At 40.1% G+C, this 72,089-nt stretch overlaps 1 protein-coding gene across 1 annotated transcript; it reads left to right on the top strand.

Moving 5' to 3' along the window:
• Positions 1-34,377: 34,377 nt before the first annotated feature.
• On the top strand, positions 34,378-65,172 carry EEF1E1 (eukaryotic translation elongation factor 1 epsilon 1). The gene is made up of 4 exons (XM_034762288.1): positions 34,378-34,534; positions 40,352-40,552; positions 54,275-54,370; positions 64,482-65,172. The coding sequence occupies exons 1-4, from the start codon at positions 34,433-34,435 to the stop codon at positions 64,620-64,622; spliced, it is 540 nt and encodes a 179-aa protein (XP_034618179.1). The 5' UTR covers positions 34,378-34,432; the 3' UTR covers positions 64,623-65,172.
• Positions 65,173-72,089: the final 6,917 nt, after the last annotated feature.

Below are 72,089 nucleotides of genomic sequence, written 5' to 3'. Positions count from 1 at the left end.
GGGGTTTACTGTAGAGCCCCAGGGAACTGAAAGCATCTTAGAAAAGGTCTGTGGATTGAGTATCTGTTGGGACACCCAGGCACAAGTACTGTTCTTTAGTAAATATTGCAATATTGCAGAGAGTTCTTGGTAATTAATTAGCTAACATTAGGTTTGGTTTAGATTTGGTTTATCCCATATCACTTCCTATTTCTTTTATAGATATTTTCTGTGCCTTTATTACTTTATTTAAATATTTATATATTATAGGCAACTCAGTTGCCCTGTCACTTGTCATCAAAGGTAAGCCCTTGAAACTCACTACACTCAAAACAGAGATGCAGGAAGAGTATCAGGAAATTTCAGTCTGTCCTGATAAATTGTTGGGAAAAAATCCCTGAGTGGTTGGCATATAACAAAAATAATTCCAAACTCTACTTATTAGCCGCCCTCAGAATATGACTTGCCACTTCAAAATAATGTCTGAATGTAATAAATTTTGTGCTAATGAAATGTTTAATGTTGACTAAGAAGGTACTATGTTTACATAGCCATTTTTCTAACTATAACTCTTTAATAAAGAGCCTACCACATAAGGGTGGTTAATCTTTTTGTACATTTCTAGAAGAAAAGCAGACCCAGTTCTCAATCACACCAAATACTAATGTGAAATGCCAAAGTCTGGGGTCTATCCAAACTGAATTTAGGCCCCAGTTCAACAAAGCACTTAAGCTTATACTTAAAGCACACATATAGTCCCATTGACTTCATGGGACCGCTAACATGCCTGAAGTCAAACGTGCTGAAGTACCTTGCTGAATCAGGGCTTTAGCACAGTTTAGGAGGGTGAACTCTCCTGCACTCACTTTTGCATTCATCCGATCCCACAGCCACAATGTGTAGGGCTAGTTCCCCTGCATTAAATTAAAGCAGCAGGCTCTGAATTCAATATTTTTCTGACTACTCTATCTTGGATCTTATGCTTTGACCATCACTGTGATATCTCAGTACCTATGGAAAATAAAGCCAGCTACTTTATCCACTATATTAAAATTTTTATGAACACCCCTGGGAATTCACATGTATGTTTTGGTCACTGGTGGAAGTCTATATTGTTTTATGAATGGAACAGAAACTTATTGAGAATTAAGGTAATTTAATACAAATAAAATTGAATATAAAGCTATAAATCACAAACAAAATGGTTTTTCTAGTTCATACTTAGAATTATATGCAGGAAAACTGTCATGCAAATCAGAGTTAATTTATAATGCATTTGGAGTCTTCTACCAAAAAAAAAATGACAAAATGAAGACAACGAATGTTACCCTTCGACTACCAAAGAATGAAAGAAATTAAAGATAGAAAAGTTCCATTTAGTCATCTAGTCTAATATCCTCTGATTATTCCTCTCTTTACATTATATTTTCTAGTGCTTTGTTCATTCTAGGTTTAAATATCTCCAAGGCTAGACTCTTGGTACTACACTGATTATTGTTCTCTCAGGGCCAAATCTTTAAAGGTATTTAGGTGCCTAATTATGTCAATGGGCATCTAGTGAGATTTTAAAAAGTGAGTGGGAACCTAACTCCCATTGATTTTTCTTTTGTAAATTCCACAAGGTCTTATCTGCATCTTTAGGCATCTAAATACCTTTAAAAATCTGTCCCTTGGTGCCTAGATACTCTAGTGATTGGTACTATATAAAATCCTAAAATAATTAAGGAAAGAACGATAAGGACTTTCACCATTTCTGATCAGAGACTAGGAAACAATATATACATTTCTCTAGATTTGAGGTACCACTTCAAATTGTAAATTTCAGTGAAAACAATAAAGTGGAAGCCCAAACTGATTATCAGTTATGCTAGCAAAACACCCCATTCCCTATTGTGTATTATATTTAGAGTAAATGGTTTCCAGCCAATAAATTCTGACCCAATGATATGCCAATGCTTCTTTTGAGAAAAATAGTTAAAGTTGACCTGCAAAGAAAAATAAGCAAATTCCAAAAGTGTTCTTTTTTATTTCTTTATTATGATTCATTGCTTTAATTTTGTTTTTATTTTATTTTAGTTTTCTATTCTTGATGGGTGGGGTTTTTTCTCTTAGAAACAATGGGTAAAATCCTGCCCCATTGAAGTCATTGGGAGTTTTGCCAAAATTTCACCTATCAAGAATAGTATAATAGGAGATGTGGGAATTTTGACCCAAATGTTATTTACTTAGTGAAGTTAAATAAGCATTATTTAATAGAGTTTTAAAAGTCAGACAAAAATTCCTTTCCCTCCCAAATAGCATGACATTCATGCTCTTTACTCTTTTGAAGTTACTATTTCATTAGTTATCATAGATTCCTCTTCACATATTCTTCTAGGCTACACAGGACCTGAATTTATAAGTTAAAAACAATGCCTCCTTCCCCTCCTCTTATCTCTCAGCCATTATACACCATAAAGAAGTAATAAAACCAAAAAGCACACAATCCTAATTGTTTTTTCTTTACAGGTCACATTTAAGACTTTTCAGTTAGTTGGATTGTCCAGTTCGCTGAATGTTTATTCTAACACTTCATTTTAGAGCTACAGACATTGACACGTAGTGGACTTTCTAACAGACAAGCCATTCCATTGTCACTTTTTGGAATAAAGTGATATTTACAATTTTTAAAACTTTTGTATTTTTATTTTCACATTTTTAAAATACTCTTTATGTGTAAATACATTGCAGAAGCTGAAGGAGATTCAAATAATATCTACATAACAGCCCAGATGATATCTCCTTTGCAATCAAATCACTGGAGATTTCAAGGTCCTTGGAGCATGACAGATTTCAGTTGGGACAACACAAAATGGGAGTTGCTATGAAGCGACAGAGAACTCAATAAGTGACAGAGGCATCCCTGCAGGAGCAGCTGAAAGTCATTGCTACTGAAGGATTTCTGCAGTATAAAAAAGAAAAACAAGACAAATTTATTGCTGATATTTTTATTGATTAAACTTCAGGTTACATCTGAAGTAAGTGTATCCAATGGCAATATATTCTCCAAAATCACATGTCCAATCCAACTAATCTGATGATAAACACATAGTTGTGCAGACAGTATGTATTAGTCAGTTCTTTGCTATGACATAGGATATAAAAAAATTTGAGAGAGGGAAGGAAAGCCTTGATATTAGAAACATGCTTGTAATATTGCATTGCAACCACAATGCTCTCCTGATAAATAAAAGGAATTATATGTTAGTAAGAGTAAGGTAAGGCGGAGTTGAAATATGAGAAAATGGGATATAAATCTGTCCTCACATCTAATGTGCCTAAGCTTTAAAAATGCAACTTCATGTCCTAACTCACACAGATATCAGTTTATCATCATGTGCATGTTAAAAAGGGGAGTGTGTAGGACAGCAGGAGGGAAAATATAGCCGCAAGCAGAGTACAGCATGTAGTCAACTGGATATCAGCAGATTTAAGGACTTCAACAACTGGGAGATTTTGTAAGAGAAGAGGTTTATGTTCCCTCTGTAAACATATCTATAGTCACACTGACACTAGATCAAAACATTAGGCAAAATATATCCCTAGTGTAAATCCACTGAAAGTATATAAATGCTTCTTTCTGCACGATGCTAATCCCAGTGAGATTACACCTCAGCCCAGTATTTTCTACTAAAATTCTACTACATACCCTCCACAACACTTGCCATTGTCCTGGAACATTTTCTCTTCCTTCTAACTGTTGGAACTCAGTATTAATGCCTTGGGATCCTCACTAACTGATGGTCAAAATATAGTGAAGGTGAATCCATTCCCATCAGGACTTGCTATGACTACGTGATTCTACTTGACCTTTCCCTTGAAATATGCATTTGGAAATCTGTTTGAACAGAAACATAAGAACCCATCTCCATGCAGTGCAATCCCTAACCTAGTTTACATCAAATCTTATCCAATATAGGGGGAAAGTCCCCCAATAATGTAGAATGGCCCAGTCATCTCCTTATACTTCCATGGGCCCTTTGAGTCTCACTTACTCTTTTGACCCCCAGGTTTCAGACTTGGGTGATGAGGCGAATAATGGTGTCTGTTGTACAGGAGCTCAATGCTATTCAGTGGAATTCACACTGCAAGGCAGGAAATCTACTGCAAAACAGACTGGAGCTGTCCAGCACTAGTGTAGTCATCAAGTGGGCATCCCAAAGCTTTCACCCATCTCTTCATTTCAGACAGCTTTTTCACAATCTTATACTCCGCCCCAGCCCCCACCATCCACAGGAGTGATTGTTATTTTACTGCAGCAATCCCAGATTAGCCACATGTGAAGTTAGCTGCACCCACAGCCCATCTCACCCACCAAACTGAAAGCCTATGAAGTCACTGGTCTGATACTTCCAGATGTTTCTAAGACCTGAAGAAGAGCTCTGTGAAACCTCGAAAGTTTGTCTCCCCCAACAGAAGTTGGTCCAATAAAAGATATTACCTCACCCACCTTGTCTCTCTAATATTCTGGGACTGACACAGTTAAAAAAACACTGCATGCTTCCACACCAAGGGAGTCCAGGGAGTAAGAGATCCAAGGTTGCTCCAGAACACATGTACACCTTAGGTCAGAGTGTAGTGCCACCCACTAAATCATCAGTACACTTTTATAGCCCATTTTCACCATTCATTCTTGAACAGTGATGAATTTCATTCCACTGGATAGCAGATGTATCCTTATTTTCCAGTCATCCATCTCTGTCTTCTTCTACAAATTCTATATTTATAGAGATTTTTATCTGTTCACCTACAGTCCATACGTAGCAAAATATATATGGGGAAAAATTGCAATATGAAATACAAACTGATGGATTATGAGTCAGATTGAATCAGTTTGTAGATTTGAACAATTATATTCATTAATTCAATCAGCTTTCTGTTAACAGTATGGGTCTGATTGCCATCTTGCCTACAGGTAAAACTCCATCAAAATTACAACTATCAATTAGTCCCCATTTTTATAAACTATGTGTGGGAAAAAATATGTTGTCATGCCCGTTCTTCCAGCAGCAACAGTGCTGCTTTTCTAAAACACCCAAAAGAGCTGTCTGGGACATAGTACCACAGTGACCTCAGCTGGCTACTTGAGAGACAGCAACAAAGAAGGGGAAAAGAACACAACCTTCACAGAGTGTTGAGAACAAGTTCTAAATCAAAGTTTGCATTGCTCTGAATTTTAGATATGTGCAAATGGTAAGAGTACTTGTTCTTATTTTAAATGCACCAGTGTCCAGTGGTTTACCACTACTGGTAAATTAGACTGTTGTGATAGTATTTTAGGCTCTTTCCCTATTAAAGGGCTTGATGCTGTGACAAACTGAACCCTTCCTAACAAATACTGAGCATTCTCAACTCTTAGCTTGAAGGCAGTCAGTGCTTTTCAATCCTATGACCCTCAATGATGAGCCACTGCACTGGATCCCAGTCTGCTGTCACTACTCATCACAGATTCAGAAGTGAATACTCTAACCCATAATGGAATTTGAGCTGCTTCAACCCCAATATCACATTCAGACTGGGTGTGCAACAGTCTCAGATCCTTTACATTAATTAGATGGGTACTGGATGATACAGCTGAGGTCTTATTCTGGATTGGCATTCGTTAGCTATTGATTTTACATATACAAACAAGCACATGTGCACAAATAAGATGCCCTTTCAAAATGTGGCCCCCAATACCTATAATTACCTATAAGCAATGTAAATCTTACACAGGCATGTACAAAAACACAGCTTAAATGGTTTTCATGGCATTTATTGGAATGGATTGTGATCTACATATCAATAGCATGTTGTTCAAATGCTTAAATTGTGGATTCATTGGTTAAAGTGAGGCATTAAATATAATCTCATGAGAGATCAATATTTTTATGAGCATTTGAACATTTGCTCCAATGTGAAATTTTACCATTTCTTCCCATTAGCACAGTTTTGTATAGGTGGCAAAATATAATGAAATTCCACCTACCTTTTGTCTTATCCCCTCACTTTAAACCAAATTGTCCCCTGGGACAGAAGATCACCATAGTCAGGGGCGCTGGAACAATTTGTATAGTGGGGGTGCTGAGAGCCAATGAACCAAACTGTAAACCCTGGATATAATGGAAACCACTCAAGCCAAGGGGGGTGCAACAGTGCCCCCAGCACCCCTAGTTCTAGCACCTATGACCATAGTCACAGACAAATGTCATTTCCACAAACAAAAAAACAACATTCCATAGTGAAATCACAGTTTTCCTGCCATGCATTTTATTTTCTCACAAAAAAGTTAGAGGTAAAAAAAAAATGACTTTATCTGTAAGTGTATCCATGAAAACCTGATTTATCTATTTATTTATTTATTGTCATTTTCACAACTGGTAGGGACTTTTCTTTATTTATTTTTGGCAGTAGTTCAGATCATGTGTGATGAAGACAAGAGTAAATATTTAAGATATTATCTCCCCATCAAGGTGAATAAATTCTATATATGCCAAAAAAAATCTATGGGCCAGGTCCCTAGCTAGTGGAAATCCATGTCAGTGAAGTCAGTGAAGCTATATTGATTTACACTAACGGAGAATACGGCCTTTTATTTATCTATTCACTGTGAATAAATTCAATGGGCCACAGCGCCTCCCTGGATCTATGCCACTTTCTGCTAGGATAGCATTTGTCCAGAGACAATGAAAGAGAAAATCTGTTGGTGGGAGGAAGCTGTTGCAGTGTTGGGGAGCAGAGCAGGGGCTAGAGAGCAAGGTAGGCCAAAAAAGTGGGCCGTACTGGCAAGGAATGGGACACAGCAAGAGTGTTCAGTGAATGCTTCGATTCAGTGCATCACCTCAGCTCCTTTGTCAGTGAGATTTCTAAGGAGTCCTAGCTTCAACCTAAAGCTGCTCCTCACAGTCCTGAGGATGAGCAATGGACATATTATCTATTCTCTTTCAGGGGATTTCCCCTTTGGGATTGAGGAGACCAGGCCGGCCATATGTATCTATACATCAATTGTCAGCTGTATTTTATTTTACAGTATTACAAACAAGTCATGTGCGTGCATTGGTTTTCTTAAAATTTAGTTTACAGACTGCTTTTCTGCTCACATCATCTGGTGAACTGGAGAAGATCCAGAGGTTGTTCATGTGTCAGAAAATGTCGTTTTTAGGCAAATTCCACCCACTGCTATCAGCAGAATAGACATTTTTATTCTAATTGCAGCCTGGAGTCAGTTTTGTTGTGTGTGTTCTAATGTGTTTCAGACTGGCCAAGTTTTTTCATGGGGGTGGATGTTGGGTTATTGGTTATGGAAGCCTGTGTGGTCATCCTACCAGAAATAAAAAGTCCTGACATTAGAGCAGTAAAAATAATAATGTTGGTTTCTTCCCACTAAGTAGAAATAACATGCTTTGTTCCACCAATTTGAAATACAGAGTACCTGACACTAAGTGGTATATAACGTTTCATTTTCATGGGAAATTTCTAAGCATCACTACACACTGCCAGAGCACAGCACAGCCACAAGGGGTCAGGTGCCTAGGTCACCACCAATAGGCCAATCGTTAGCTCCAAGCTATATTGATTTATAGCAGCCGAGGATCTGGCCCAGAAAGTTTATTAAACTGTCTACCTGAAAGAAGTGATTTTTCAGCTTTGGGTATTGTACCGTGAGATCCATTAAGGATGTATGTGAGCCTCTTCCAATCAAAGACTCTAAGCCCCAAGAACTTTGTCATACCAAAGTGTCTGGCAAGCAAGAAACAGTGACCCTGGGTTAACCAAATAAACAGCTTATGAAATAGGATAGCATTGCATACACCTGATTCTGGATGTCTATATAGTCACCTAGCTAACCCCTCATGAATTCTGGAAGAAAGAATTTTTTTTAGAAGAAGGGCAAAAGCTTACATTTTTATTCCACTAAATTAAAGGAAACAATAAACAATAAGGGTCAGATTCTCTGATCCTCTCTAGCCTCTTGGCAATGCTCTGGTGGCACAAAGGAACTGGGATCTAGCAAGAACTTGCCAGGATTGTTGCATTGTTGGTATATTAATCATTTTTAAATATAGCTAAGTATTGTTTGTAATTCAAAATGTAATCAGAATTTTTGAAAGAGTCTAAGTGTATATTTATATAATAATCAGCATTTTAAAATCTCCAGGCCACACTCAACCTTGGTGCATGCACGTACAACTGTTTACTTCAGCCCTGTTTCAGCTCCACTCATCTTGTCCAAGAGAAATTGATCAATGCGATGCATTTTTAAGGTGTGTGAATTCTGATACCCTTTCATGAGAAAAAAATTGAAATAATAAGTAAAAGCAAACTTGCATGCAATTCTTGTGGAAAGAATAATTTCCTTCTATTCAGATGCATATATAATTCAAGGTGTTTTTTTTATAGTCTCCTGTGGGGAATTTCTGTAGTCTCAGCTCATAGTGTTTTATGCTAGACTTAAGAATGAACTTGTTTTGAAATGGTCTCCCACCTTTTGAAAATGGGGGTAATTAACGGTCTGATTCTACTGTATGTCCATTGAGGTTATCAGGAACAATAACTTTCATTCAGCTCATGACAACTGAGAAAAAGTTACAAAAGCAACAAATAATATTTAAAAATCTATAACCTTTGCACGTGTATAGAGCGTTTCATTCAACAACCCATGAGGTAGACATGGATTATTTTACCCATTTTATATTGGGTAAACTGGGGGATAAATAACTGGGTTCAGTTCCTTGTTCTGCCACAGACTTCCTATGTGACCTTGAGTAAGTCACTTAGGCTCTCTATGCCTCCATTCTCCATCGGTTAAAAATGCGGATAACAGCACTTCCCTACCTCACAGCAGTGTTGTGAGGATAAATACATTAAAGATTGTGAGGTGCTCAGATACTACAATAACAGGAGCCACATAAGTGCCTTATCTCTACATAGAACCAAGAGTCCTAATTCCCAGACTCATGCTCTGACCTCTTCACACACTTCCTTAAAATAAATTATTATTTGATTAACAAGCCACATTATTATTTGATTGTTCAGAATAGAAAAACACTAGAAGAAAAAGATACTCAAAGAAAAGAAAAGGAGAAAGAACCACACATACATTCTCATGCAAATATTTTAAACTAATTATTGCAGTTCATGGACCAGGTTCTCAGCTGACATAAATCGGTGTAGCTATACTGCAGTAAGTAGTGCTGCACTGATTTACACCAGCTGAGACTCTAGTCCAATATTGTAAGATCAGCCACTGTTCTTAGAGGCCACTTAAAGGGCCCTATCAATTACAATAGTCTGCCTCGGCATAGCAGAGCTTTAACTCTGAACTTCCTAGCTTTGATGAATTTAAGTTTACAATTATTTTAATATCATTTTTATGTCACAACCAGACTGCTGATCCAAAAGCTGACTGTGTCAACGGAATTTGGTGTTTTACATTTAGAAGGAACATTTAATGAATGATGCTGCCCCCCAATAACCCCTATTTCATTTGTAGATAGTGCTCAGGGCTAAGGATTGTCTTCCTGATCCTTCCCTGATATGATTGCAGCATGTTTCTAGAGTGGTTATATTAGACTGCTTCCATCCTTTGGGCCTAGTCTGGCAAGGTACTGAGCACCCTCTACTGAGGCATTAAAACAATAGTAAATGTAAGCTTACAAAATCCAGAAAATTCAGAGTCAAATCTGAGACTATCTCCTTACTTCACATGGGTGATGAGTGAAAGGCATTATGTAAACACCACTTCTTATTGATTGCTTAATATTATTTACTGCTTTTTATATCTCTTACTAGTCATGTTTTTAATGAAAATGTGGATACCCTATAATATCCTATCCCCTTAGTCCCTGGAGGCATTAATGATTCAGCATTTGCCTTTCAAGTTTCTACTAACTGAACCTGTCAGCTTGCAGTTTTGCATTATCAGGAGATATGGATCAGAGTTTAAGTTGATGTCAGACTTGCCTAAGAAGAATTATATCCGGTACTATATTGATAAATTATTATTATTATTGCTATTTATTATTTCACAGCTATTCAAGCTAAAACAGTTATAGGGATAATCAGACCTCGAGCTTCAGGGTGTAAATTGGTTGAAAGTAAGAGTTAGCAATAAGATTTCCCACCACTGCCACCACCATCTCGCCCCGCATCAAAGCAGTGGTATATTTGGCTTGATGCATTATGAATTGTTTCACTTCTCTCTGAGGCATCAGACAATTGTCATTATGTTTGGGATAATAAATTTTACCTATATCCCTATTTCACTTTTGCATTTGTTTTGAATTTTTTTAAATATGTAATTATTCTGAATCCATATGTGGTATATATGTAATATATATAACTAAACGTTAAAGCTTTGCAGACAGCAATGAGGTTTATGAGGAAGATGAAGGAGCAACTGCCAGTCTGCCTCAGGTCCAGCATCTGAGTTCTATTCTTTCATAGACGTGTTCAGGCTGTCTATCCAGGGAAAATAGATCCTACATTCCATTCTCTTCAGTGAGCTCACACAAGAAGATCATGCTATGTGGGAAGTCTGTACCAAAATGGATATAAGAAGAGGGGATATATTGCAAAATAAAAAGGAAAAACAGAAACCTATGGCAAATTTTTCAAAGAGTAACAAATATGTAATATTATTTTTTCTGATTCTGACATTGGAGACTATATCCTTTGCCACATTCTAAACCCTAGTCAAGTGGGATGTTACTTCCTTCTATAATAGTAGCACTTAAGGATTATTTCTGGTCTCAGCCAGCATTCTGGGCCTCTGTTTCTCCAGCAGGTCCTTTCCTTTTTCCCACTACATATTACATAACTGCATCATGACACCTAGTGTCACAGGTGAGAGGGCCAATTATGGTGTTGGAGCTGGAATTCAGGAAACATAGCAGAGCCTGGAACTGAACCTATGTTTCCTGTGTGACTTTGGGCAAAGCATTTAGGACCAGATTTTTAAAAATATTTAGGCACTGGAAGATGCAGATTGATACCTAACGGGATTTTCAAAAGCACCTAATTCCCATTAATTTCAAAGGTAGTTAGGTGCCTAAGCACTTTTCTGCCTCATTAGGTGCCTAAATCTTTAAAAACCTGTCCCATAGTCTCTCTGTGATTCAATTCCTATCTGTAAAATGGAATGCTAATACTCCGCCTCTTTCATCTGTTTAATTTGTAAACTCTTTGGGGCAGGCACCGTGTCTCACTATAGGCTTGTCTACATGGTGCAGCAATGAGCACCAGAGGGTTGTAATTTGTAGAGCACTCTAAAATGTACTCTGCTGCCCCATGTAGACCCTGCTGATGTGCTCTAAAAGGTACCCAGTGCGTACTGATGTAGCCCCATTTGAAACAGTACTACGGTACTAAGTAACAAATAATAGGAACCTTTTTGAATGCATCAGCAGGTCTATACAGGGTACTTAGAGAGCAGCATTTTAGAGTGCTCTACAATTTACCCACCTTTGGTATACACTGCCACACCATGTAGACAAGCCCTGTTTGGATCACGTCTAGCACAACGGGGCCCCAGTCTTGGACTGTGGGTGCTCTGGTAATACAAATAATAATGCTTTCCACTGATTTCATTGGCTAGAGTTCACTGATATTTTCCCTTTCTCCTTACATATCTTTGCGAAAATAACTGATGGAAATGAATTAAATTCACTCTGAAACTTGATGAGACAAATTCTTCCCTAACACTTCTAAAGTGAACGAATTTACTGCAGGGATGCATTTGCCCCATAATTCATATGTCAACCAACACAGACATAGGGTGTTGAGATAAGACTCTGACAACCAGAACATCATCTGATGTAAATTGACACGAGTCCATTGCAATCATCTGCTTGAGAATCTGACCGGTGTTTCATCAAACAGCTTAAAAGTTCTCACACTATTCTGTTTTAGTATTGTATAATTATTTTTAAGTAGAAAAAAACATCATTGATTTCAGTAGGCTTTCCTCCTTCCATTGACTAGAATGGAAGCAGAATTGGTCCCTTAATGATTCATTTTCTTAAGCTATCTGGTTCTCAGTGATTTTGCAGATTCATTTAATATCTCAGTTACTACAGTAACTTTGATAGGAAAATTCCTAACCCACATATTAAAATAGGAAAAGAACGATTACTTACCTTATAGTAAATGTGGTTCTTTGAGATGTATTTTTCATGTATATGCCATTCTAGGTGGACCCCATGAGCTCTAGAGATCAGAATATTTTGGTCATCAGTGTTTGTTGGGGCCAGACCTGCACCTTGAATGTCTTCATTCCCCAACAAGCTGAGGGCATAAAAAGCAGAACGTGGCCAACCAACCCTCAGTTCCTTTACCAGTACAGAATCCAGGTGTTAAAAGACTCCATAGTGGCATGGAATGTGGGTTATAAAATATATATGGACCAAACATCTTTCACTATTCTTTCTTCTTCTAATGCTTTTCCATACAAATTCCACTCTTGGTGTCATTCAAGCAGGGACCAAATGGCTAATGAAATTCAGTGCTGAGAAATGCAAAATAATTGGAAAACATAATCCCAACTATACATACAAAATGATGGGGTCTAAATTAGCTGTTACCACTCAAGAAAGAGATTTTGCAGTCAATGTGGATAGTCCTCTGAAAACATCCACTCAGTGTGCAGTGGCAGTCAAAAAAGCTAACAGAAGATTAGGACCCATTAGGAAAGGGATAGATAAGACAATAAATATCATCATGCCACTATATAAATGATATGCCCACACCTTGAACACTGTATGCAGTCTGGTCGCCCCATCTCAAAAAAGATATATTAGACATGGAAAAGGTACAGAGAAGAGCAACAGAAATTAAGGGTATTCCATATGAAGACAGATTAAAAAGACTGGGACTGTTCACCTTGGAAAAGAGAGAACTAAAGGGGGATATGAATGGTGTGGAGAAAGTGAATAAGGAAATGTCATTTACCCCTTCACATAAAACAAGAACCAGCGGTCACCCAATGAACTTAATAGGCAGCAGGTTTAAAACAAACAAAAAGAAGTACTTTTTCACCCAATGCACAGTAAACCTGTGGAACTCGTGGACAGGGAATATTGTGAAGGCCAAAATTAGAACAGGGTTCAAAAAAGAACTAAGTAAGTTCATGGATGTTAGATCCATCAATGGCTATAAGCCAAGATGGTCAAGGATCCAACCCCTGCTCTGCATGTCCCTAAGCCTCTGACTGCCAGATGCTGGGACTGGATGATAGAATCACTTGATGATTGCCCTGTTCCGTTCATTTCCTTTGAAGCATCTGGTATTGGCCACTGTCAGAAGACAGGATACTGGGCTAGATGGACCATTGGTTTGACACAGTATGGCTGTTCTTATGCTCTCATATACTGGAGGTAGCGCTGGTTGGGAATTTTTTGATTAAATGATATTTCATTGGAAAATGCTGATCCACCAAACCAGGAACTTTTTGTGGAAATGTATCCATTTTGAATAAAACTTTGTCAGGAAGGTTTTTCAAGTCCAGGATGGAATTTCTAGTCAGAGAGACCTCTCGCAAACTAGCCAATAGCCTAGTGGTTAGGGCATTCAGCCCTGAAGTGTGGGACAGCCAGGTTCAAGTCCCTACTCTCTTGGATTCAAATAGAGAATTGAACCTAGCTCTTCCATGACAGGTGAGTTCCCTGGTTATTCTGGGGTTAGTCTCTGTCACTCTCTCCTGTTGAAGCTGTTCCACCTAGTATACATAATTAAATATTTATTGGGCCAGAGAGTGACTCTAAATCCCAGCAGTGATGGCATTCACATGGGCTGTGGGAGCCACACGCTGATTCAAGCCAGTACTGTATGCAGCAATTTTGAGGCTTTCAGTAGTGGAATAGACTCTGCCGACAATGTTGGTACCAAGGTTGTCAGTACCAGAGCAAGAGCTGTCAACACTGGTACCAAGTGCCCACAGGCAGGGCCACAGTAGTACAGACCACCTGAGGGTGCTCCTTAGCCAGTATCGGTGTACTGAGACCAGAATTGAGGGTAAGGGCCCAGGTAGGGATTTGTGCATCCTGAAGTTGAATGCATGCCAGCGTAGATGGTGTTGAGAGAAGGACTTCAACTTGCTTGACCATGGGATGCTGTTCTGGGAAGAAGGACTGCTGGGAAAGTAAGGGATCCATGTGACCCAGAATGGGAAGTATATCTTCGCATAGTGAGTTGCCAACCTAATGAGGAGGACTTTAAACTAGGTTCAAAGCAGACAGATGACAAAAGCCCATAAGGTACACACAAAAAGGCACCTTAACAGAGGCTAGATGTTAGAATTACAATATGGTCATGGGAGCAACAAGAGGGAAATAAATGGGGGAATCTGCTCAACATTTTAGATGTCTGTACACAAATGCAAGGAGTATGGGGAATAAACTGGAAGAACTGGAAGTATTAGTCCATAAAATAAATTATTACTTAATTGGTATCAAAGAGGCTTAGTTGGAAAAATCTCTTGACTGGAATCTTGGTATAGAGGTGTATAACTTGTTCAGGAAGGACAGGCAGGATAAAGAGGGAGGAAGTGCTGCATTATACATCAAGAATTCACTTATTCTGAGGTCCAGAAGGAGGTGAGTGGCAGACCAGTTGAAAATCGCTGAGTAAAGATAAAAGGGGTAAAAAAATAGGAGTGAAGCTGTGGTAGCAGTCTACTATAGGCCAAATCAGGATGAGGAGGTGCATGAGTAATTTGTAGAACAAATAACAAAAGTATCCAAAACATACGACCTGGTAGTAATGAGGGATTTTAACTATCCAGACATCTGTTGGAAAAGTAATAAGACAAAATACAAAACTTCCATTAAGTTCTTGTAATGTATCAGAGACAACTTTTTGTTTCAGAAAATTGAGAAAGTAACCGGGGGACTGCCATTTTAGACTTGAGTCTGACCAATTGAGAGAAATTGGAGGTGAATCAGAAGGTGGAACGCATTTTGAGTAAAAGTGATCATGAAATGATTGATTTTATTATTCTAAGGAGAGGAAGGAGTAAGAGCAGCAGAATAAGGACAATGGATTTTTAAAAAAGCAAATTTTAAACAAACTCAGGGAACTGATAGGTAAGGTCCTATGGGAAGAAAATCTAAGGGAAAAAGGAGTTCACAGAACCTGGTAGTTTCTCGAGGAGACAATAGTAAAGGCACAACTGCAAACTATCCTGATGTGAAGAAAACTTGTGATGAATATTAAGAGGCCAAGTATGCTTCTAAAAATTGCAGATGACACCAAGGAAGGAGGGGTTGCCAGCACTTCGGAGGACAGGATTAAATTCAAAACAACCTTGACAAATTAGAGAACTGCTATGAATACAATAAGATGAAATTCAATAAAAATAAGTGCAAAGTATGTCATATAGAAGGAAAAATCAAATGTACAACTACTAAATGGAGAATAACTAACTAGGCAATAGGACTGCTGAAAAGTTATAAAAGATCTGGAAGTTATAGTGGATCACAAATTGAATATAAGTCAACAATGTAATACAGTTGCAAAAGAGGCTAATATCATTCTGGGGTGTATTGTATGTACAGGAGTATTGTATGTAAGACACAGAAGGTAACTGTCCCATTCTACTTGGCTCTGCTAAGGCCTCAACTGGAGTACTGTGTCCAATTACAGGTGCCACATTTTAGGAAAGATGTGGACAAATTGAAGAGAATTCAGAGGAGACCAACAAACATGATAAAAGGTTTAGAAAACCTGATGCATGATAAAGGTTAAAAAAAATGGGCATGGGTCATCTTGAGAAAAGACGACTGAGGAGGAACCTGAAAATGGTTTTCAGGTATGTTAAGGACTATTATAAAAAAGCATGGTGATCAATTGTTCTCCATGTCTACTGATGGTATGACAAGAAGCACTGGGCTTAATCTGCAACAAGGGAGATTTAGGTTAGATATTAAGAAAAAGCCTTCTAACTAGAAGAGTATTTAAGCTCTAGGAGACTAGAGGAGCTCGGGTTGTTTAGTCTGACAAAACGAAGGCTGAGGGGGGATATGATTGCTATCTTTAAATATATCAGAGGGATAAATACAAGGGAGGGAGAGGAGTTATTCCAGCTTAGTACTAATGTGGACACGAGAACGAATGGATATAAACTGGCCGTGGGGAAGTTCAGGCTTGAAATTAGACGAAGGTTTCTGACCGTCAGAGGGGTGAAATATTGGAACGGCCTTCCGAGGGAAACGGTGGGGGCGACGGACCTGTCTGGTTTTAAGATTAAGTTAGATAAGTTTATGGAGGGAATGGTTTAATTGTAAAACATATTAGCCAAGGAATACCAAGCAATGGTAGGTAAATAGTATAATGGCTAACAGGGGTCAGGCTGGAGACTCTTGCCTACATGCTCGGGGTCTTACTGATCGCCATATTTGGGGTCGGGAAGGAATTTTCCTCCAGGGTAGATTGGCTGAGCCTCTGGAGGTTTTTCGCCTTCCTCCGCAGCATGGGGCAGGGATCACTAGCAGGAGGGTCTCTGCCAATTGAAGTCACTAAAACACAGGATTGGGGACTTCAACAGCAGAGTCAAGGGAAGGGGTAGGGACAGTTTTGTGGCCTGCAGCATGCAGGGGGTCAGACCAGATGATCATAATGGTCCCTTCTGACCTTAAAGTCTATGAGTCTATGAGTCTATGAGTCTCTGGAGTAGGCTTCCATGGGAGATTCCCATCATTGGAGATTTTTAAGAAAAAGGTTGGACAAACACCTGTCAGGAATGGTCTAGGTTTACTTGGTTCTGCCTTAGCACAGGGGGCTGGTCTTGATGACTTCTCAAGGTCTCTTCCAGCCCCACATTTCTGTGATTCTATGGATATTTTCACGTGCCACAGGGACCTAGGTCAGGCCTTGTGCTACCCTAGTGAGAAGAGACATGTGGCAATCTATGTCTCTTTTTCTTAACAGGTTTCTTAGATGGAGACCTGTCCTTCTGTTTTTTAGAAGAGCTGTGTTGTGTTCAACCCTATTTTGCTGATGAAGAGGCTTTAGAAATGGACGCAGCAGAGGAAAATTTCTGAGGTGCTGGGGCTCCAGAGGCAGTTATAGCACTCACATGACCAGAAAACTTCTGGTGAAAGACTGTTCAAATCTGAGTGGATCTGGTTTACCCAGATCCAAGGCTGGCCTCATCAACTTGTCCAGCAATAAAAGCTTTAAGATACCTAGATTCCAAGACCAGAAGGAACAATTGTGATCATCCAGTCTGATCTCCTATGTAACATAGGCTGTAGAACTTCCCCAAAGTAATTCTTAGATCAGGTCTTTTAGAAAAAACATCCAATCTTCATTTAAAAATTGTCAGTGATGGAGCATTCACCATGACCCTTGGTAAATTGTTCTAGTCGTTAATTATTCTCACTGTTAAAAACTTGCATCTTATTTCCAGCCTCATTCTTTTAGAAAAGAACAAGTAGAGCGTTCTCAGTGAAACAAACCAGACATCTAGTATACTTAGCATTAAGGGGTATAGCTGCCTTGCTTGAGAGGCAGTATTTGAACCCATGTGATTTTTGTTCAGCCATTAGTGCTGAAGCCCAGTACCTGGTAACTAAAAGATAGTGAAAAAACTACCTGGAACGGAAACCTAATAAAAAACTGTCCTAAGCTAACCAGATAACTACTAATCTTCAAAAATTTCAGTTGTAATAATAAGTGCAAAAATCAGGGACACTGTTTCCTCAGTTCTGACTTGCCACCACAGGTGGTAAGGGTCAGTTGGCCCCACTTTGTGCCCTCGAAGGGTGGGGGCACCTGAGGGCACTCATAGCATAAGCATAGCCCCAATGGACACTACTGGCAAAAAGAATCCTGTCTTGAGTGCATTCGCACATAGAGTGGAATATATCGATGAACAAGCACTTGAAGAAGAATCTGAAATTTATTCCACTTTCCCCAAACTGAAATGAGGATAAGTTGTCTTTATGGTATATCCAGAAAATACATGTTATTTGATTTCACCCTGTAAATGTACAGTTGACATTTTTACTCACTATTCTTCTATATAAAAAGATCTCCAAGAAAAAACTTGCATTATAAATAGTATAGTAATACTGTATGATGATTGCAACATTGTCTATGGTTCTCAAATTATGATAAGCAAGGGAGATGCATAACTTCTTCTGAAGCATTCATTTTTCAAAATGAAGGAAACCAACTGCATAAGGGAAAGGGACATAGATCCTGACAAATCTCTAGGCACTAGCAAACATAAACAAAAAGTTGCAGTGACTGATGTATTAACGTAATGCTGCCACTGTACTATATTCAGAAATTTACAACTGTTGATGCTTTTGTGTCCAGTCAAAAGAGCAGGTATCATGATTTCTGCTATGTTTGACATTCTCTATATTTTCTACTTAATGTTAATCTCTGTATAGTACTCAATACTTGCTTTCTATGAGAGAGACAGAATAAGTAGGACTCCCACAAATGGGATAATACATTTGAAGACAGCTGACCAAATAAAAGAGATAGCTGAGATGAAAATTTCTTGACATTTTTATGAACTCATCATTTTTGCCATTTAATGTATAAAAAGAAAAACCTATTTCTACTGATTGATTACTTTAATGAATAAATGTACTTGGTGGTTTGAGTGGATTAAATTTCCCTTGCTGGCAGGAACTGGCCTTAAATGAAAGTGTTTTGAAGGTCTGTTCATTTCTCCCCCACCCTAAAAAAAGATAGAAAATCAGTCTGAATTTCAAACCACTTTGATCTCTGTGTATATTTTATAAACTATTACCTGGTCCCCTGTGAGCCCCTGTGGAGTAAAAACCAATTACAGTGCCTCAGATTGTGTGCTCAAGTAATTTTAAAAGCAAATTTTTCAAAATGTCACTGATATGTTGAACAACACACTGTTCCTTATAACTATAACCTCCTTCTTATGCATAATACTTTCTTCCTTTACTCAACACAAACACCCTCCATCATCTTACCCCATCCATGCACAGAAAATAAAGAGCTGGTAATGATAGCATCATGGACTGTCTGGAGACAATGAAATCATTCAAAAGAGTTAGTGATCAAAAACAAAGCAAAACAAAACAAAACAAAAAACCCAGAGAAGCTACATGTTTTGGAAGATGAGCTGCAGGAAAGGATAATTTCCTGTTTGTGGCTCTGTTTTGATACTACTAAACCAGTGCCCAAAAGTCTGAAGCTTTTGTGCAATGTTGCTCAACCTGAGGTTCTCAAGTTCGTGGCTCCCCTTAGATTTGAAAGTGGTTCTCTTTCAGTTCTGAGTAATGTATCATGTGATGTCCTGTAACATGCATCATGTGATATGCTGATGTCAGTACAGCCATTTTCTTGTGTGGAGGGACTGGCAATTTCAAACACACAGACTTGTGCTCACATATACATATTCTCACAGAGACAGACACACAAGCAGATGAGTGAATGTGTATTTACATAGGAAGCTAACTAAAGTACATGATAATGCCCATTGTGATCATATTTTAGCTTTAAGAAGTTGCTCTAATGGGAAAATATGTAATCATTACCACGTCATCCAAATCTTTATTGATAGTTTTGTATTCTAAATATGTTTGATTACTTTGTGACTTAATGATCGAGTGCTTCTTTTGCTCGAGTGCTTTTTAAAGGTAGAATGCTACTGCTCTAGTGACTAAATTAAAATATAAAGAGCAAAATGCAGGGACATTACACTTTTATTTTTCCTATAAGCATTTGTTTCAAGGGGCTTCACTATGGATTAACCTTGTAAAATTACCATATACATAAATGCAGATTGTATTTTTTTTCCTTTAGTCATATGTGCCATGTTTCATTCAGCCTTGTTATGCTTCCTGCTATCCGCTGCAATTATCCTTATGCAACACATGAAACATCTCAAAACAGCAGAAGTTTTGAAATCTATCATATAAGGATGGTAGCTCGATAGAGAGGAGGCATCCTGAATTTCTCTCTTTATATATATATTTTTATATACACACACACATACACACATTTAGTTATAGTGCCATAGCTTTATTGATTATTTTTCTCTTCACTTTCCTATTTTTGGGGGGTAGGGTAAAGGATGCCTTCTGGTTTTATTAATGTCTAGGTGCAATAACTAAATTTGTTCCAGTGTTGTCTTGTGGCCACTTTCTGTCATATCAGAAAGTAGTTTTATAAACTTCAAAAATGGCTGTGTGATGGCTGAAAGATGTGGGCCCAATCAGCCAATTAAGCTGCAAACGGGAGATGTAAGGCTGAGTGGAGGTCGCTAGTTAGAAGGAAGCTCACCCTGTGAGGGAATAGGCAGTGGCTTCTATAAAGCCAGGGCACTGGCAACAGCATGTGATTCTTTCTCCCTGAGGTGAAGTTAGATAGGAACTCATGAGAAAGGGTTTACCTAGGAGGCCTAAGAGAGAGAGGTCTGACCAGGAAGGCTGATAAAGGAAAAGCTTAAAGAAGTCTAGGGAAGAGAGCAGTAGGGCAGATGAAGTCCCAGACCTTAACTGCTTGCTATAGGGCTGTGGACTGGAACCCAGAGTGTGGGCCTGGGTTCCCCTACCATCCACTGCAGTGTGGTGTTGCTTGGAGCAATGAATGGGAAGATGGTGGAGTCACTGCAGAAGTGACATAGTCAAGGTAGTGGATGTGAGGACTGTCTGATGCTGCTTGTACAGAGGGACTTTGAAAGACTCGCCCCAAAGGGGAAATCAATGTGACCTGGCAGGCAGAGTCATGGAGCAGCAGTACTGCAACTCCATGAGCTGGAGGAGAGCTGCACTGGTGGAAGAGAAGACAAGGGATGCTTAACTGGGCAGAACTAATCTCCAGATTTGCCAAAGTGGGTGAGTAGACAGCAGCCTGTGACAGGCTTGACCTAGTAAACTGGGATTGTGTCAGTGATGTCAGGAGAAAAAGATTTCTCATAAAGATTGATGAGGCTATCTTTCCTTTCCTACTGGTTTAGTCCCTGGTTCACCAAAAGCTAGGCAGCTGCAATAGTTATGAGGCCTTTGACATCTGAAAATAAGTAGCCAAGAGACTGTAAAGAGAGCAGCAGAGCCAATTTACAGCAACAGGTAGTGATGATACAGAATCTCATCCACAGTGGTATAAGCAATGCCTGCCTGGATGAATTTCAACTAATGCCATTTTATGAAATGGGCCTCTGAACAGAGGAACTCCTGAGAGCAACTTCACATAATTGGCCAACTAGCACAGGCTGACATTGTAAGGCTCTCTCCAGGTTATCACCAGAAGTACTACCTTTGTGTATCAGGGCTGGCAATTAATTGTGCACAAAGGTGTGCAGCATCATAGTGGTACAGCACAGAGACATGGTGCTCAGCAGTGTCAGTGTAAGTCAGTCAGTTACTCAGAGCTGCTGTATTCAGAGGTACCTATGATTTGTACATCAAGATTAATCTCTCTAATTTCTAGTCATTTCATTCAAAGTGGGATTTTCCCATGGTAACCCTTAGAAGTCCCAAACATCACATCAGATGAATAAGACAGTCAAAGTTGACATGCAGATATAATTCTCCACTGGTGCAGCTCCACAGCTGGTAGCAGGGGTGGAAGCTGCGGCATAGACAGTTCTTGGGTAATCTCATCACCATGTTGCATAGACCTGTTCTGGGCAGAGTTAGATGACCCAGTGGTATAAAACAAACAAACAAGGGAATTCATCTTGAGTCAGAAACCAAGAAGGGATAAAGGTGAATGTTTGCTGTAGTGATAACAGTTACAAACTGTAACTCTGGGAGATTCCCTAAAATCCTTAGGATAGACGCTTCCTAACCAGGAACCATACTAAGATGTGGTTCTTACTGTAGTATAGAAATAGACTAAAAGGCTACAACAGTTATAAACAGAAGCTGGAAGAGATGTAACAATTCACTACATATGCTCTGGCAGGAAGCCCAAATGTGACAGGCTAAAACTTTACACTGAATAGGCTTCTTGAGTACATAAAAGCAATAAATGGATACTTCAAACAATGTCAAATAGGACAAATAATGGAAGGAAACTAGTTTTTTTTTTTATTGGTCATGTGTTAGAGCTCTCTGAGACTCAACTGTGTCTTATGTGTAGACTAAGACTGATGTCAAATCTTACCTCAAATACACGTTTTCCTTGAGGACATCAAAAAAGAATTTGATGCAAACCCTGAAGCCACTTCTGTTATATTGACAGTGTTCGGGGCCAAATGGGAGTTGCACCATCTTCTACAAGCACCAAATTTGGCTTTGTCGCTACAGTTCCCAAGTGATCCAAGGATAAACATCTATGTTTCAGAATGAGCACCACTGTGTGTGCTGGCAACATAACCAGATCCTCACTTTAAGGGGAACATTGAGGGCATCTTTCATCCTGGGGCAAACACAGAGCATTGGAAAGATGTAATATTACAAAAATTTTGCGACAAGCTGCCATCATCTCCTGCAGGGCAAATACAGGAGTCTAGTGTTGAAGACGAGCCATCAGAGTCTGCCTTAGGTGCTGACAGCACTTCTTTAACACATTCGCTTCTCTAACACAAGCCTCATTCCCAACAACAGCTGCTACTGATCGAGATGCTACTGAGCGGGCATCTTCTCTTTTTTGGCTACAAGGCAAAAGCAATCCTGTTGAAAACAACATGGCCTGGTGTCCTCTGGGGAGAGGGCTAGATTATCTGCTTGTCTGGTGACTACATACACATCTAATAGTGATCAAAGAGTGCTTCTGCGTAAATCTTGAGAAAGACCAGTTGATCCTTTCCAGAATCAAAAGAGAAAGCTATAGTATGATCCAGCCAGGTTTGTTTTATACATCTGAGATTCCTGCCATCTAGTGTATATTCAGAATGCATCTCCAGCACAACATGGGCTATACAGTCATAGAACAAAGAATAGCGTTAATCCCAGGTAATGTAGCGCGTTACTGAGCACGTATGCTGAAAATGACCTCATGGTTTCATCACAGGAGTCTGTATTATGCAAATACTGCATACCCCAAAGAACAGCCTGCAGGCAGTGATTCAGTTATAATTGTGTTTGTTTTCAAAAACTTAGATGGAAAAACCTACCACTTATTTCCCTCTAACTCAGGGGTCAGCAACATTCGGCACGCGGCTCGCCAGGGTAAGCACTCTGGCGGGCCGGGCCAGTTTATTTACCTGCTAACGCGGCAGGTTCAGCCGATTGCAGCCCCCACTCACCGCGGTTCACTGTCCCGAGCCAATGGGGGCGGCGAGAAGAGGTGCGGGCGAGGGATGTGCTGGCCGCGGCTTCCCGCCGCCCCCTTTGGCCTGGGACAGCGAACCGCGGCCAGCGGGGGCTGCGATCAGCCGAACCTGCCACGTCGGCAGGTAAATAAACTGGCCCGGCCCGCCAGGGTGCTTACCCTGGCGAGCTGCGTGCCAAACGTTGATGACCCCTGCTCTAACTAAAGGGACAAACAACTTATATTTTCTATAATTAAGTATATCACATTCACAACCAATAAACTATGCCAAGACCATATTCAGTCTTGGTGTACTTTTAATAAAATTAGTGGAATTATTCTAGGAAATTAGCGATTATTTGTATTATGGCAGTGCTTAGGAACCCCAAATCTGGACCAGAATCCCTCATTGTGCTAGGCACTGTTCAACCAGAACAAAAAGACTGTTCTTGCCTCAGAGAGCTTGTTGGGTCAATCAGCACTGGAGTTACACTAGCTATGATTTGGTCCATTCTGTGGCTAACAGTATGCTCTTCTCCCCATTTCCTTACTGCTGAACCCCATGGAAGAAATCAATTTTAGGGTTTTTTTTCCTTTAATGAAATCTTTGATTCTGGAAGATAAAAAAAGTGGTAAGGGATGGTGAATTTGATCTAGGGGGATGGGCTGAAAAGGTGATAGAATACAGCTCTTCTAAATCCAGATAATGTCCATTAAACACAAGTCCATCTTTTCCCCTGTGAGGGAGGCAATCATTGCCTGACACTTGAAATTTTCCTTTCTGTAACAACCAAATTATCTTTGTTAGGATGTCAGATTTTTTTGAATATAAAACAAAATATTTTTTTTAAGTTGTAAACTGGCCATCCAAAACCTGACCCTCCCATCCAAAACCAACTCTGCTTTGGCCCTAAATCTCCTGAAAATAGCTGACAAGTTTTTGGAGTTATCAAACCCTTTTCTAGGTTTGGCTCTGCAGCTGAACTTCAAACCAGAGCCACAACTCGGAGGAGGATAGGGATATTCTGCAGGGAGACTTGAATGAGCTAGTGAATTGGAGTATCAGAAATAGGATGAAATTTAATAGTAAAAAGTGTAAGGTGATGCACTTGGGGATGAATAATAACAATTTTAGTTACAAGATGGGGACGCATTGGTTAGAAGCAACGGAAGAGGAGAAGGACCTAGGATGACTATGAGTCGACAATGTGACGTGGCGGTGAAAAAAGCCAATGCGGTCTTAGGATGTATTAGGCGTGGTATATCTAGTAGGGATAGGGAGGTCCTGCTCCCGTTGTATAAGGCGCTGGTGAGACCTCATTTGGAGTACTGTGTGCAGTTCTGGTCTCCAATGTTAAAAAAAGATGAACTCAAACTGGAACGGGTGCAGAGAAGGGCGACTAAGATGATCAGAGGAATGGAAAACCTGTCGTATGAAAAGAGATTAGAGGAGCTTGGGTTGTTTAGTCTGACAAAGTGAAGGCTGAGGGGGGATATGATTGCTATCTTTAAATATATTAGAGGGGATAACACAAGGGAGGGAGAGGAATTATTCCAGCTTAGTACTAATGTGGACACGAGAACGAATGGATACAAACTGGCCGGGGGGAAGTTTAGGCTTGAAATTAGACGAAGGTTTCTGACCGTCAGAGGGGTGAAATATTGGAACGGCCTTCCGAGGGAAACGGTGGGGGCGACGGACCTGTCTGGTTTTAAGATTAAGTTGGATAAGTTTATGGAGGGAATGGTTTAATGATAAAACATAGTAGCCAAGGAAAACCAAGCAATGGTACGTGAATAGCATAATGGCCAACAAGGGTCAGGCTGGAGACTCTTGCCTATATGCTCGGGGTATTACTGATCGCCATATTTGGGGTCGGGAAGGAATTTTCCTCCAGGGTAGATTGGCTGAGCCTCTGGAGGTTTTTCGCCTTCCTCCGCAGCATGGGGCAGGGATCACTAGCAGGAGGGTCTCAGCCGATTGAAGTCACAAAAACACAGGATTGGGGACTTCAACGGTAGAGTTCAGGGAAGGGTCTTGCGGCCTGCAGCATGCAGGGGGTCAGACCAGATGATCATAATGGTCCCTTCTGACCTTAAAGTCTATGAATCTATGAAACCTACTTGGGGGCCCAAATGTAACACCATGCATTCCAATGGAAACAGTATCAGAAGAAGGGAGAGAGAAAATAAGAAGTGAGGTTTTGTTAGTGGATTTGGTGATGGGACAAAAGCATCCTACTGCCACCCTAGCACCAACAGAATTAAGCACATGCTTCAGTGCTTTGCTGAATTGGAGCCTATATGTGTACATGAGATCAGCCTCCTCTGGAATGTGACAAATCTCACTTGTTTTACTTCTGGGGCTGCACTTTGGGAGTAAGGATGTTGTCAGTAGAGAGGGAGAATTGCCACTTTAAATGTTCTTAGGCTAAAATCAACTCCTGGCTATTCAAACAGCCTGAAAAACCCACCCAACCTTCAGACTAAAACTTGTTAATGCAGTGCAAAAAGACAAAGACTGTTGATCTTAACTTTAGAGTTATTTTTTGAATTCACCTGATTATTGCCTGGAAATATATAGCTTTGACAGTACTTAGCATTAAATCTTAACATAGATTTGGGGCTAGAAGCATATTCTTTGCTATGGAGTACAGAGAGGGGCAAATGAGAGGAAAAGTTGGTGGCATGGGGGAGAGATGGAATTCACAGGGACGGAGAAGAGAGATGGCTGTTACATGATACGTACACACCAGCCCACATAAGACCCTCTATATTAGAGTGCCGCAGAAAAGCAAGGGGCACATCTGACAGGAAGGGGATGGTGCTGGTCTTTAGGCAGCATGCTCTTCTGGAGAACCCACATTTTCCAACAGACGAGTCCATGAAAGTAAGTGCTGCTCAGAGCAACACTAACTTCTGCACCTTGCTTTCTATTCTCAATTCCACCATCCCATGGAAGGAATAGGGATGTACAAGCAGAGCAGGATGACTACTGGCTAGCTAGGAAGCCAATTGTACTGCCAGTGTTGAAAGGGACAGGCCTGGAAACCACCTGCAAATACATACATTTCTTTTGCACCCAAAACTCTCAATTACTTTAATCAAAGTTTTGGTTGCTCATGTAGAATGGGTCCCATAGTTGCTACTGAATAGTTGCCATGCAGTTAGTATGCAAAGCTCTTAAGTTTCTTTCAATTTTAAAGGTTTATAGTGTGTAAATCTTTATTTTAAATTACAAAAGGAACCTTCTATGTACTTTAGCAATGGGCACCAATAAAATCTTTATTTAGCTTACAAGATTTTCACTGAAGAGAACATTTGGGGCTTTTTATCTCCTGGCTGTCAACTAAACCCTTTCAAATGTGGGGAATTGCTAATCCAAAACCCACTGCATGGAAGAGAAGAAATCAAAACCTGTTGCAGCTAGCAAAAGAAATAGAAACCAACTATATAGAGAGTGTATGCAAATGTATATACACACACACACACACACATTGTGCACGCATTAAACACAAAAAAGTTAAAAGAACATTTACAAGCACTAAAAACAGTAGGAAATGCCAGAAGTAAGCAACCTTAATTCAGCCCCCCCGTGCAACCTTAATTCAGCCTCCTTTTTTATGATATAGTTTTTAATGTGTGATATACTCTTTAATTACATGATCAAATTTTTTCCACAGGATTCCTTGATAAATATTTGCTCAGAAGTGGAAAGAAACTGCCGTTCTCTATGCTAATTATAAAGATTAGATTGGGAAAGTTCCATTGCATGAGTTGGAAATAAAATCATCAATAAGCCATATTTCAACAACTATACATTACTAATAACATAAATGTCTACAGGGCAAATCCTACCCCCTCCATTTCCCTATGGATATATATGAATAAATAAGCAGTGTAATCAGTGCAATTCCATTGTGCAAGGTGGAAGCATGGGATGCACAAAGGGTCTGTTGTGACCATTCTGTTTATGAGGGAAACAGAGGGAAGGTGAGCTGGAGAAGGAGTAGAGTCAATCAATCTTAGATCGCATATATCTACCATAAAAACCTCCCTGCAGAGAGAGAGTGCAGGGGATGTGGATGTTACTGCAGAGTTCAGAAGATAGTAGAAGGATTGTATCCCAACTGTAACTACAAAAGGTCTGGGCCCAGGTTCAGCACAGGGCATATGATTTGCCCCATCTGTATAAAATACAGACATATACCAGAGAAGGTATTTGCAGGATAAAATTTAATACAATAAGTAGTACATTGCACATTCTATTTATAATAAAATCAGCATTTAGCATAGATCAATAGATTAGATACATAATACCTATTTATATTATTTTTCAGAAGCCTCGGACAATTAATGCGAGAACTATTTTGAGACTTAAAGTTACATTGACAAAATTATGGTACAGCTAACAGCAATATGACACACTAGGATTTTCTGGCATGTAAAGCTCATTTTAACAGATACCAATGTGACATACATAAAGCTGTCAGGCTTTCTCCAAAGGACAGTCATCCACTTCATGTTTCAAGTGCCAAATTAATTATATTTGACATTTAATTTATAACCTCAGGTATTTTGGATTTAAAACTTGACTATGATAACAGCAGATTAGAGCAGTGTTCCAATTTGACAGAATCTATTTTTTTCAAGTTATTTTCATTGAGAGTGAGAGTCTTGATACAGATTTTTGTGTATCAAGCATGCATACAGGACATTGATACCTCTAAGCAAAGTGCACTTCATCATATCCCTCCTCCCCCACCGACTCTGTGGTGAATTATTTTACTTTGGGTCAAGTTTCTTTTGCAGATTTAATCACAACGCTCCACCTACTGGAATGATGCAGAACTGTTCATGAGAAAAGACATGATTACAAATATTGCCAAGCAGCCTTTTGGTCAACAGAAAATCATTATAAAAACTGTAAACAATTATGTATGTGTAAGTAATCTGTAAAGTCTGGTCTTCCAAACACTTGAAAGGATTTAAATGGGAGGAGAGAAGAAATGAAAATCAAAACAAAGATTAGAAACAACTATTACAAATCTTTTCATCTAGGTGAAATAGGAAGCCCATTTTTATAACTGTCACAGACAGATGTAGTGTGCAATATTTACTAATATTGCACGTTTATATGGCTTTCATCATAAAAGATCCAAAACATTTCAACTATAAACTTACAATACAACTGTATGTAACATATAGGTACATCTGTTACTATATTGTTTATTTTTCAGCTCATGGAGAGTCACAAATATCACTTTTTTCCTATGTATTTCAAGCATCTGGAACAAATGACTTTTAAAATATACAGGAATGAAATATTTAACTGCTGTGCTGCAACTTAACAAACTCTACACAAATTCCTCATGTAATTTATTGACACTGCATTGAAATGCCAGTAGAACACTGGCACACCAAAACCACAGCAGAAACCAACATTGAAGAGTTTAAAGGATTACAGTTAAAAACACTGCCAAGTTAGAACAATTTTTCAAACTAAAGTGCAATTTTATAAAAACAATCTGAACATTGCCTTTTGTCAAAATACGCCTTTGAACTATAAGGATGCTTGCCAGGCACACCTTTCTCAGGAGAAGTGAATGGAAGTTATGTATCAGTATGGCAGGACTTCTTAATTCCTATAAACAGGGTCCTATAGGATTGCTACATTTTTTTGACTAAAAGTATAATATCAGGTTGATACATGATTCATCCTGTGTCTAGGCCTATACACTGGCCTGACAGATAGCTAGATAGAAAACACCCTTTAGATACCAATCTCTAACATTTATGATTTTATACACCGAGCTCTCGTCCACTCCAGATTTCACTGTAGATAGCTGATAGTGGATTAAATAAAACATTATTTTTAACAAATTTAAAAAGCAATTTAGTGACAGTGAAAAAGTTTGATAATTCTTTTCATGTAGCCTGAGGACTATACTTTACAAGTGTAACATCAAAACCGAGAAATATTATATTTATGATGCATGAGAAAAATTCAAGACAACATTATAGCATTTTAACTTAGAAGGACAGCACGTAATTAAAATACACAATACAGTATGCATTCTTGGACTGAGTTACTTTTAAGTTATCAGGTTTCTAGTGCTCATAATAATACTGAAGACAAACTGTAGATGTTAAACTATTTACAAAGTTTCTCTCCTTTTTATTCCTCTGATTTTTTTAAAAAGTATGAGAGCAGAGGAATACTATATATTAATTTAGTAATAGGTTTTCCTGTTAAAACTTATGGTATTTCTCAATGATAAAAAATACAATCAAGAAAGCAAGATGGTGCATACGTAGGCCAATGGACCTCTTATGAGCAAGATAAATGCTTAATTGACACAGTTAGAGAACAATGTGGTTTAGTGGAACAAACACATCACAGAGAATAAGGACTCCTGAATTCTTATCTCAGCTGCATTCCTTTTATATTATTCCACCTGCTTTAAAAATAAAAGGTCAAATTCTGCATCCTTACTCACAATGGATGAAATCCTAGCCCTACTGAAATCAATAGGAGTGTTTTCATTGACTTCAGGAAGGCCAGGCATTCACTCAAACAGTGTTATCTTATTCTGAGAGCAGACCAAATAAGACTACATATACAGTAAATTACTATTCAATGAAAGGAGGCAGAATCTGGCCCAAATAAATTATGGAACTATGATCCCTATGTAGAACAGTATAGTTCAGTTATCTACTTTTTTCTCTTTGCCTTTTTACCTAAATCATTACAAATAAATAATTCAAACCAATAAATCTTATCTCTTGCTTTGCACACATAGGGTCAAACTTTCACAGCCTTTACTGGGCTATGCTCCTCAGCCCTACTTAGAACATGACTCAAGCAGTGAATGTAAGAGCAAATGGAAGACTCACCTGTCCAATATTCTCCTTGTGAACAAATGGACAGATTGGGCAGGGAGTAGGAGAATCCCTAGCTCTGCCCCTTGGCCTCCATACTCACCAGGCACAATAACAGGCCAGGTGCATAGGCAAAGTAAGATGCTCTGTGAAAAGGGGTGAAGCGATTTACTCCTCCCTGCAGAACAAGGGAAGACTGTTCATTTCCGTAGCTGTGCAGCTATGTGCTACCCCAGGGGTCAGCAACCTATGGCACGCGTGCCAAAAGCAGCATGCAAGCAGATTTTCAGTGGCACTCACACTGCCCGGGCCTGGCCTCCAGCCTCGGCGCTCTGCTGCCGGCCTGGGGTTTCGTTCAATGGCCACCTGCCAGCCAGGGTTCCGGCCACGAGTCCTGGGGGCTCCACTGCTGGCCTGGGGTGCCAGCCCCCTGCCAGCCGGGGTCCTGGTCGGCGGCCCCGCTCAGCCCGCTGCTGGCCTGGGGTTCCGACTGCTGGCCCCCTCCCGGCCAGGGTTCCATCTGCCGGCCCCACTCAGCCCACTGCTGGTGCCAGCCTCAGGTCCCGGCCACCAGTCTGTGTGGCTCCGCTGCTGGCCTGGGGTCCGGCCGCCAGCCCGGGGCTCTGCTTCTGGCCTCTGTCCAGTGCTCTGCAGCTGCCCCCAGCTGTGGCCCACTGGCCCCAGCCTGGGGAAGTGAGAGGTGCAGACAGGGGCAAGAGGGGGCACAGCTCAGCACCCCCACCTTAAAAATTGTTCCAGCACCACTGAGATATTTTTAAGTCCTGATTTGCTGCTTTCATCACTATCATGCCACGTGGAACAGCACATTGTGTTTGACGTTGTGCGTGCCATCTGTCACGATTTTTTTTTCCCACTGTGAGTTGAGGAGTACATTTGACAAAATGTCATCTCCTAAGAAAGCAAAGTTAGATATCCGTTCATTTCAGCCTTCTTTTGAATAAATCCAAATGTGGATTTGGATTTATTCAAAAGAAGGACTGTGCTGTTTGTGCTTTCTGTTGTGAAAGTGAAAGTTTGTCGCACATCAAGTTTTCAAACAAAGCATGAGAAAACCTTTCTTGACAAAGCGGTCAAGACGGAATTGATCAAAAAGGCAGTAGCAGGATATGAGAAGCAAAGCAGTGCTTTTAACTGCTTAAGGGTAAGTAAAATTCAAGCTACAGAAGGAAGTTACAATATTGCACAGTGCGTTGCAAAAAACGGAAAGCCGTTTACAGGTGGGGAATATATAAAAGAAGTTTTTCTAAGCAGTTTGGAGCAGTTTGTTCAATGATTTGCCAAAGAAAGATACGATCGTATCTAGAATAAAAGAACTGCCTGTCTCTGCCAGAACAGTTGAGAGACACGTAAGCGAAATGGCAGAAAACATTAACGAAAAGCAGACAACTGCATTAAAGGACACAGCAGTGTTTAGTGTTGCAGTTCATGAGAGCGTGGATATAAACGATGTTCCACATTTCGTAGTTGTTGCAAGATATTGTGCTTCCGATGAAATCCAAGAGGAACTTGGTTGCCTAAAACCCCTGCATGGCACAACAAAGGGGGAAAATATAGTGGAAAGTTTTGTAAACCATATTGAAGAACAAGGAGTTGACATCAGAAAAATATTTTGTATGACAACAGATGGTGCTCCTGCCATGGTCGGAAAACAGAAGGGATTTGTAAAGTTACTTGAAGATCAAATTGGCCGCCCAACAGTCAAATTTCACTGTATCATCCATCAAGAAAATCTGTGTGCTAAAATTTCTAATTCAGAGCTTAATCAGGTGATGAATACAGTGGTGCAAATTGTGAATTTCCTTGTTGCTTGATCTGCTTTGACTCAAGTTTCAAGCACTGCTAGAAGAGATGGACAGTGCTTATAACAACATTCCACTTCACAGCAACGTTCAGTGGCTATGTCATGGCAAAGTTTTGGAGCACTTTATAAACTGTTTTGATGCAATCAAAGCCTTTTTGTCAGAAAAAGGACAAAACTACCCCGAACTGGATGATGACAAATGGCTGTGTCCGATCGTGTTTCTAACTGACATCACCGCTCACCTAAACGAACTCAACCTCTGTCTCCAGGGTGCAGGGCAAATGGTTCTGAATCTTTATGAAGTCTGGAAGGTATTTGTTGTAAAACTAGCAGTTTTTCTCGGGGTATTTTAAATTCGACTTTCCGCTACTTCCAACACATAAAAGAGCTATCAACATGTTACACTGTCAGTGTTGATGAGATTGGAATATACATGCAAGAACTGAAATCAGAATTTTCTGACAGATTTCAAGATTTCCAGCGATTTGGCCCAATGCTTTATTTTCTAATTAAACCTAAAAAGTTAAATGAAAGCAACTTGGATTTGTCTGTATTTCAGTGGATGGGTGTTGAAGATTTTGAAATGCAGCTCATTCAGTTAAAAAGCTCAGAATTGTGGGCATCAAAGTTTGGAGATCTGCGGAGTGCACTTGAAGCTACTGAGAGAGATCATGGGGCCTCTATTCTGACCTGCTGGATGTCCCTGCCAGTGAAATTTAACTGTTTGAAGAAAACTGTGTTTGCAATGCTTTCAGCATTTGGATCCACATACCTGTGTGAACAGGTATTATCAGACATGAAATCTGTCCTCTGTCCCTCTTGGAGCTGGTTAACAACTGATCACTCAGAAGTCTGCGTGTACCTTAAAGTATCCAAATACGTGCCAGACATTGGAAAACTCAGGAAGGAAAAGCAAGGGCAAGAATCACATTAAACTGATAAGATCTACATTTTTAATTTAATTTTAAATGAAGCTTCTTAAACATTTTAAAAACCTTATTTACTTTATATACAATAGTTTAATTATATAATAATGACTTACAGAGAAAGACCTTCTAAAAAGGTTAAATTGTATTACTTACACGCAAAACCTTAAATTAGAGTGAATATATGAAGACTTGGCACACCACTTCTGAAAGGTTGCCGACCCCTGTGCTACCCCCTTAATCAGGGTAGATTGTAAAATTACAATCTAATCAAAAGGAGTGTTCTTGATTCTCCATAGGCATATATAGGTACTATAATTCCATAGGCATGTATAACTCCTGTTACTCCCCTAATCTTGTTATGACTAATACCATAATGATAACTCAATAGTCCCTGAGTCTAAATTTTGAAATTCAAGGAGTGGCTGGTTCTACAATTTATCTGTCAATGGCCTCAGAAAGCCTAGCATTTGTACTGACTCCTCTTCTGTCACCAGCACTATAGGCAGTCCCCTTAAAAATGCCTGTAAACTATGTATCACCCCTAATTTTAAAACCCATGAAATAGGCAATAAATTAGACCAGGGGTCGGCAACCTTTGAGAAGTGGTGTGCCTCGTCTTCATTTATTCACTCTAATTTAAGGTTTCGCGTGCCAGTAATACATTTTAACGTTTTTAGAAGATCGCTTTCTATAAGTCTATAATAGATAACTAAATTATTGTTGTATGTAAAGTAAATAAGGTTTTTAAAATGTTTAAGAAGCTTCATTTAAAATTAAATTAAAATGCAGAGCCCCCGGGATCAGTGGCCAGGACCCGGGCAATGTGAGTGCCACTTAAAATCAGCTCGCATGCCGCCTTTGGCACGCGTGCCATAGGTTGCCTACCCCTGAATTAGACTAACACTTTAAGCAAAATTGATAACGTGCAAAACCATAATAGACATTTCAGCCCCAATGAACCCCTCTTTTACACAAATGCTCTAATTGGGTATGATCTCGTGAGATAAAAATAGGCTGGAGCCTGCAGTCACGGCTCCCTAGTTATGGTGGAGGTGAGCTTTGCACTTTGCATGCCAACACCTCACCGCGCTTCCTCCCCAGCTGGGAGCGCCGGGGCTGCGACAGGGGCACCTGGCAAGGAGCGGCTCAGCCTAGGGGCGGTCTGCGTCTGTCGCGCTGCCAGTCCCTGGAGGGAGGACAGCAGCATTAGCCCCCCTGATTGGCTACAACACAGAGCTGATTAGCATACGAGACTCTTCCTCGCCCCCAGCCCTTTCACTTTGCGCACGCGTAAATCAAGCTTCATAGAATGTACTCCGCGTCTTCCCCTTTGCGCATGCGCTTCACGCGCCCCCTTCAGCCTGAGACGTGACCCCTCCCCTTTCTACTGCGCCTATCATTATTAAGCCACATTCATCTCGGCGCAGGCGCAGATTATTATGTTCCTGTGCTCGGCCAGTCTTGCCTTTCCCCCCTTCCTCCGCCAATGGATGGAGACGTTACTTGGAGGGAGGAGGAGGTGAGGCCCCTCTGTCCAATCGTGCTGGAGATTGTTAGTTTTGAGGGCCTCGTCATTCTTCCTCTTCCTTTCCCGGGCGGGTTGTCTCCAAAGATGGCAGCTGCGGCGGGGCCCGGGCCGGAGGAGCTGATTTTGTTAGAGAAGCTCCTGGGCCTGAAGAAAGGGAACAAGTACAGTGCCCGGGAGGAGCGGAAGGTGAAGGCTGCGAGGGGAGAACTGGGGACCGACTCGGGCATGTGCGCGCGCAACAAACGGGCTGTCCTCGCGCTCGTCCCTCTCTCCCTTCGGCGAGCGCGAGGCGGTGCGGCCCCGTTACCCCGCCCCCACACCCGTCTCTGGCCGTTTGAGTCCCCAGTTAGAGGCGGTGAGTTTCTGTGGCCGCCTCCCCGCTAAAGGGGCCACGGGGGGAAGGGGGCAGGAGGCTTCCCCTTCCCCTGGCAGCACGTCCAGGGCGAAGACAGGAACCTCCCGCAGCTGCGATTAGTTTCTGGCCGGGTCCGAACTGACGGAGACAGCTGGGCTCGCTCGTGCCGGCTCTCACCAAAAGCCCCCCCACCCCCCCGCTAGGCTTTGCGTTAGGGCCACGGTGCCTGTGGGTGACGTGCCCAGAGACACCCCCAGCTGTGGGTGCCAAAGGGAACAGGCCCTGCCGCAGTGCAGGAAGCATTTATTTATTGGTTGGACTTACACAGCTGAAGAAGAGCTCTGTGGAGCTGGAAAGCTTGTCTCTTTCACTAGCGGAAGTTGGTCCAATAACAGTCCCTCACCCACCTTTTCTCTTTCATATCCTGGGACCAACCCAGCTACAACAACATTGCATAGGCTTAGTCAGTGAAAAGCAGCATCAAATCTAAGTGTGGGCTGTCTGGTAGTGCACTCTCTTTGACCCGTAATGACCCCAAAAGTTACATAGCTCAGAAACCACTCCCTCTCCAGAGACCCCTCTGGCCCTCATAGCTGGGGCAACAAGTAGCCTTGCGGCAGCTCCACAGGTTAATAAAAGTTTGTCCAGGGGCTGTCTTTGCAACATTTTAACTACATTGAAACTGATGTAGGTAGTTCAAGCAGTATGACCCCCTACTGTGGGTGAAGTATGCTGGTGTCGGTATAGCTTATTCGTATAAATAAGGCATTTTTACTGGTATAACTTTGTCCACTTTAGTGATTGTACAGATTTAAGTATCTTCGTAAATTATAATACTGTGAAATAATTAAATCTATCCTAAGACCCATTTGCAGACGAGGCCTAAAATGCAACAGACACTTCCCCCTTAATGTTGATGTATAAAAATAGTGCATAACTGTGGGAAGCACATTTGCAAGGAGAACATTGCATGGGGCCACCTGAAAGGGACAATAATTAAGGCTATGGTTTAGTCCTAGGTATTTTTAGTATAAGTCATGGACAGGTCACAGGCAATAAACAAAAATTCAGAGCCCTGTGACCTGTCCATGACTTATACTATAAATACCCTTGACTAAATCAGCGGGGGGTGGAGCTACTAAGGAGGGTAAACCCCTGGGGGATCGCTGCTGGGGTGGGAGCTGGGGGGCTGCTGCTGGAGGGGTGCCCTGGGGCCAGTACCACCAGCTGCCCGGGACTGCCCCAGCAGCGGCTGCTCTGGCTGCCCGAAGACCGGCAGCTGCAGCAGCCAGTGTGGCTGATTGCAGAGCTGCTCCAGCAGCGACAGGTGTGGCTGTCCCAACGGCCACCTGAGGAGGCCGCAGCAGAAGTCACGAACGTTGTGAAAAGTCACAGAATCCATGACTTCCGCGACCTCTGTGACAGACACAGAGCCCTCACAATAACAAATGGGCTTGCCAATATAAAATCAAAGTACCCTGAAATCTGGCCCAAAACACTTACATATTTATTTATTCTTCCCAACTTTGCCTGCCCTTTATGCTCAGGCCTTTGAGTTATTGTAAAGTGTTACTCATTTCCTGTTCTTGCAAACATACCATGTTCTCTAGAGTTGTTGATCAATCAATGTAGAAGGTAGCATTTTATTTATAATATCAATATGGGGAATGGGTAACTTGGTTTTTCAGCATTATGGTATGTTCAAGTTTGCTTCTGGCAGCTTTGAAATCATTCAATTCAAACTAGATCAGCCAGATGCACAAGATGTATTCTTTATCATATTTTCTTATTAATGTGTATCTATTTTTCTGTTTTACTTCTGAAATTTTTGGTATACTATTTTATCAGGTATGCAATACAAAATATTTTGTATTTAGGCTTGGCATAATTGATTCATTCTATCTTCTCTACATGGCAACCTTTATCAGTTTTTACTGCCTGGAAAGAGCAGACTTCTGGCTCAGTACTGCTGTAAGCAAGTAGTTGTTGCCACACTCCTGTTGCTGAGTACAATGGTACTGCCACTGAGTTACTCTGAATGCACATTTGTGTAATCCTTTGCTCCTCAGTGTTGACCTCAATATGCATTTGTGTACCATGCATTTGTTTGCTGAAGAGGTTTTTAATTGTTCAGTAATAATACTGAGCACTGAATTTTGATTCCTATAATTAGAAATCTATTCTATTTTGGCATTAGAAGGCAATCAACAAAACTCATGGTCTTCCAGTTGAAACCTAATCTAGTGAAGCATAATTATGTGTAACAATGAGGAAAGTAGTCTCTCCTTAATTCAGATTCTGGAGATCTGATCGTATCCAACAGCTAAAAGTAGTAACATACTGCAGAAAATTCCTTCTTGAATATCTGTTGTACATTGAATATTGACTGTGTGACAGTGAACATGAGATCATTAACTTCATAAAATTGGAAGGAAATAAGTACATCAGGGAGCTGTTATCACTGGAAAAACTAGATGTGTGATGCCCTTTTAAAATTAGATCAGGAATTAGTTTAGACCCTCTGGAAATATGCTAAATGCTTAAATGCCAACAGTATTTGGCATACAATCTTTATGAACCATTTTTTAAATATAACTTGATTCTTCTGCTTCAGAATATTAATTGAAATATCACAAACTTCCAACTATTCAGAAGTCTTGTTTAATTAGATCAATGTTACTTCATTTTCTACATGATTTTTTTAAAAGTCTCAAAAGTTTAGCTGTAGTACATTTCTTCTACTTTTTGCAAGAGAAGAACTAACTGCTGGTTATTGCTGAGCGGGATATCTACAGGGGACACAGATTCTGTTGGTTTGATTGGACCTTACCCTTTTTAAAGTTTGGGTCTCTGTAATGAAAATAGCAACATAGTTCTTAGGTTTATGATCTGGTTTAATAATTAGAATAGGTGATGTCTAATGCCTTTATTTTGTTTAAGTCCCCATTGAGAGGCAAGGTCTTGTGGAGAGAAATGGGTGCTCCACTGCATGCTTTCTGTAGTGCCATCATACTCCAATCAGTTTCTTACTGAATGACTTCAAAGAATATTGTACACTATACTTACCCACTGTTGAAAGTCATGGACAGAATGGTTGTCTGTCTTGTCAAATAAAACCATAGGGTTAATTCACAGTACATTACTGATTTCCTTTAAAAGAATTGCCCACACGTACAGCCTGAAGTGATATAGTTTGTGGCACTGGCAGTATGGAAGACTGGTATTAAGAACTGAAGCCAGTTTTCCATTAATGCTGCTTTAATAATTTAGAAGAAAATGTTGTATGTTTAGACATTTTCTTGGTTTTAAAAGTTGTACACGTAACAAGATGAAATTTGGTTTGGTATCTTAAACTAAATTAATATAGTCACGGATGACTTCTCTAGGAATATCAATCATTGTTAGGATCAGAAATGTTAACTGTAATCGTTAGTTTTCAATGTATTTCAGATAATATATGCCTATTACATTTTGTACTTTCAGGGTGCTCAGATGAGCAAAATAGGTAATTTTCCTTTTTACAATTTGAAGTACAACTATACATAAAGGCCTACTAACTTTTTCATTACATACGTTTTCAGTGATTATGATAAAGTTTAATACAAAGCCAGGAAATCCTTTTGTTGTGAAATTTGTTACAGTTCTTGTCCAATTTCATGGTTTTCATCATTGAATTGGTGGTTGTATTCCAGTGATGAGGACAGTACTTAGAATTAGACAACAGTAGGTCTGACTTCTATATCTCGTGTTTTATTGAATTTGGTAAATATGGACTCAACTTTTGTAATTTGATCAGCATCTGTATAGAGAGTCCATGATTCTGCCGCTCCCCTTTTCTCCTCTATTCATTCTTGCCTTCTCACTCTGGTAACTGAGAAAGAGTTGTACAGGGCAGACCTTGTCCTTTTATAGTTTGCAGGTCAGCCTCAAATCCCCATCAAGTGACTTGTTTATTGGTTACCAACCCACCTGGGAGAACTGTTTTTCCATGGGCTGTAGCCAGCTCTTTGGTCTAGGGCAGTGGTTCCCAAACTTGTTCCGCCGCTTGTGCAGGGAAAGCCCCTGGCGGGCCGGGCTGGTTTGTTTACCTGCCGAGTCCGCAGGTTCGACCGATCGCGGCTCCCAGTGGCCGTGGTTCGCTGCTCCAGGCTGATGGGAGCTGCTGGAAGTGACGGCTAGTACATCCCTCAGCCCACGCCGCTTCCAGTAGCTTCCATTGACCTGGAGCAGCGAACCGCAGCCACTGGGAGCCACGATCGGCCGAACCTGCGGACGTGGCAGGTAAACAAACCAGCCCAGCCAGCCAGGGGCTTTCCCTGCACAAGCAGCAGAACAAGTTTGAGAACCACTGGTGTAGGGTGATTCTATTTGACTGAGAGGTCATCGGGTTTTATCGAACCGCCATTGTTATCCCTCTGCTAGATGCAAGATTTTTTCAGTTCAATATGGAGGCTACAGAGTCCAGGTGAAGGCACAGAACAGTTTTACTTCAAAATGAGCTTCACAAAACAAAAAGGAGGATGCAGATTAATTAAGGGTTTTTCTACACTGGGAGTTATTTTGGATTTAGCTATTCCTGATTAACTCCATGTGTGAATGCTATAACTCCAGAATAAGTGTGCCATATTCCAAATTAGCTTAATTCACTGCACACTATTGGAAACACAGGGTGCTCTTGAAGTGTGAGTCTCTTAGTTTCCACTGTTATTAGTTGAACTGTGCTCAGACTTCCTTAGCATGGGGTAAAGATTGATACAGCATTTGTATCTCCTTTTCTCCTCTTGGAGCAGCATTTGCTGTTAGAGATACCTGGCAAAGTCTCTTCAAGAGGTGGTTGAACAACTTGACAATTATTTGTATAGGAGTTCACAGGAACAGAGAACATGTGCTATATTTAAAGGGTATCACAAAAAACCCCAAGTAATTGCAGTACTATAAATTAAGATTTTTAAAAGTTGACACTAAACTATAGCTTAACCCTAAGCATGGAGAAGTGCAATGCAGATTTTTTTTTAATTTTTTTTTTAAAGGTGAAACAACACATTTGCTGTTGCTCCTGAAATGGCTTCCTCCCAGTAACTTAGTCAGTCACTAGACTTGTATAACTCTAGTCATCTGTCTTGCTGAGTTATGTCCCTACACCTAACTGTGTAAAGTCACAACTTTCACAATCATTAAACAGTTATTTAGAATAAGCATTGAAAAAGTCTGACAGGTATGATTTATTTGTGGCTGTCCAGAAAAGCTGGATATTTGCTGATTCTATAGTCTGAAGTTTTATTTTTACACTTGAAAATGTGTATCAAAGGCTACCTATGAAGATTTCTGGTAGACGATTTTGGCATGGGTTGGTTATATTGAACTAGAAATACCCTATGTATATGTTCTGTCTTGAATGTATATCTTTTTTTTTTTTTCTTCCTGCAATGGAAACTGAAAAAAAATCAACCCAAGGATTAAGAATAATTTAAATATTTTCCATGTGAAGTATTATTCTTAGCATTAATATTTTTAATTGCCTAACTAAAACCTAATATTTTTAATTGCCTAATAAAAAGTGAACATACTGGGATACCATATAATCAGTTTGTTTAACAAAGGCTAACCTTTGAACATGACAAACTTACATGGTATTTGTTTTCTTCTAGATTCCAGTTCTTCAAACAAACAATGGTCCCAGTCTCACAGGATTGACTACTATAGCCACCCATCTAGTCAAACAAGCTAAGAAAGAACAGCTACTTGGAAGTACTGCAGAAGAGAAAGCAATAGTTCAGCAGTGGTTAGAATACAGAGTAACTCAAATAGCTGGACATTCTAATAAAGAAGATATAAGAATAATTCTGAAGGTAAGGATAACTTAATTGCTTTACCACCAGAATATTGAATTTTGGAGTGACTGGACACTAAAGCTGTTGTGTTGGGGACAGTATATTCATATACATATATGTATTTACTTTAGTAATAAAATGGGTAGATATTGATGATCTCAAATCATTTGCCATTAAATTCGTTGCTTTCTTTTCAGTTTATTGAAAAAACAACCTGAAACTTAAGGAAATGGTTTTAACTATAGAATACATAAAGCAAGCCTCCTGCTCTACTGTAAAAACTTAATATGTAAGAATGTAACGGAGAGGGACTGTAATTGTGCCTATAAAGTTCAGAGAGTGTTTAACTGTTTAGTCTCTTCTAAATCTTGAAAGGCTACAGTTTCCTCACATCTGTAAGCTACTACTGAAGTCCCAATATATATAAATTGGCCTGTACTCTGATTCAAGATAACATTTGTTTTATTTTTATTGAGAACGACTCTTTGCTTCAGTAACAAGGTGGGATCTACTCCAAGTCTAGATATTATGGTGATTGGATAAATGGATGGATGGATGCCAAGATGAGTTAATATGCAATATGATATGTGAGATGGCGATGAGTGAAAGCATAGAGGGAAATTTCCATAAACTCTTGTTTTCATATTTATAAACTACTAATGTATGGAATTTTTATTGAGTGTTGCTCACTGCCTTAGACTTCAAAAATTGCTCTCCCTTATTTTCAGAAGCTGTGGTTGGGAGGAGGAAAGGTACCATTAAGTTTTACCCAGTTAAAATTAAACTAAAATCCTTCTTTCCAGTTTGCTTCTTCAGACTTCTTGAGTCCTTTCATCAAAAATGCCAAAAGTAGTTTAATTTTAACTATCATATCAGGGTAGGAGGTTGAAGAGGCCTAATTTTATTATTAAAAGTGTACAACATGGCACTGAAATCCTACATAATTTTTAAGAAGTTCTCTTTCTTCACATTTAAAAAGTTTCCATAATTTTATATGGAAAGTACAAAATGTCTAGTGTTTCTACAAATATGTCTACGCTGCAATTAAAAACTCATGACTGGCCCATGCCAGCTGACTCAGACTTGTGGGGATCAGGTTGCAGGGCTATTTCACTGCAGTGTAGACTTCTGGGCTCAGGCTGGAGCCAGGGCTCAGGGACTCTGAGATCTAGTTAAAACTTTTCATCAAACTTTCTGAATAAAAAATGGCTTTTTGAAGGAAACATATTTTCATGGAAAATTTGTATTTTCTTGGAAATTCTGGGGGGTTTCTTTAATTCAATGAATCAAAAAACTTGTGGGTAGAACTGGATGAATAACTCTCCCCCCCCCCCCCCCCCCCCCCCGTTTGTTGGCAGTTCCACAAGCACACAAAAATAAATAAAATAACAAAACATTTTGTTTGGGGTATTTTTAGTAAAAGCAAAGGAAATTATTCAAAAAAAGCTGTTGTCGGTGGTGCCCTCCTTCTCCATCCCACTTCCCTTTAACCTTTTGCCCAGTGGTTAGGACACCTGCCTGGGATGTGCAGGGAAACCCAGATTTGAATCCCTGCTTTGGAGCAGGGACTTGTTCCTAGGTCAGGAACAAAAAAAGGAAACACATTTTTCATTCGTTAAAAAAAAAAAAAGGGGGGGGGGGGATTTTTCAATGAAAATTTTTGAACATTACAATTCTGTTTTGTTCAGAAGTTTTCATGGAAAACACTTAATGTTTTTTGACCACCTCTAGTCCTGATTATGCAAACTTCTTCATATGGGCAGAGCCCTGCTGAATTCAGTGTATGTCTGTGTTAGTATATGGGCTTGTCTGCACAAAGCAACTTGTAGGATTCCTGCCTTAGATTGTAAACTCATTGGGGTGAGGATCTTGTTGTTTTGTGTGATTGCTCAGTGCACAGAACAGAGGGGTCCATGATCATGACTGGGACATCTTGGCCTTACTGAAATATAAATATTTAATAGTAACATCTGTGACGGGTCGATCACATAAATCCTCTTGGGTGCTGCCACCTGATGTGCCAAGACTACTTCTGCCCCTGCTTTCCCTGCCAGCTTGGGACTCCAGCACCCTGTCTTGTTGAGCCAGACACCCCAGTCTGCTCCAACACAGACCCAGGGTCTGAACCACGTGCCCCAAAGCTGCAGACTTAACTGAAAGCAACTTACAGAAGTATTCCTTTCTTTAACACTCAGGTGCCCAATTCCCAGTGGGGTCCAAACCCCAAATAAATCCGTTTTACCCTGTATAAAGCTTATACAGGGTAAACTCATAAATTGTTCACCCTCTATAACACTGATAGAGAGATATGCACAGCTGTTTGCCCCCCAGGTATTAATACATACTCTGGATTAATTAATAAGTAAAAAGTGATTTTATTAAATTCAGAAAGTAGGATTTAAGTGATTCTAAGTAGTAACAGACAGAACAAAGTGAATTACCAAGTAAAATAAAATAGAACACGCAAGTCTGTCTAAGAAACTTAATACAAATAACACCTTACCAGTTCCAGTAAGCTTCCTTTTACAGACTAGTCTCCTGCTAGTCTGGGTCCAGCAATCACTCACACCCCCTGTAGGTATTGTCCTTTGTTCCAGTTTCTTTCAGGTATCTTTGGGGGTGGAGGGCGCTCTCTTTAACCAGCTGAAGACCAATAAACTTTCTCTTGTGGGTGGAGATCCCCTCCTCTCGCCTTTGCAAAGTCCAGCTCCAAGATGGAGTTCTGGGGACTCACCTGGGAAAGTCACATATCCATCCATGACTCACAGTTTTTAAAGGCAGAAGCCATTGCCCATATGGTATCTTGTATGTCTCCAGGAAGACTTCTTATGTGGATTGGAGTATTCCAAGATTCATTGTTCCTTGAGTGCTTCTTTATTGGGCACTTAATTTTGTGAATTCCTTTCTAAAGAAGCTGATCAAATGCCTTACAAAGCTTACTTAGAAATCAAGCAAGTATACAGCCAGTATTCATAACAAAAAATGATGTGTACAAATAGGATGAATAGATTTAGTAAACCATTACCTTTACAGAGATATGTTACATGGCACATGTAGCATAAAACATACTCCAGTTATGTCATATTCCCACAAAGCATTATGGGATACATCGTCACAACATCAATAAAATGGCCAAGGTTGTGGAGAGCAAAATGGTTTCACTATAAGGCATGCTTGTATTATCATTGCTTTGGAAAGTGATTCTGTTTTAAATCTGTTTTAAAAAAATAAAATTAATATTTCAGGTTATAGGCTCTTCTCTTATCTGTAAATATAAGAAGTAGATATTTACAGATTCTATCACTATTACTACATTTATTCAGTCTTGGTTATGGTTTGCAGAAAGTATTCTGATTGCTGGGTTTTGCTGTATATTTACATTGTGAATACTAGAATCATGGCTTTACAACTCCTTTCAACTGCTATACTATGTTATGTCTGCTAACCATACACACTTTCCCTTCGCTGGAAACTTGGAAACTTTCATATTGTCTCAGACTAAATTGAAAAGGAATGTAAATCTGTACTTTTAATTTTCTTGCTCTTGTGGAATACAGATTAAAAGGCAGATTTTTCAACTTTGCCATAACCAGGTTTCCACAGTGCAGCAGGCATAATTGCTTGACAATTAGATATCAAAGTACCATTTTATGTCTGTAAATCAGGTACTTAAGTATTAAATGACCTAAATTCTGGACACACAAGCAGTCTTAGTGCCAGATTTTTATAACTCTGGTCTATCTGACAACTTCCACATCACAGTTTTGATCTTAGCAGCAGTGCTAGTGTGGGAAAGAGAGATTGTCTTACACATTTTGTATTTCAATATTGTATGTAAATTGTTTCCAAACAAAATAAAAACTTCACTCCTAGTACTATAAAGAAGATGTTGGGAGAGGAAGAAGAGTCTCAGCACTTAATTTTAACCAATGATAGCAGTTTTCCTGAAGATACTCATTTATATCAGGTGATGAGTGGCCAGAGTTCTTGCTGACCCAATACTGCATGAAATACTGCCTGTGTAGAAATGTTCCTACAGAACAGTAGTTATTTCTTTGCTTCTATTTGTTCCTCTTGCCACCGTGAGTTAATAGTTGGAACAAGAGACAGCCTAGTATTGAGGTAGATAAGTATCCTGTGCCAAAAGGGAATATGGGAAAAGAACTAAAGTAGGCAGGCAAGTCTGAGATTGTGGTTTTACAATGTATCTGGAATCCGTAGTGGCAGTCTTGGGACAGTTGCAGCCTAAAGCCGCAATTTGTAATGAGTTGTGTGTTGCATGTGCCAAAAGCAGTTCAGTCACCTCTGCTGTAAACTAGGCTGCCTCTAGTTGGATCTCAAATGAGATGCTACGATTCTGTAAAACCTCAGTAACAAAACTGTTTAGTGCTTGTTAAGAGATTCTGAAACAAAGGTCTTGTTGAGAAGAAAATGTATAGAATACTCAAACTGATGTTTCTGCCTTTTTTGAATAGAACTCCTGCATAGCATCAAAACAATTTTGTTAATTATTTGCATTGCCTTACTAGGGTTTTAAATTTTTTTCATAACATGGACTGTGTTATTGAGAGAGTCTCATGGACCACCTTTCTATCCATTCACAAGCAAATAACATCCTTGTGGCACCTACAGCACTTGTGTATATGGAGAGGTTAGAAAAAATACACATTCTTTTATCTTTAATATAAATGTTTGTCTTTTAGTGCAATTTACTTCTTTCAAAATCTCTTTTTGCTCCTCGGTTCATCTCCTCTTCACATATGTTCTGTTCCTTTCCCTCCTCCCTTGCATGTGCTTGTCTGCTGCCTGGTCATTTCTAATGACCCAAAGGAGGAAGGACCTTAAACAATGTAATTTGGCAAAAAAAAATCTATTAATCTGCATTCTTCAGATGCATATTTCAAATTATCAGGCCCTTTTTTCAAAATATGACTATCACCTAGGGTGCAGGGCTTCATGGCTCCAATCTTACTGAATGTGCAAGAAGGTCTAAACAACAATTGAGGACCTTCTGTTTGAAGACTGTGAACTGCATTTGTTGAAGGATTTGAGTACCACTATCCATCCTCATCATATACATAACAGCTCCAATGAGGAAGCAGACAAGAGCCCAAATTTTCACCAGACCAGAGGCCTCAACTTATTACTACAATCCACAGAGAATGTTGGAACCCCGCCAAAGAAGAAACTGAAGTTCCAATGCAAGAGATAGTGAGCTGCCTTTTCCTTCTCCTGCTGTATGCCTTATGTTTTCCTCATGTCAGCAAGTTTGAGAACCCTTTAAGAGCAGAACAGTTTCAGGATTTATCTCTCCTCCTCCTCTCTTGGCAACTACCTTTTAATTTTTGGAAGACTTGAATTAAGATCACTCAGACAAATTGGTCCTTGAAACTAAGGGTATTCTATCCAATTTCAGTCACTCCCTTCTCCACCCTCCTTCCCCATCCCTTTTTCAGGAATCCCTCTCATAAGATACTGTTAAAACAAGAAGTGGACTCTTTCTGAAACTCGGAGTACTGGAAGAGGTACCCATATAATTCAGATGTAAGGGATACTATCCCATTACTTCATAATACCAAAGAAGAAAGATAGCTGGTGTCCTATTCTAGACTAGAGATGTCTCAGGAGATAGGTCTATTGTTTCAGGTTCAGGATGGTAACTCTGGCCTCAGTTATCCTTCATTAGAGCTTCAGGATTGGTTCAAAACTCTCAACTTTCAGGACACATAAATTCATTGGCTCATACAGCTCTTCACCATGCTGGGGATCAAGATCAACAGGAAAAGAATCCACAATTTTACTGATCCAGATTATAAAATTCATGGGAACTATGTTAAGATCTTGCTGACCTCAAATCTATCGATCACAGGAGAGGTACGAGACCATAATGAGTGTCCTTGATCATCCGCATGCTAACTTCAAGATGTCCGTAAGAGCATATTTTAGGTTCCTGTGTCACATGGTCTGTTGCACCTGTGTCACTTAGTATGCCAGACTTCACATGTGACCATGTAAGGGTGGTTCAGATCAGTATATCTATCAAGCAATCACCATGTGGGCATGAAAGTGAAGCTCCCAGGAGAAGTCCTCTCCTCCTTAGATTAATGGAAGGATCTGCTTCATGTGTGCAATAGAATACCTTTTGCTGCACCATTGCCTACCAAGACTCTCAACATAAATGTCCTGGAACTCAGAGCCATGTCAAGCGTGGCATTTCTACCCATGTTACAAGGATCCATGATCCAAATGATGACTGAAACAACACCTGAGCCATGTATGGTGTTAACTGGGAGAGAGGTATATGGACATCTCCACTTTGCCAAGAAGCTGTAGTCTCTGGGATTGCTGTATTTGTCATATCGCACCAGTGGCTCTGCGTCTTCTGAGCTTGCAAAATGCCCTCATTGATCAGTTCAGCAGACAGTTCTCAGACAACCATGAGTGGACTATAAAAGACTCAATCCTGTGGAACATATTTTGGAAGGGTGTCTGTGTCCATAAATAGACTTACGTGCCACAGTGCAGAACAAGGAATGCCCTATATTCTGTTCTAGGGCATTCTGATGCCTTCCTCATCTCGTGGGTATGGGACTGATGTATGCCTACTGCCAATCCCCTTAATGCCATGGATCCAAAGGAAACTCAGACAAGCATCATCCTCAGTGATTGACCTAGATTGGCCCAGCTGTTCAGGTACACAGACTTGGTGAACCTGTCAGCTCAATGTCCTATCACACTACTTGTTCTCTCTGACATAGTTTCACAAAACTGAGGTCAGATCTCATGTCCAAATCCAGCATCTTTACACCTGACAGCCTGGATTCTGGCTTATTAACTACAACCAAAAGAACCTGTTTAGCTGAAGTTCAGAACATCTTGGTATGTAGTATAAGTTCTTCTAACTTTATGCAGCAAAATGGAAAAGGCTTTCTATTTGGATAGCATGGCATCAGCTGTCTTCCTTGGAAGCTTCTGTTTCCTCTATTCTGGACTATTTACAAGCTCTGAAACATCAGAACTTTCTGTTCTATACGGGCCCAACCCAGGGGTGAAAGTAAGGTGGTACGGCCTGGTACCAGCCCCTACCGCCTTACTTTAAGTACCCTGCTTAAAGCGCTGCCCCTTTTGGCCCCCGAGGCTGCCAACGAGTGGGGGGGGCAAAAGGAGCAGCTGCTCCAGGACTGGCGATTTAAAAGGGCCTGGGGCTCCAGCTGTTGCTGCGGTAGCGGCAGCAGCGGCCGGAACCCCAGGCCCTTTAAATCGCCGCTGGAGCCCTGGGCTGCACGGGCCAGGCAGCCTGGAAGGGCTGGGTGGGAGACTCTGACACACACACCCCCAGCCCCACCCCTTCTGCCAGAAGCGCCGGCCCCCGTACCTGTAATTTTTCAATTTTACTTTTACCCCTGGTCCAATCATAATTGCACATCATCCTCTTATCCAGAGCCATACTGTGGCAAAATTCTTTACCAAAATCTCAGTAACATTTTAGAGACTCTGCGGCAATGAGTCCAGCTGCTTAAAGTTGAAAAACAAATCCTTCGACAATTGATATGTAGACTAAATACTTGGATGGATGTGTAATCAGTGTGCAGAATTAACACATTCATAGGGAGGAAAGGAACCATATGGCAACTACATTTCTGTCAAGGATAACCCTAAAAGAAGAGTTATGGAGAAGTACACAGATTGGATGAAAATCAATTATTTTTTTAATGGATTTTTAAAATTTTATTTAAACCTGTATTTAAAATTAAATTTGAAATTATGACAACCTATGTCAAGGCCTAACCTTTCTATCTGTTCAAATCATTTCAATTAAATAAATAATAATAATACTAAACGATACATACTTGTTGCCAAGTTTTAAGGAAAATCAGATCCCTGAACTGGTGAAAATCACTGGCTAAGCACTGGGAACAGGGATTTACTGAAGTTCCACACTAGCTTTTGACATCAGTAGCCCTCTCTTGCAAATATAGAGAATAAACTGAAATGAAGAAAATATTCAGCTAGTTCAGCTGAATGACTAGTTCATTTAGAAACCAACTGGATGTTGAAAAAGCAGGAAAGCTTGTTTTTCTTTTCCAATTTATGAATAGAAACTAGGTGTGAAAGGATGAGATCTGTTAGTTCTAAAATCGTGAAGGACATGGTGACCAGAGACAGTCATTTCAAATCAACAACTACAGATAAAGTATTACTAATTCAATTTTGATCAGTTATTTTTCTTATGCATCCAGCACATTTAAGGCTGCTTAATTTAACTAATAAAATGCTGTTTATGTGCATTTTAATTGAATTTTAATTTCTATCAAAAGAGCTTGATACACAAGTAAAAAGTTAACCATCTAGTACAGGGGTGGGCAAACTACGGCCGGCAGGCCACATCCTGCCCAGCCCCCGAGCTCCTGGCCCAGGAGGCTCACCCTTGGCTGCTCCCCTGCTGTCCCCTCTCCCCCGCAGCCTCAGCTCGCTTGATCCGCTGCCGGCACAATGTTCTGGGCAGCAGGGCTGTGAGCTCCTGGGGCAGCGCAGCTGCAGAGCCCGGCCTGACCCGGTGCTCTGTGCTGTGCGCCTGTGGCGGTGGCAGCGCAGCTGTAGCACCGCCAGCCACCGGTGCTCCAGGCAGCACGGTAAGGGCAGGGAGCAGAGGGGTTGGATGGGGCAGGGGAGTTCAAGGTGGTGGTCGGAGGGGGGGGGAGAACAGAGGGTTGAATAGGGACAGGGGTCCCCGGGGGAAGTCGGGAAAGAAGGGGGGGTTGGATGGGGCAGCAGGGGGCAGTCAGGGGACAGGGAGAAGGGGTGGTTGGATGAGGCAGGGGTCCCGGGGAATGGGGCGTCAGGAATGAGAAGAGGGGTTGGATGGGGCGGCGGGGGTCCGGGGGCAGTTAGGGGACAGGGAATGGGGGTGTATGGATGGGGCCGGGGTCCCAGAGGGGCCGTCAGGGAACAGGGGGTTTGGATGGGGCAGGAATCCCGAGGGGAGGGGCGGCACAGATAGGTGGGGGCTGAGCCACGACCCCCTCCCCTAACCGGCCCTCTATACAATTTATGAAACCCGATGCGGCCCTCAGGCCAGTAAGTTTGCTCGCCCCTGATCTAGTAAATAAGAAATGCATCATTCTCCATTTTCTAACATAATAAAACTGAAAATTAATCTGAGTAAATGTGAGTTACGCTATATAATTAAATTTGTATACATGTAGTATACCCTGATTATTAAAAAGAAGCAGCAAATTTAGTGTAAAGGATGTATTTTAATTTCAAAACTACGTTTTAATGGTTACCAGCCAATGAGAATCAATCAGTTAACCTTGGCTTAAATCCTGGTTTTTTTCTGCTTGCTGCTTTTAAGTCATTTGATTTAAGTCAGTCCACTCTGGGAGCTCATCTGTCATATTTTTTAGATTATTGGTTTGACTAAGATCCCCAGGACCTGAGGAAGAGTTCAGTTCAGTGTCTCTGCCATTTAAGAATGCATAACTTTCTAGAAATTTCAACTTAGAAACTTTAGAATTAGTGTCCCCCTGCTGGCTATTGGGTAAGAGTGTACTCATCCATGGGAATCCTTATAGTAGCCCATGATGCGGGAAATGAACTAAACACTCCCAAAGTATTCAGAAAATAACAAATAATCTCAGCCTATATTGCAGCATTCTAGAAGTAGCATAAGCTACTGCTTCATAATATAATCTTAAATATTATATTACCAAGTAGGAATCCTATCAAATGATAGCCAAAGCACAGGGGGAAAACTGAACCCTTATTCCTCTAAGACTAAAACACACTCATCCAATTCCAGTTGCTAAATTAACTCGTCATTTTTATTCCATCTGGTGTCCCATATTCTAGAATTTTTCAAAGTAGAACTTAGTGTCAATTTTTAGATTTTTATAAAAGAAGTGAAGTATTTTTGAAATGTTATGAATATTTGGATGTATAACATTAAGCAAACTTGCTCAGTAATGTAACTAAGGAGCAAACTTTTTTTATGATCTTATCTTACCATTCCTAACATGTAAGCAGTACTGTGTGTGCATAACTGTTTTTTGCACAAACTAGTGGCATCTGCCTTTTAGAAAGATTTCCAATGCCAAAAACAATGCAATCCGTATATAGTAACTTTTCTGAAGAAATTTTGTTCACTGAAGTACAAGTAAAAACAGTGTGATATTATCATGGATGGTATTAGATATTTAGCTTTTAATTTGCACAATGAAGATTTTATAATTTTATGCAGGATGTGGAAAAATATTGGGGAGAGACTAGGACTGGGTCTCCGATATTCTGATTGAATTTAACATAGGTTTACAGTTATTTTGTTATGACGATAAAGCTGCATTTAGTAAGTGACACAACAAAAAAAGTTGGTTGGAGACTGATTATTAATATATTTTTATGCAAGGTGATAGGTAGCCTTTTAGTAAGTAGATTTACAGATTAGCTCTGCAAGCTTTTTCCCTTAACACTGCATTAGCCTTCGCATTTTTGTGTAACTATACAATTTCTATAATATCTTTGTTGTCCCTCTTGATATTTAAAGTAATTTGAGAGCTAAATAATATGAACAAGGCAGCAAATAGTCTAAATAAAAAAAAAAGCTATATAGCTAGGAGCAAGTGACCTTATACAGTTTTAACTGTGTAGGGGTTAACATTTTCCCTGATTTACTGTATAAATAGAAATCAAAACAGAGAACATTCAGCAATTGCAAAAGTGCAGAAGACAGTCAAGAAGAGATTGATACAAATACACCTCTACCCCGATATAACGCTGTCCTCAGGAGCCAAAAAATCTTAACGCGGTTTCACCTATAACACGGTATGTCGAACTTGCTTTGATCCGCCGGAGTGCGCAGCCCTGCCCCCCGGGAGCATTGTTTTCCTGCATTATATCCGAATTCGTGTTATATCGGGGTAGAGGTGTAGTAAATTGGCATAATGGAGTCAAAATTTGCCAAATTCTTCAAATGTAATATCAAATGGCTTGTAAATTCTCACCATTTTAGTAGTTTTTGTGCTGTAGTATTTCCAAAAAAATGGATTATGGAGATGCTCCATAGTTAATGCTGAAGCTAGTTTCTAATTATAAAGCTGATAAGTCCCATTTCCCTTGCCCCAAATTTCCTCAAAAAGAAGCCAGTCTGCCTGAAAAGGAATATTCCATATATCATGCCAGGATATATTTTTTTAGAGAAACTTGGAAACACCAGAAAAGGCGTTGTAAAATTGTGTTTTTAAAAAGTCTTTGACTTTTTGAAAATGTTGTTGTTTTGTTGGCCTTATAAAGGAGAAGAGCTTTCCTGGTTTTGGTGGGGTGGGTACCAGGGGTATTGACAAGATGTATAAGTAAGTAAGTGATTGGGTGAACATGCCGTCTAGCTTAGAATCTGAGTATGGGATCCAGAATTTTCTCCTTACAGTAGGTCTAGAGGGAGGTGGCACAGGAAGACTGGAAGAAACATATCGAGGAGAGGAAGAAGTGTACATGTCTTCACTCTCTCCCTGCCTCAACCTAGCAGAGGAACAAGATCAGAAAGCTCCCAGACTCAAGAGGAACTGCAAAACTGAGCATTTTACTATAGTGTTTAGAAGAGAGACATAATAATTTAAAGACTGTTCAGTTTGTTCCTCCACCCCTGCCCCATCTCTTGTTTGCTATTTGGCTTTTCTTGTCTTGTTTAGTGGGGTGGGAAATTGGATACAGGGAAGGATAGGAGCTGTGGAGGGGAGCAGAAGACTGGTGAGATATGGGAAGAATGCAGAGAACAGTATGGGATACAAGAGAGGCATGAAAGGAGTGAGGTGCAGGGGGCTGGGAGATATGGAAAAGGACAAAGAAAAGCAAGATTTTTTTATGTGTATTAAGCTTCGGATACTTAGAATTCTCTAGATATAAAACTTTTTCACTGTGAATAAATTTCCCCATCCTCTCTTCACTATCCCCAAATCCCAACCAGGTATAACTCCCCCCCTCAGTACCCATTCTCACACCCCCTCATATGGACGTGCTAAAATCTATGGGAGAGGAGAAACACTTTTGTGAGCTTCAGAAAATATTGAGGCAGAGCTCTCTTTTTATGGATTCTGTGTATCAACTCCATTTAAAATGTTAACAATCATTAATAATCTGGGAGATTCCCAAACAAAAAAAACTGAGTTACAATTGAAAGTATGTTTCAGTGGAGTCTAACATCCAAAAAACCTATGCTGTCTTTACAAAATTTTTTCACCTTTAAAATAAAAATTCCAAACTATAATCTTAAAAATATTCTTCTACTCCACCAATACATGACTTTGAGAATTTACAGAATTCTTAGATGATTGATTGTACTTTGGAGTTATATTTCTTTCACAGTCTTTGCGCATCTTACAAACAATAGATATAAAATATACAAACAGCGGCATATTTCCATTACAGAACAAAGGAAGTTAAAATTGGATGGATGATGCAAGTGGAGTGAGTGATAAGGATTATATTCTGTGGGGGAACCAGCTGGATCCTTTAACTGTACATTTACAGACTGTCATTTGAAGTTTTTTAGGGTTTTATTATTTATTTTGGGGGTTAGCTGGGCTTACCCAGCTGAATCACTTTTCAACTTCAAGCCCTGATCTACACTACGAGTTTAGGTTGAATTTAGCAGTGTTAGATCGATTTAACCCTGCACCTGTCCACACGACGAAGCCATTTTTGTCGACTTAAAGGGCTCTTAACATCGATTTCTGTGTTCCTCCCCAATGAGGGATTAGTGCTGAAATTGACCCTGCTGGGTTGAATTTGGGGTAGTGTGGATGCAATTTGACAGTATTGGCCTCCGGGAGCTATCCCAAAGTGCTCCATTGTGACCGCTCTGGACAGCACTCTCAACTCCAATGCACTGGCCAGATAGACAGGAAAAGCCCCGTGAACTTTTGAATGAGCTCCAGCATGGATCGAACGGGAGATTCTGCATCTGATCGCTGTATGGAGAGACGAATCCGTGCTATCCGAACTCCGTTCCAAAAGATGAAATGCCGGAATATTTGAAAAAATCTCCAAGGGCATGAAGGACAGAGGTTATAACAGGGACCCACAGCAGTGCCACGTGAAACTTAAGGAGCTCAGGCAAGCTTACCAAACAACCAGAGAGGCAAACGGCCGCTCCGGGTCAGAGCCCCAGACATGCGGCTTCTATGATGAGCTGCATGCCATTCTAGGGGGTGCCCCTACAACTACTCCACCCCTGTGCTTCCCTCTTCCCCCACCCCTCCTGAGCTACTTTGGCAGTTATCCCCCCATTTGTGTGATGAATTAATAAAGAATGCATGAATTTGAAACAACAATGACTTTATTGCCTCTGCAAGCAGAGATCAAAGTGGGGTGGTGAGGGCAGTTGGCTTATAAGGAAGTAGAGTGAACCAAGGGGGCTGGTTTTCATCAAGGAGAAACAAACAGAACTTTCACACCGTAGCCTGGCCAGTCATGAAACTGGTTTTCAAAGCTTCTCTGATGCACAGCATGCCCTGCTGTGCTCGTCTAACCGCCCTGGTGTCTGGCTGCACATAATCTTTTCTGTTTGAGAATAATTAAGACTGTTTCAGCTATTGTGACTAGCTGACAATTTATTAACTGATCTAGATTGACCTAAGAGGCAATTTTTCAAGCATTCTAATTCTTAGGAGGATATATCATCAGTTGCATTAATATTCTGTCCAGCTGCTATTGTATTGACTTTGTAATTCTTTTATTTTCTTTTAGGATCTTAACTTATACCTTGAAGACAAAGTCTACCTTGCCAGAAACAACTTTACTTTAGCAGATATTTTAATGTACTATGGGCTACATCACATCATAGTAAGTAATATTTAATTACTTTTCTGTTATAACAATCATAATCATTAATGCATGTGAGTAATAAACATTTCTTGCTTTAGAAGAGGGCTAGCTAAGTAGAAATACTACTTTTTCCATTTTGTAATTAACATTGATAAAAGGGCAGAGTTTTGTGCAAGTGTTTGAGATTAATTTACCTTTAAATGTGGCTCCCTATTTAAAGTACTATTTAGCTGTGGAACAGGCAAAGGGAATGTCATATCTGTAGTGTTTGGATAAATAGATTTAAAACTGTCCTTTATATAATGCGATACAAGAACACTACATGTGCCTTTTATTTCCTGACTATCCTAACTTGTGGCAAAAGTTTGTATCATTACCATTCACAGAATTGGAGGAGGAAACAAATGGATAAAACTGGAAGAACTAAGTGACAAAAAATTAAGGCAAAACCTTGATCTTGATAACATGGGTGAAATGATACCTGGTCCGAGAAGATGCAGGTGAAGATAAGCTAAATGCTAGAAGGATGTACAAACGTGATGACAAGATTTTGAAAAAAGAGTGCTCAGGCTTCAGGATTTGATGTTAAGACTTGATCATACATGATGATAAAAAGAACAGTGAATTTAGGATGGTAGTGACAAGAAGGAAGGAGTAATATCATGGAGGTAAATCAGTGTCTGAGGTGGTGGTTTTTGATACTTCCTATGCTATAAAGAATTAATGTGTTCTTACTTCCTGGGGAAAAATCTGGATGGGATTAGTCAAAGGTCTAAAGTAGAAAGTACAGGTAATTATTTTTCAGAAAAAACACTATGAGGAAAAGGGATAGTGCAACAAGATAGATTAGCCAGTAACATTATAAAATGTGCTGCTTTTAGAAAAATAATCTTGTCCCTGATTCAGAGTAAATTTAATTGCAATCTGTAGAAATGTCCAGGAATGAAAATAAAAGAAAGGATTAAGGAAGCAAATGAAAGGGGTTCTATCTTGGATGATTTTATTAAAATGTAAGAGTAGATAATCAGTTGACTTGGAATTAATTGTGTGAAAAAAGTGATCTCATAGAATATTAGTGTATGATTATGTTGTTAAGATTGGTTACCTTTTATGTATCATATGAAGGATTTATATACTGCCTATAAAAGTAATAGAGGATGTAAGAATACAAGTGAGATAGTACAGTTAAAAATTATTTGAAGAAAATCAAGCATGTTTAAATTCAGAGTTTGCTCCAGAGTTGACCATCTAATCAAGAGAAAAAGATACACGTTATTGCTTAGGGAAATAGAACAGGTGGTAAAAACAAATGAGTTGGTTCTCCTGGACTGTGACTTCAACCATCCATATATTGGTTGGGAAAAGTATGTAGAATAATATTGATGTCTAAAAATGTTTTTAAATTTCTTGGAAGATATTTCCTGTCTCAAAAGTAGAAAGTGCAAATAGTGGGGTAGTTATCCCAGACATGATACAAATAGGGAGGAAATCTAGGTGCAACAAAGAACAAATTGTTTTGAATATTGTAGCCTTATGGATATAGCCAGACATCAGTACTTAAATTTAAAATGACAGACGACTTTAAAACTTTGTGGGAGAAGGTGTTTGTTTTTTGAGGTGGGGGAGTACCTGTGATGACATTGCCCTACTCAAACTTCAGGGAGGGAGGTGCTGGGCTTCTTAATGCAGTACCGCTCCTGGGACCCTATCTTGTGGGCCACCTTTTGGGATCTGTATTGGCTAGTAGGCCATGAGAAATTTTGAAGATTTTTTTTCTTCCCATTTCCAGCCCCTTCTGCCTGTTGGAAAAGAAGCTGATCTGCATGCCCTTCCTCCTCTCTCCCCAAAGAGAGAACAGTTCCCAGCTCTTTCCCTTTAATCGTGGCTGCAGAAATAAGGATGGGAGGAGGACAAAGGAGTTGCCCTTCTTCTCCCTCCCTCCACCCAGAAATTTGTTAAAAGAATCTGATTACACTGTACTGCCTCAGATTACATACTACCAGTAAACACTTGATCTCCCACTGTCAGAGGTAGGTTAGTACAAAGATCAAGGGCAGAGTATGACTATTGTGAAGAAATCAAACTTTTTAATAAATAAGGAAATCTTTTTGTTGCATTCAGCCTCATTCATTGGGAAAATTTGCTTGTTTTTAGCACTGCTGATACTTTTACTCTCTTTTTGCTCTTGCTTCATATTCTCCCTTCCTCTTCCCTTTCCCTGTGCCTTTGTTCATTTTCCTTTTTTTTCTTCACTTTGCAATTCCCTGTGGGCAATAACTTCCAGTTCCTTCCATCTCCCTATTTGCTAACACAGTCAGTAATTAAACAGTTTAATATTGGTGTTCCAACTATTGTAGAGTTAACACTTACAATGAGATGAATGAAGAAAGTGGTGTTTGCATCTGCCATTTTCAGGCTGTTAGTAGACTAGTGAAAACTATACATCATCTTTTCACTTTCATTTAACATGTTAAAAATTATGTTTGCAACCAGGAAGTTTAGAAACTTAGATATAAATAAAATCTTGGGTTCTGCAGAATCTGAGTTTATAAAATAGGCCACATGGTGTATTTATGTGAAGAGTTTGATATCCCCACACTATATGAGCCAAGAAGTCTCTTCCAATTCTACGTACGACTACGTTTTTGACATGGGAGTCATGAGTTCATGTTTTTAGACATTTTTTGAGTACATTTTGTGGGGTTAGATAAATTTGGTGAAAAATAGAGTAGAGCTGACAAGTTAAATCATGAGTTCCAGAGAAAACAGAAGGTTAGCAGTACTGCTAGGGGACAAAAAGGACAGTCTTTCAGTAAGGACAGAGCTTTCAGTAAGAACTTTAATTCCTCCATGGGTTATTAGTTTAGTTTTTACTAAAATTGTCTCTGATATGGAAACAACCTTTATATCTGTACACTATAAGTTGGAACTGGGGTGCTTATGCTGTATGAGGACATTTGGGGACTAATCAGTAAAATGTCTGATCAGTTCTATTTAACATCCCAGGTCTGGTCTATACTACCCGCCTGAATCGGCGGGTAGAAATCGACCTCTCGGGGATCGATTTATCGCGTCCCATCGGGACGCGACAATTGATCCCCGAATCGGCGCTCTAACTCCACCAGCGGAGGTGGTGGTAAGCGCCGCCGACAAAAAGCGGCAGAAGTCGATTTTGCCGCCGTCCTCACAACGGGGTAAGTTGGCTGCAATACGTCGAATTCAGCTACGCTATTCACGTAGCTGAATTTGCGTATCTTAAATCGACTCCCCGCTGTAGTGTAGATGTACCCTCAGTGTTGCCTGAGGCCTAGTCTTCACTTACCAGCTGGTCCGGAGGCACGCCATCGATGTTCTGGGATCGATCCCGGAAGTGCTCACAATCGGCGCCGGTACTCCAGCTCGCCGAGAGGAGTACGCGGCGTCGACGGGGGGAGACTTCCGGCCGCGTCTGGACCGCGGTAAGTCCGGAGTAAGGTACTTCGAATTCAGCTACGTTATTAACGTAGCTGAATTTGCGTACCTTAGTCCGAAGTCCGGACTAAGTGTGGACCAGCCCTGAGATAAAGATATAGACTTAAGATTACTCTCCAGTTCGTAAACTGCATTAATCAGCCATAACGAAAAAATAAAAATAAGAAAATATATCACACAATAAACTACCTCTGAACTTAGCATAGAATTTTCTGTCTAACCAAAAATAAAACTATAAAAGTTTCAATCAGAGTATCAGGTTCATATCAAATAAACAAGTTCAGATCAAATAAATTACTCTAATATGAATTCTATCTAATAACTGCGAAGATGGCCTTCTGCTCACATGCAGGTCCCCAACTTAAGACTGGCTGAAAAACTTAGTATGAGAATGAAAAATCAGTTCCCAATTCAAGTTCATTAATATTTGAACTACTTATCCAGCATTTATTGTTCGTATTCCAGTAAATGTTTTGGTTAATGCCCATTAATAAACTTCCATCTTATCTTAATACTGAGCTGAAATTATATGCTAATACTCCTTAACATCTATTTACACAAAACGGGGAAATAAATGTTATTTGGGGGTACAAAACAACATTAATGATTCTTAGGATGTTTTACTGATCACCATGACTTTTGCCCATGACGACTCTGTGACTTTTAATTAAAATTAAAAGAGATAAAACAGCCATAACAAATAGTTACCATTTTTCCTTTACTTCTGTATTCTGTTATAACAAATACTATTTAAAGTTAGGGGCCGGAGCCTATAAATCCTTACTATTGCATGTAGTGGCTCTCTATGAAAAATAGTCTTGCTGACGGATCCGACTTGAAGTTGATATCGCATTTTTTTAATCAGTGTTGCTAAATTTGTCAGGTGTCTTATCAAGCCATCCCAGTGAGATACTGTCAAGTTATTATTACCATTTCCCTCCCTCTCCTCCATTCCCTCCATGTTTTTTTCTAAGCACTTTTAAATTTTTACAAGTGTTGGAGCTCTCATGATATCCTTATTCTCATGCTAAAGTGTTTGGTACATAAACAACTCTGTGGGCAAGAGTCTCACCGAGTTTAGAGGGTGAGAATTTGTCTGTAACCACAGTGCCATTGAAGTGTTATACTCTTTGAAGAATGTAATTTATAGACCTTTTAGAAACTCAGAAAATCTAGGCTTATTATATAATGACTACTTTGGTGAGCCTTCATCAGCTCTGCATAGAAATATCAAGGGTTTTCCTCCTTTAAAAAAATCCTTAAATTGAGTGGCTGTTTGTTTGCTATTAAAATTGCTTTAATAGCAGATAATTATTTTAATAGCAGAACAGCAGCTTTTCTTAACTTGGGGGAATTATCTAATTTAATGAGGAAGAACAGAAAATATCCATCTATAACAAAATGTTGTAAAAATGCCACGGAGATGATCTCTAAACAATTAACCTAAGAGTTATAATCTGAGTGAAAACTAGAGCATGCCACAAAGTGCTTTTTAATATACTGCACCAGCAGAGTACATTATGTAAATAAGGTAAAATATCTTGCCCATTTTTTTTTTCCAAGAGTACAAAAGGGGTTTCATTTTCAGAATAGATATTTTTGCCCTCTGTTTTTTCACTCTGCTAAACAGCCCCTAGTAGAACTAATCCTCCTACTTTTTCACTTTTGTAAATCAAAAATAATTATTGAAGTCTTGGAGTTACTAGCGTGAGAGAATCTTGGGCCCATTGTCTGCTAAATTTCAGTGGAATTCCATATTTTAGGGCCCAGTGTCTTCCCCATTAAAAGTAGGTTTTTACCAGAAAAGGACACATTTAACTGCAGTGCTGCTACTAAAATACCATAGTTTGCTCCAGAATGTTCCAGTACGTTTTATATTTTAAATACTGAATTTTGTAAGGCCTCAGGGTGTGTACACATTGCTCTAGCCATACTCTTCATTGCTTTGTAAATTGTGCTGCTGCTTTATATTGGGTACCAGTGTCAAACTACACTGAATATTTAGGACAGTTACATGTGATCAGAGGTGTCTTTTCTATGCATGTCAGAGTGCCCAATATATGGGGAACTTCAGGCAGTTTTACAGGGTATTTTAATTAAAAGACCATTCTATGCTGCTTTTATTAGCTTTCACTTTTTGGTTTGTCAGGTCTCTAAAAAGCTGAAATTTTTCTCTTACCAATTTTGTTCTTTTCTACATGGATAATGCTGATTTAATTGTGTTTCTAGTGCAGCAGAAAAAATGGGTTCTCATTTAAGTGTTTTGTGTACTTCTATCAGTGATGTCAGTTGCAGTATGCAGAGCTGATTTCACCTTTCTGCACCAGTAGGAGGCAAGCTTGCTAATTAAGTTTCAACAAAATTGGAATGGACCAGAAAAGGGGATTAGAGTTTGAATTGTTGAATTTTTTGCAGAAATATAGTGGCAATAGTATGTTTGCATTCTGGCAAGTGAGTTCCCTTATCTAGGGATGTGTGGTGTCTGCTGTAAGTGATGCTGCAAAATCTACTTTTTTCCAAGCTGCTGAAAGGACTATTGGGCTCAGAGATGTGCTTGGCTTAGTTCAGAGTTACAATAATTCAGCAAAGGCAGTTCTGGAAAATCAATATTGTGAAGAGGAAATGTTCTCTTTTCTACTCTTCTTCCCTACTTCTGTCCCACCCCATTCAATCTCTGGTATTTTTACTATCCCCATGCCCTCTTATCTTTACATCTCTCACTCTAGTTCTGTTTGGGACAGCTCTACGATAGAGTACTATGGGGGAAACATGCCTGTTACAGCCAACACTTGCAGTCCCAAAAGTTGACTGTTACAAGATGAAGCTCAGCTTGAGACTCTAGCTACTGAAACTATGCAGAATTATCCCTTCTTTTTCCCTCTTTGCTCCTATTATCCAGCAAGTTGGAGCTGACATATCTTCTATGTGGCTTCCAGCTCCAAACTAAACTTGGAACAGTCAGTCTTCACATGCTGTGAAGGCATATCTTCAGATACAGTAATATCCCACTGGAACATTCCTCTAGCACAATACTCACATATGCTCTGGCCAGCATGGATTGATTTAAATCATCAACTTTAATCATGTTTTGCATTTGTATTTTTTAGTTATCTTCTTGAGAGAGGTTGATTTTTTTTTTAATTGATTGGTAACCATTAAAACATGTTGATTTGCAATTAAAGGATAGCCTTTATACTAAAATTGGCTCTTTGTTTGCTAACCAGGAGGATATACTAACTCAATAAACATTTGTTAGCAGTTATATAGCTTAATCTACATTTATTCAGATACTTAATTTTCAATTTTCTGTTATGTTAGAAAATGGTGAATGAATCATTCTTTATTTACTAGATGACTCATTTGTTACTTTTGATTTGTGTAAAGCTCTTTTTGGATGGAAATTCAATTGAAAGTGCACAAAAATTAAAAGGGTTTTGTGTTTAAATAAACTACCTTAAATTTTCTGGACACATAAGGTGAAAAAACTTTTATCACAATATGTTGTGGATTTAAAACTCATTAAACAAAGGAAGCATTATGTGTAGTTAGTGAATTGAACTGATTATTCTGGTCACTATATTTTTAAAGATTTTTAGAATGAATGTCACTCTCGCACACCTAATTTTTATTCATAGATTGAAAGAAGAAAACAGGCTTCTATCTGTATGTGTACATATAGTCTGATATGGCAGGTTCAACTGAAGATCTTCTTTGGTCCCTTCATAGTAGATTGCTGTCTACCTTTCTGGGCTTAATTAATTTTTGAGTGCCTCACTACTAGGTCAGTTAATACGGAAGGATGTGGAGAGGGAACAGAGCATTTGTAAAGCATGCTGGAAATTAAGCTGGCAATGGAGGATCTAGGAAGGGTAATAAAAAAAATTATATATATAGTAATGGGACGATTGTAGAGAAATCCAAATCCTACTGAAAGGAGAATAGACAGTGAAGAACCAGCAGTACAGTCAGAATTTCAGTGCTTCTCCCGTGCCTTTGACTTCAAAGAAAATGTAACGGTAATTAGATTTCATTGAGAATCTTGGGCTAATTTCTTGACTGCAACCAAGAATTATGCAATGTAAACAAATGCAAAAGTGGAGTAAAGCTCACCTCTGTAGTCATCCTGGATTGGCTGTGTGTCTACTCCAATCTTCAGACATACATTGAGGCAGCTTTTAAAGCTGTTCATTATTAAGATGGTTACTGATGGGTTGGTCGCAAATAAATCCTGTTCACAACTACTACATGAGCACCAAGGAGGGAGGATATAAAGTCAGCATAATGGCTCCTGCTAGCTTCATCTTCCCATGGCCAGTTAATTTACGTTCACAACTAGATTATTCCAATAACCCAAAGGTCTTTACTTGAAAACTCTTTTAAAATGTTGAACATATGCGGTGACCTGGCTAGGCAAGGCTATCCTAATTGTAAGGCGAGGCAGAGGCACAAACTAGGACAAAAGGGAGAATTTTAATTCTTTAGAACTTTATAAGGGAAACACCAAAAATTATACCAGGAGCATAAATAATATATAACATTACCAATGAGTTGCTACTTATAATAATAAACTATAGGTTACCAACTCATTAACCTTTGTGAGCTTGTACACACTGTGAAGTTAGTACCAAATGCATTGTTGTTAACAAGAACAAGAGAGAACAATATACTGTGTCACTTCAGAGGAGAATCAACTTTTCCTTTCCTTGGTGGGAAGTCCAGCTCCACTCTTACAGTCCTGTTTCTTGCTTCTCTTCGACTTGAAGTGTTCCTTAGATTTGATGTTCCTGTGGCTGTACGCGTTTTCATTGAGTTTATCCACAAGCAGGTCCTAGTGGCCCTCACTTGTCCGTTAGGCACCTTTGAACTGTATTCCTTCAATAGATGTTCAAACAGTCATTCTCTCTGTTCATACACTTTAGATCTTTTGTGGGTGGGCTTCTTGTTTACCATTTTCAGGATCTGTTTTCATCAAACACAGCTTTTTGACCACCTGCCCTTCCCCCTCCCTCCCCCAATTATATTTCCTTTCAGGTTTTTTTCCCCCTTGATAAAATCTACAGATGTACCAGAGAGAGAGAGAATTTCCTTCTACTTCCCCTCTCTACCAGTGTCTGCCTGCTCACATACCCAGGTCTTCTCCCCTCCCCCTCTGGTTCTGACATGAAAACTTTCCTATTTTCCTTCTCACTTCCCAATCCCTTACTTTTATTCTCCTGTTCTTCTTTCCTTTTATCACCTCCCCTCCTACCCAGGCTTCAGTTCATCCGCTAGCTCATATCTCCGTTGTTCTCCTTCTCCAATAGCTTTTTCCCAGTTCCCTGTCAGTAGAGCCCTGCGCGGATGCAAATCAGTATTCACTGAACTGAAGGGCTCTCCTGGGAACCGCAGCGGCGAAAGGAGCAGAATGTGAGGCCGCCACTTCCAGGAGCCTGCACTAGCAGTTCCTGCCGTGTGACTGTACCGCCCCATCCCTTCCACGCAGCCATCTGCATGACTGTGTCTCCTGTTTGGGGTCTGTACAGCCGCATCAGAGGATGGGGCTGGGGTGGTACAGCCTCATAGGAGGAGCTGCCGGCATGGGGTGCTGGTTCCTAGGAGTGGCAGCCCCATGTTCTGCTCCTTTCACCACTGCGGTTCCCGAGAGAGCCCTGCGGTTCAGCGGATACCAATTTCTATCCACAGATATAAATTTGTATCTGCGCAGGGCTCTATCTGTTACGTGGATTCTGAGCCCCCTCTTACTGGCCAGCTCTCTCCCCAGGACATCGTTCTGTGCTGCTTCATCACAACTGCACTAGGAGCTAGTGCCAGGATGCAGATTACTACACACATGCACCTCTAACTATGGCAGACAACCCTACTAATTTATGGTTATATTTCTAATGTGGACAGATCCTCAGTCTATAGCTTTTGGTTGTGACGATTTGAATGATGCCACTTGTGTCCTAGATACTAGTAATCTGAATACATCTAAAGAAAATAAGTTACTGTTGCATGTGACAGTTGCATTTACGGACTTTTCTAGAGTTGTTGAACCACACCCAACAACTATTGCTGGCACTCTTAGATCAAACGGTAAAAAAATTAGAAGCATATCTTTAATTCATTTGTCTTGAATATGCTTGAAAACAGTCCATCCGTCTGTTCAGTACTGCTTTTTAAAAATGTAAACTAAGCATTTGGCCTGAAATGCAAGACTGCAGTTCAACAGACAGCTTCCTAGACTAGAGCTCAACAGTGAGGATTACTTGTATGTCTTTCAGAACTTTTCCTAAGGATACTATATAGTAATCCCTTGTTAAACATGCTAAATTCCAGCCTTTCTTCACTTTACTGGAAGTACTGGAACAAGAACCAAGCCTGTATGCTTTGTAATCTCTGCTTTAAACCCATACAATTGAGCCTCCAGTTCTGTTTTATGTTGAATTATGCAAATTATGGTTGAAAATCTTCAGACTTCCATAAAGCTAACATATGGTTTTAAAATTCCACAATCAAAAAATATAAAATCAATGTACTGCACTGCTAGACTGTCATAATTTTTCATCCTATCTAAGAACTGACGTTATAAAACTACTTTTTATTCCTGTAACTTATCATATGTTTTTGCGTTAATAGGGATATGATTATTTAACATCTTGTATTTCTTCTTCTTTAGGCTGAGCTTACAGTGCAAGAGAAGGAGAAATACCTCAATGTGTCTCGCTGGTTTAATCACATTCAATATTATCCGGGTATCCGGCAACATCTGTCTAATATCATCTTCATGAAGAACAGACTCTACATTAATGCCCATTAAAGGTCTTCTGTGCCATATTGGAAGGATGATTGGGAACTGAAAAAATGAGAACTGTTGTTCGGATTTCAAAACCACTAACTTGTAAGCATAGATGTATAACCTTCCTTATGTGAACCAGAACAGCTGATGCCTAAAGTAATAAAATTGCGTTGAATAACTATCATTTAAGATTTGAACTTCATAAAACAATGGTATAGTTTCTGTTAAAATGCAACAGTAGTGAAAAATGGGAATCAAGAATCAAGTTTTAACCTTTAATTTTTTTTAGTGAACTATTCTTTTACCCATGTAATAGCTGAATCTTTAATATAAGACAAATGAACAACTTGTCCTTCAATATTCACTCCATTTTGCTATTTATTGACCTTACTACATAATTAGCACTTCTTTGTTTTCGTTTTATTTTCCATGGATTTTACACCAGTTTTGTAAATATTATGGTAAGAGCTATATTGTGTGCCAAGGACATGAAAAAGGGAACAGATAAATGTATCAGTTGCAAACAATATTTATGTGATCTAATAAATTTATTTAAAAAGTCTAGTCTTAATTTGGTTGTGATACTTTTATTTCTTAAAATATTGTTTGGTACAAAATTAAAAGTTAAAATATCTGAACTCAAATACAGACGCTCCCCACGCAAATTCGCACTTATGGAAAAAGTTCCATAAGCCAGAAATAGGATTTTCGAGTTGTGGAAATTTTTGCATAACATACAAGTATACGTTTCCTACTTATGCAAAATTCGAGTTACGTAAGGCTTTCCAGAACGAAACAATTGCGTAAATCGGGGGGTGTCTAAGCTTTTTAAAAAATCACTTGCATTGGTTGTTGTGACTTGGCCTACAAAAGAATTTAGATTCTGACCAGGTGGAAGCAATAGCTAATTTTTTGGTTTGCATGTTAAGTTTGACATTATTTCCCAAAAATGAATCCTGAAATTTTTCATATGAAAAAGTTACAGAAGTGTAAAATCTGCCTAAGCAACACTATGTATTTTTTCAGAATGTCTACGCATTTCTATCCAAAAAGAAATACAAGTTTGAAAACTCTGAAAACATGATTTTTAAAAATGCATTCAACTTCCCTAAGGCAATAATGGGGTACTTTACTAAAGTCATTTTTTGACTCTCATTGATTTAATTTCTATGGGTTTAAAAAAAGGAGAGAGAAAAAGGGTTCTACTTGAGGTGTGTTGTTGTTGTTTGTTTGTTTGTTTTTTATATATATATATATATATAGTAGAATTAAAATCTTTGATTCGAACCTCTGTTGAATAGTGTGGATTACTGAATATGTGGCTCTTCCAAATCTTTGGAAATTAGTGATCTAAAATGGAAATGCTTAGCACTATTAATGCACTGAGATGCATAATTTAATTGCCTAACATTACCTTCTGCATACTTTCAGGCAATTTTTTTTTCTTTTTTCTATAAATAGTTACTGAAACAATTGTTTAGTTCGTATAATTTAGTTTCTACAGTTCTGACTGAATCTGGACCAGAATGCATATCCTGCATTATGTGGAAACTTTAATTTTGGCATTTCTTAATTTTAGTGCACCTTCATTTTGTAGCATATGGTGTTAATATAGCTTTTTATATGGAATCTCTTAAAATTATGCTAGATAGTAGAAAAATACTTTCAACCCCCTCCCCCTCTCCTTTCCCCTCCCCCCACACAGAGGAAAGGGCTCACTCAAGGTACTGCCTTATGGAGTGCAGTTTTTGAGTTTTGAAATAAGTATGCCTCTTAGGTAATAGGGGAGCAGTGCTGGGCTCAGGGTAGAGCTAGAGGGATACTCTGGTCCCCTACTGTCAAGTTGTCCTGTAGTGGGTTCAGGAGCATGAGTATCAACCTCAGGGCAGACTGTTAAGAAGCAGGGCACAAACCTGAAATTGGCTGAGAGTTCTATACTTAAATTTCACCAATCAATTATCAAGTGTGAACTCCAAGCACTATTAACAGCCTTAACATGGAGTAAGTCCGATCAGGACCGGATTTACATCTTATATGTCCCTAGGCACAGCATCTTTAGTGTCCCCCCTGCCTATAGCTGACCTTTTCTGTTTTCCATCAAAAAATACTTTTAACCCAGTTTTAACTTTTAGGTGCCCCTAGAACGCTAGCACCCCTAAGCACATGCCTATTTTGCCTAATTGGAAATCTGGCCCTGATTCTGATCTATCTTGTCACCCAACTAAACTTGCCTTTGTGTTAGATGGTCTCTTACACGAAGATCACAGCAATATTCAGGTTACTCCTGTAGTAGGAAGAGGGCCTGAAACGTAAGCCCATGAGGTCTGGGCTAAAGTAGTCAAATCCTTGCTGATATAAAGCAAAAAGTTCAGTTGTGAGCAAGAGGCAGGCCCTGCTTACAGAATTTGGCAAGCATAAGATTGATATTGCAGAAACACTCACGCAAGCACATTCCAGAAGGGTGGTACCAGAACACCCTGATAAACATTCCCCAAAGATAACAGGAACATGCTGCCCCATCTTAGGGATAAGGTCAGGATGACAGCATGATGGATAGAGATGTTTTGATCGAACCTACAGATATAAGGCAATGGGTGACACCCTGATATGTTAAGGGGATACATAACTTGTTTGTATTGGGGTATAAAGATGTATCTCAGAGGGAGTGTCTTTATCCAGCTGAAGGGGCAGTGGAAAGTCTCACCACTGACTGAGCTGCATCCATTGTCACAGGCATACAGGTGCTAGTGTAATTGTAGACATTGATCCGGGGAGCTAGGACCATGCTTTGCTAACAATAAACGTGACCAAGCGCCTTTGTACTGTGGATATTAATTAGTATGGGTTTTGGCTTGCCAATTTGTTATTAAATCATTATTAAAATTATTAACAATTAATTAAAAAAATTAAAGTTAAATTAAGTGGATGAATTAAATCAACACTACTAACACACCCCAAATCAGGCTACAGCACCTTAATGGATTTTATGGTCATTGGGCAGTTCGCTCGAGATCTGCTTTGTCAGCTGTCTGCGCAGAGCTGGGACAGCACACAGAGAACACGCATGCAGCTGAACATTTGATAACTTCCAGTCCCAAAGGGCCAGTAACTTACCTCAGGTCTGTTGCACCTTAGATCTCACACCAAATATAATGCTTGTAGCTAATTCTATTGTGACAGGTTGGATCACAAAAACCCCCTTGTGGCTGCCAACTGATGTGCTAAGACTACTACTACTCCTGCTTTCTCTGCCAGCTTGGGACTCTAGCACCCTGTCTTGTTGAGCCAGACACCCCAGTCTGCTCCAACACAGACCCAGGGTCTGAACCACATGTCCCAAATACATCCGCTTTACCCTGTATAAAGCTTATACAGCGTAAACTCAAATTGTTCGCCCTCTATAACACTGATAGAGAGGTATGCACAGCTGTTTGCCCCCCCCCCACTCCGCTATTAATGCATACTCTGGGTTAATTAATAAGTAAAAAGTGATTTTATTAAATACACAAAGTAGGATTTAAGTGCTTCCAAGTAATAACAGAACAAATATCAGGGGGTAGCCGTGTTAGTCTGTATCTACAAAAACAACAAGGAGTCTGGTGGCACCTTAAAGACTAACAGATTTATTTGGGCATAAGCTTTCGTGAGTAAAAACCTCACTTCTTCGGATGCATCCGAAGAAGTGAGGTTTTTACTCATGAAAGCTTATGCCCAAATAAATCTGTTAGTCTAACAGAACAAAGTGAATTACCAAGCAAAATAAAATAAAACACAAGTCTAAGCCTAGTATAGTAATAAAACTGAATACAGATAAAATCTCACCCTCAGATGTTTCAATAAGTTTCTTTCACAGACTGGATGCCGTCCTACTCTGGGCACAATCCTTTCCCCTGGTACAGCCGTTGTTCCAGCTCAGGTGGTAGCTAGGGGATTTCTCATGATGGCCGCCCCCTTTGTTCTGTTCTACCCACTTAATATATCTTTTGTATAAGGCGGGAATCCTTTGTCCCTGTGGATTCCCACCCCTCCTCAATGGAAAAACACCAGGTTAAAGATGGATTCCAGTTCAGGTGACATGATCACATGTCACTAAGTCCCCAAGCCTTCATTCCTCCCAGCCTGACTCACAGGAAGGCCTACCTGCCAACAGAGCTATCCACAGTCAATTGTCCTGGCTGATGGGAGCCATCAAGATTCCAAACCACCATCAACGGCCTACACTTTGCATAATTACAATAGGCCCTCGGAGTTATATTTCATATTTCTAGTTTCAGATACAAGAGTGATACATTTATACAAATAGGATGACCACACTCAGTAGATTATAAGCTTTGTAACGATACCTTACAAGAGACCTTTTGCATGAAGCATATTTTAGTTACATTATATTCACACTCATCAGCATACTTCTATAAAATCATATAGAGTGCAATGTCACAACTATAATAAACTGTCTAAAGATTTATTAAGTTATTTACAAGGTTAAAGCAGGTAAACATATAAATACAAATGAGTTCCAGTCTGAAGTTTCAAAAGGTAATAGAAGCTTCTATAATAAGCAAGCACTATATGTCCTTTAGGGTTTACCCAAGCCAAGTACTGGGGATCTCTTGCTTATGCTTAGTAACCCTTGCCCCCCAGAGTCCAAGCAGCACAAAGATAGTTTATCTTTGTTAGGGCCTTTTGTTCCTCCCTCCCTTCTGCTTCAAGATGCAAGTTCAGCTGTTGGGAGGAATTCAGTTGCACCTCTCCTCTTCAGGGGGGGGGGGGGGGGAGGCAATCAAAAGTCTTTTCTCCGCTGTTCCACAATGGTTTGTCTGGTGTTGATGGGCCTTCTTTTGTTGAGCAGGGGAGAAAAACCTATGGCAAACTAGTATTTCACACTTGGTAATGCTTCTCTCCTAACTGGTGATTTACAGTTACAGATCAAACACTTACATATTACCTTGTAACATGGGATACAAATATTATAAGTGAGATTTATGTATGTGTCAACTTACAAGCATTCCATAAAGTCTAAATGCATTTGTAGAACTCTAATACCTATTTTAACAATACTAACATATGTGAGCCAGACTGGTTCCAGCTATGTATGTCAGTGTTCACTTGAGACCTAGGGGCCTTGACATGAGCTGGCACCTGGTCTGTCAGCATCACACACACTACTGCATTTTCTATACATCTTCTAACCCTCACCTCCCTAAGGAATTTGAGACCAGTTACAGTCAAGAGTCTCCCTGGTGCAATCCCAGTGGAGCAAAACTACCAAGAATGCAGGATGAGGGGAAGCCTGAGGAACAGGGTCCCAAGTGAATGTCTGGCATCCTGTGGATCCTCTGGGATCAGCAGTGGGCCCCTGTGGCCTTTTTGAAGTGGGAGGAAGCGGACTCCTACAGACTGATGTTGGGTGAACTGAGATCCTCACAGGGATTTGGAAAATTCTCTTGCTGATTTTATCACAGAACAAGATGATGAAGCTCATTATTAATTATAGGTGGCATAGTTTGCAACATCTATAATAAAGATTACACAACACTTCCCAGTATAGGACTCTGTTTTCAATTGCTCAGAGCTTTGCCAAATTCAAACTGGGCTGAAATTATCCATGTTTGGATGTCTGCCTCTGGCTAAATATTTTAGGAAAGTTTCAGGTAAAATGGTTCACCCATTTCCAAGAATGGAGTTAGGGAAAAATACATGTTATTTGCTCTTTTAAAAAAAAATAAATTTTCCAACAGTTTCGTTGGGAAACTCTTAGCACCCCCATGCTTTGGATCAGGAACATGGAATTTGGCAGTGTTCTTCTGCTGTCAGGGATGTGCTTTTGCTATGTCTGAAAGAACTGGGGAAGGGGTGACAGGCAAAAGATGGGATGGGAGCTAAGTTCTCTCTAAGCTGCAGGGTGGCAAAGCAGTCTATTAAATGACGCACAGGTGCTCAGGCTGTAGCGGGGAGAGATGCCTCTCCCCCACAGCCCCGGACCTGCCGCAGCCGTGGAAGAGGGACCCTAGCCCCGGACCTGCCATGGCCAGAGAAGAGGTGGCCCGGACCTGCCACGGCTGGGGGAGAGGCGCCTCTTCCCCCCTTCCCCAGCCCAGGTGCTGCTGTGGGGGCAGAGAGCTTGGGGGGGGGAGGAGTCCTCTCTCCCTGCCGTAGCCCCAGGGCAGCCTGCACCCCAACCCCTTGTAATGATGCAGTTCTGGCGGGACCCAACTGAGAGTGCCAATTCAGGACAATCACTTAAAACAGGGCAGTTACAGCCCAAGGCTGGGGTTTTTCCACCTCTAAGGCAAATCAAACCAGCCAGACAAAGAGGACTTTGGTCTCACCCCACTGGCTACCCACAAGTCACACAAGCAATTCCCTTAGACATTCCAGTTTCCCAGTATCACCACCATTGCCACTTGTTATGGGGACAAGTGGTTATGAAAACCAATACCCCAGTAAAAGAGAAAAGGTTCTCCTGATCCCAAAGGATCAAGCCCCAGACCCAGGTCAATATACAAATTAGATCTTACCCACAAATCACACTGTTGCCAATCCTTTAGAATCTAAAATCTAAAGGTTTATTCATAAAAGGAAAAAGATATAGATGAGAGCTAGAATTGGTTAAATGGAATCAATTACATACAGTAATGGCAAAGTTCTTGGTTTAGGCTTGTAGCAGTGATAGAATAAACTGCAGGTTCAAATCAAGTCTCTGGAGTACATCCACAGCTGGGACGGGTCATCAGTCTTTTGTGCAGAGCTTCAATTTGTAGCAAAGTCCCTCCAGAGGTAAGAAGCAGGATTGAAGACAAGATGGAGGAGAGGCATCAGCCTTTTATAGTCCTTTCCAGGTGTAAGAACACCTCTTTGTCCTTACTGTAGAAAATTACAGCAAAATGGAGTCTGGAGTCACATGGGCCAGTCCCTGCATACTTCGCTGAGTTGCAAGGCGTATCTGCCTTCTCTCAATGGGTCAATTGTATAGCTGATGGTCCTTAATGGGCCATCAAGCAGGCTAGGCAAAGCTAACACCAACTTGTCTGGGATGTTTCCCAGAAGCCTAGCATAAGTTTGAAATACAGACAGTTTAGAGACAATATTTAGAACTTTAATTACAAAATCGATACACACATATAGACAGCATAATTATAACCAGTAAACCATAACCTTGTCTTAGACACCTCATTTGACCCCCTTTATACAGGACTTTGGTTGCAGCCATGTTCTATATGGTCCTAGATTATATCAATAACATCACACCCCTCATCCCCAGCCCCACCCCAGAGCCCACACCCCCAGCTGGAGCCCTCATCCCCCCTGCACTCCAACTCTCTGCCCCAGCCCTGAGCTCCTCATCCCTGGCACAACTCCAGAGCCTGTACGCCCAGCCAGAGCCCTCACCCCCCCGTACCGTAACTCTCTGCCCCAGCCCTGAGCCCCTCATCCCTGGCTCCACCCCAGAGCCTGCACCCCCTGCCAGAGCCCTTACACACACACACC

This window comes from Trachemys scripta, chromosome 2 (assembly GCF_013100865.1).
Source record: "Trachemys scripta elegans isolate TJP31775 chromosome 2, CAS_Tse_1.0, whole genome shotgun sequence".
In the NCBI taxonomy this organism is placed as follows: domain Eukaryota; kingdom Metazoa; phylum Chordata; order Testudines; family Emydidae; genus Trachemys; species Trachemys scripta.
Note: the sequence above shows the minus strand (reverse complement) of the source record. Positions and strands in the feature narration are given on the sequence as shown.

Coding starts and splice junctions, on each gene's coding strand:
- EEF1E1 (XM_034762288.1), top strand. CDS start 34,433: ATGGCAGCTGCGGCGGGGCCCGGGCCGGAGGAGCTGATTTTGTTAGAG. Junction 34,535..40,351: donor GTGCCCGGGAGGAGCGGAAG/GTGAAGGCTGCG, acceptor GTTTTCTTCTAG/ATTCCAGTTCTTCAAACAAA. Junction 40,553..54,274: donor ATATAAGAATAATTCTGAAG/GTAAGGATAACT, acceptor ATTTTCTTTTAG/GATCTTAACTTATACCTTGA.